This window comes from Dendropsophus ebraccatus, chromosome 1 (assembly GCF_027789765.1).
Source record: "Dendropsophus ebraccatus isolate aDenEbr1 chromosome 1, aDenEbr1.pat, whole genome shotgun sequence".
In the NCBI taxonomy this organism is placed as follows: domain Eukaryota; kingdom Metazoa; phylum Chordata; class Amphibia; order Anura; family Hylidae; genus Dendropsophus; species Dendropsophus ebraccatus.
Window position 1 is genome coordinate 33,794,967 of NC_091454.1, and position 72,089 is coordinate 33,867,055.

Here is a 72,089-nt window from a genome sequence, read left to right on the forward strand (position 1 = left end):
AGACACTAAGGCCTAGCAAAGGCCTCTGGCTGCCATGAAAACTAGGTGACACCCTATGAGTCCATTGCAATGGCCTACTGAACCACCATTGAGTGTTAGCATCCAGCACCTGCAGGGTATAACTTAGACTCAGTTCCTGAGCTGGCACTATACTTCCTCACCTGACCCATGCCATAACTGTTTATCATGGATCAGGAAGATATTAAACTCTTTTAAGCGCCTTTTTAATGAAGGGGTGCCCAAAGCTAGATTTTAGGACATGGCTACAAGAGTGAATATCTTGATAAATTATATTGCAGTGTCCCAGTGTACCCTGTTCACAGTTGCTGTATGTCTGATACTTTCAGGCATCTTTTTTATGCTGCATGCTATGTTGGGATATGTTGGGATATCAGGTATTTTGTGAATTTTTTGTATTTCTGAGCCACTTGTCACACTGCTTAACAGCATAAACTGAAAGGTTTTATAAGTACAATGGTTAATTATATTATTAGGAAACGAACTGCATGCTCGTCCCACGGCAGACAAATGCGGCACTTCTTTTTTATGTAGTTGTTGCCGGGGGCCTCACCAACCCCGGCAGTAGGTGTTTGGCATTTGCAACCAGCTGGCTGATGGCTGGTAACACCATTCAGCTTTCTGATGTGATCTGGGCTGGGATTCCAGGTCCCATAAGTACCATCCACTTGCCTCTATTCCTTGCCTGCGTTAGAGCCTCAAACCATGACTTCCTTCTTGACCTAAAGTTTGTTTCTGCATTTATTGCCTGGATTTTTTGACCTCCTGGCCTTTGACTTGTGACTTTGGTTTTGGATTCATTTTTGTACTGCCTTGGCTGTGCTTGTTTGTCCTGGACCTCTGACCCTGCTTCATTGTGCTATTGTCAGTCTTGTCTTGTTCTGTGTCCACTTATTTAAGTAAGGGTCTGTCATCCAGTTGTCGCTGCCGCCTAGGGCAGTTGAGGCAAATAGGCAGAGACAGCAGGGTGGGTGCCGGCGTCAGGGCTGCACCTGTCTTTTATCATCTAGTCGCCTACTTATAACATATATTCTATTGCATCACAACTGTTATATATGTACTGGAGTCAGAATGTCACAGGCCCCTCTGTAAACCAATTAAAGTAGATGTAAAATAACCCCATGTTTCTCTTCTAATAAGAGCAATTATTACTTCAGGTCTCTCCAGCAATGGGAGAAATCTCTGATAGATATAATGAGAGGACTGAGGCAAATCTGGGGAGTAGGAGTCTGGTCTCTGGCCACTGCTCATGTCTGTTAGTTCCTACAAGTCTGTTGTTCCTGTCAGCGATGCAGCTGTAGTCTTTAATGCACTTTCCCAAGTCTGCTAAGGCCTACTTCAAGATCTACATTCCCAGAAATTTCTGTGAGAAGAACATGCTACATGAAGATTCCAGTGTGTTGCCTCTGAGAGCCTGTTGACTGGAGTCAACTCCAGTGTTTTCCAAAGCCATGTAAAGCATGTCACCTCTGTTCCTGTCCATGCTGCAAGGATCGATCTACATTCTTCTTCCTCTTCTCCTTGGAGACCAGGGTTGAAGAAATTGCTTCTTGCTTATGGGCCCCCTGGCATTACCATGCATATGCTGGGTCATGCTCCAGCACATGTTCCTCCAGGTACCGTGTGACAAATCTGCAGAGGTGTCCTATGAATACAATTGTTCTTTTCTTCTCAAACTACAGCAAGCCCAACTGTAAAGATCCTCATAAGCAGAGTTATATTCTAACTGGACTGTGAATAATTGTTAATAATTAATAATTGTTGAATAATTTTCTAAGTCACCTATTTCTGCTAAAAACCTCAAGCTAAATTTTTCAGTTAATCTTCTAACAACAGTACTCTTAAAGGGAAAAATGACCTGCAGAAGGAACCATAACATTTAGCTATTTTATTGTATAGAAAATATTTCGATATAAAAGGCATTGGTTCCATATCTATTTTAGCCCATTTTAATTAAGCCAAGATTAATTACTTGTTGTGATAAAGCTAACAATGTTTCAAAATGAATTTAATAATTATGTTGTCTCAAAGTCTAAATGTGCCTTTGCTTTTTTTAACCCTTAGGCGACCCTGGATGTATGGGCCGTACGTCCAGGGCCGCCTCCCCATGTTCAGAGCGGGGCCGTGCTCTGAACCGCTGCGGTCCCGGGTGCAGCTCGTAGCCCGTGAACGCTAATACCCGCGGTCCCGGGCTACGAGCGGCACCCGGTCCGATCGCCGTGCCCGCTAATACAGTAATCGGATGCAGCTGTCAAAGTTGACAGCTGCATCCGATTATCGAATGCAGCTGTTCCCTGGTGTCTAGTGGGGAGGATCGCTCCTTCCGGGGTCAGCGGCGTAATGACGCTGATCCCGGCTTGGCACTCGATTGCTTCCGGCTGCAGCAGCCGGAAGCAATCAATGTGCCTATCTCATGGATCTGTGCTGGGGGGCTTCTAGTATAAGTGTAAAAGTACAAACAAAAGTGTTGTAATTAGTAAAGAGCCCCCTCCCCTAATAAAAGTCAGAATCACCCCCATTTTCCCATGTTCTAAATAAAAAAAAACAAATAAATAAATAAACAAACATGTTTGGTATCGCCGTGTGCGTAAACGCCCAAAAAATGACACCTGACACAGCGCCATAGACCAAAGGATAAAAGCGTTATAAGCCTGGGAATGGAGCGATTTTAAGGAACATATTTATGTTAACAATGGTTTGAATTTTTTACCGGTCATCAGATACAATGAAAGTTATACATGTTACATATCGTCCTAATCTTAACAACTTGAGGAACATATATAACAAGTCAGTTTTACCCCAGGGCGAACGGCGTAAAAACGACCCCCCCCCCCTCCCCAATAAAAGAAATGCGTGGGTTTTTTTGTTGTTTTTTTCTCAATTTCACCACACTGAATTTTTTTCTGGTTTCACAGTGTACTTTATGAAAAAATTCAGGCTGTCATTACAAAGTACAATTAGTGTCGCAAAAAATAAGGGCTCATGTGGGTCTCTAGGTGGAAAAATGCAAGTGCTATGGCCTTTTAAGCACAAGGAGGAAAAAACGAAAACGCAAAAATTGAAATTGGCCGGGTCCTCTAAGGGTTAAATGGGGGATTTACTTAAATCTCTTCTGAAATTTGCTCTTCATTTTCTACCATAGACCAATTATGTTGCCTTCTGCAACTTTTATTGCATCCCTAATTTATGAATTCAGATTCCCTACCAATTTATTTATATGTGCTTTGTATGTGTACAGTATGTTTACTGTATACTTTTTGTTAAAAATGTTGAACAAGAATAAACTACTGTAGTTCCTAAATTTCAAGTTCCCATAATTCAGTGATTTATAATGATATATACACTGTAATCTTGTTTTACCATATGATAGAACAGTAAGTTATGGTAGTTTTCTCCCAAGGAAGACCCAGAAGTTCAACTTAGTTTGCAAACAAAAAATATATATGTGATATTCACTTTATTTCCCTGCATTGTTCCAGGTTAGAAGTTTACCACAAACAAGTCAAAGTGTCCCCTCCATTTACAGCATATTCATTGAACCTTGATATTCGGGAAATTAGTAAGAACTATTAAAAATGAAATAGATTACATTTCTAACATAAAGCAGCTGTCCCTGTTACAAAGGAACACTTTAAGGGCTGCTGATTTACTGAACATCAAACAACTATACTGGAGGCCTTCCATTCTTTCTTTCTAGATGGTGAGTAACCCTTTTAACTAAATAAGACATAAAAGGCACTCTAATGGTCATCTGTTATCTCATTTAGGACACATTATTGGAAGGATATTAAAGAAAGCATATGGAACTTACAGTTTCCGAGGGTAGGATTAGAAGGTATTAAGAAAAACTCATCATCATGCCATTACAGCTTCAATTGAGTGCTAGCACATAGTATTTCTAAAACATTCCTCTACATCATAGACCGATATAAAAAAAATTGTAAAGGTTAAAATAAGAAATTAGAGAAACCTATAGGATATATTATCTCATGTATAACTAGTTGATCTATTGTCACTCACAACCCTAACAATTACTATAGTGTTAGTTTTGAATAGGTTGCACACACAGCTAGGAAGGATGTTCGGCCTGTCGATTACCAAATCTGCCTTTATTGTCAATTTATCTAATTCCCTTTGTGTGTGTTTTTTTAAACATTCTTTATTTTTAACTTTATTTTTAACTTACAATAACTGCCCCCTCTTAACCTCCATCTCCTTTCCGATGCAGAGAGACAAAGAAGAAAAAAACTTCTTAGAAGTCCTGTAACTCTTCCCTCCCTTTTCCCTACATAACCTTCCACATAACTCTCATAAACGCTCTTTACCTCTCCCCATCCCTCAACCTTAGAAATTTGTGTTGCCAAACAATCGGGGAACAATCTATTCATAATTTTGACATGGAATTCAACTGCAAGTGAAGCTGAAACATGGTGGTGACCCAGTGCAAAAAGTCATTTCATAAGTGGATGTGGTGTAATAAATATCAAGAAAAAATAAGCAGTCTTTTTTTTAGAGATGTCAGACTAGAATACTGTACATTCTTCAACATTGACATGTTTTATAGAGAAGCCATAACAAAGGTGTGAACAGAGCAATACTTTATAGGCACCCGGACTTAAAACCTTAAATTTAATAATATTTTGTTTGTTTCACAAAATTTTTTGTTGTTTTACAAGTGAAAAACAAAAAGATACTGTGTATGCTATAATTAAATTAAGCAAGAAAAGATTTGCTTAATTAGTCTTACCTGATAAGATGAGTTTAATATGACCCCTTGTGAATTGACTTGCTCTCCATTTCCTGGTGACTGGGAATTATTTGGAGTGAAGACGATTAAGTCACTTTTAGGTCGGAATGAATTGGAGCTTATTCTATACTGAGTGTGTTGGGAATACATCCAGCTCCCTCCAGTGTTGGAGCAGACTTTGTAACTTTCCTTCAGTTCATTGACCTCATCTCTATATTTTTGCCATCGTAAAACAGTAAACACTATTAGAGTAATAAGAAATACACTGGATATGATGCAGATGGCCACAACCAAGTAAACATTTGCATCAGAAAACTCATCACCGCTTCTCTTTGTCTCTTGATTATCAAACTTTAATTCTTCTCCAGACTCCACCACAGATATGACAATTTGTGTCTCTGCCGTCATGGCTGGTTCTCCATGATCCTGAGCTACTACATGTAATCTGTACTCATCATTATCCGAGTCTGTAAATGAGCGCTTTAGCGTAATTTCTCCAGTTTGATGAGCAATGATAAATGGTGATCTTCCAGATCCTCCAAGATCCTTTAACTTATAAAACGTCAACGCATTGTATCCAGAATCCGAATCTACGGCCTTTACTTTAGTTATCAGGTGTCCGGGTTCTGCGGACTTTGAAGCTTTAATTGTTATAGCGGAATGAAGTGAGGTGAATGTAGGAGCATTGTCATTAATATCCTCAATAAATATGTTTAGAGTCAGGTTAGAGCTGAGGGCTTGTAGTCCAGCATCAGTGGCCTTTATATGACACTGGAAATATGCAATCTGTTCATGGTCAAATGATACCAAAGCAAAGACCTTTCCATTCTCTGGATTAATGGAAACATAAGAAGAAATCGGCACCCCATCAATTGTCCGTTCCTGAATGGAATAAGTAATGAAAGAATTCTGCCCAATATCTGGGTCAGAGGCTGATGCTGTATATATAGGAGACCCTGGTGGGTTGTTCTCCCGAATGAATATTGTGTCTACTGACTGGATGAATCTTGGAGCGTTGTCATTGACGTCACTTATATCAATCTTCAGAGTTTTGGAGGTAGAAAGAGGTGGAGAACCTTGATCTCTTGCAGTAATTGTAACTTCATATTCATCTTTTATCTCTCGATTCAAAGGTCCATTCACAGTCAAAGAGAAATCACTCATGAAAGCTGGATTTATTTTAAATGGGGAAGGCTCAGATATGTAACAATGGGCTTTCCCATTGGACCCTGAATCTTTGTCTTGGACACTGATGATGGCGACTGTTGTCCCCTGAGGTGAGTTTTCAGGAACAGGAACTGACAATGATGTCACTGTCATCTCAGGAGGGTTGTCATTAACATCTACAACAGTCACTAGGACTTTACAATGGCCAACAAGCTTGAGATCGCCATTATCAATTGCATCAACTTGAATTTCATACAGATGATTTGTTTCAAAATCCAGCTCTCCATTTACTCTAAGTTCACCTGTGTCCTTGTTCAAGCTAAAAATGGTGTTTTCCTCTCCAGGCAACATATTGCTAAATTCATAAATTATTTCTCCATTTTTTCCTTCATCCCGATCTGTGGCATTCAGCTTAAACACTAATGTTCCTTCTACAGCATTTTCAGTAACACTGCATTGGTAAAATGGTTGATCAAACACAGGAGCATTGTCATTAAAATCCTCCACCTTAACAATAATCTGTGTGGTGCCACTTAGCCTTGGTTTGCCTCCATCATAAGCTGTAAGGGTCAGATTGTGAACAGACTGCTTCTCTCTGTCTAAGGATTTCTTTAGCACAAGCTCCAATGATCGGATTTGATTCAAATATTTTTGAAAATCTAAAGCAAAATAATCACTTGCACTGAGCTCATAGTTTGTTATAGAATTTGTTCCTAGATCTGGATCAGCAGCTCCTTTTATTCTGAAACGTGATCCTGCAGGTCTGACTTCAGATATCACAAGATTATTGACACTGGAGGAAAATACTGGACTATTGTCATTAATATCTTCTATCTCTACATCTACACGATACATCTGCACAGGCTTATCTACAATAACCTGCAGAGGAATAATACAGAAGGGTGTATCTGGACACAGTGACTCTCTGTCTGTTGTCTCCTTCACAAACAAGATCCCATTCTGCAGATTCACCTGGAAATATTCCTTCTCATCTCTAGAGACAATATGTAACATTCTGGAATTAATCTCACCTATATCCAGTCCAAGATCCTGAGCAATTCTCCCAACAAAGGTGCCATGCTTGGATTCCTCCGGGATGATATAATGCAGCTGACTCAGGACCACATCCCAGGATATTTGTAACAAAAAGAAATGGACCAGTCTGTTCCCTGCTTGATAATCCTGTTTCTGGTTGAGCATTTCTTAAATCCAGGTGCTGGGTTGTTCAGTAGTAAAGGCACTAATGCTGATGGAAGAACGAAGGAATTGGAAAAAAAAATCTATCATGGCCGGAATCCCCTCAGCAAGAATTTCATGTATGGATGCAGAAATGCATTTCCTGCTTCAATGCTGCTATTAGTTGGTGAGGAGTGCCATCTAGTGATCATTTTTTAGGTTGCAAGTAAGTTATGTGTGTCCTTTTATTGTTAATCCAGCAATGTGCATATATATATTTTACATTAGTATTTTACAATAACATATTAAATTAGAAATCTTTTTACAATGTTATTTGTAAAAATACAATTGAGCATTTTATTACCTCATGAATAAACCATCTTCTATCTTTTTTCTTACATAATGCAGAGTATAAATACAGTATTTAATATAATAGAACGTATATAATAATAAACAAATATTATGTCCCACATAATGAATCATTCTACTATTTGTAATATAATAATGATGAAAATAACCATTATTAGTTTAAAATGATATTGCTTGTGTCCAGGTTATTCTATGTATTTCAGAATCCCCTGCTATGCAAATGAATATTCTTTTACACATACAGAAAAATTGTGAAAATTAAAAAGCAAAAGTTCAGCTTAAATACAAAATTTCCTTTAATTAAAAAAATCTTCTTAGTATGTATTTGAATAGTAATTCAAAAGAACTCAACATGGTAATTAATGATGATGTATGCAAAATTACTTGAAAGGTGTATAGCGCAGTAGCTCCATAAATAAATAGATAAATAGATAAGAATTATTGAAGAAAACACACCCCATAATCCTTAAAGATTTGAAAGAATAATTGAACTACACATAGGAGTTTTGAAGGCGGTTATACATTTTCTAAAGGTTTACAGTTTTAGTTTTTGGAAAAACTTTGGGGGAAAAAATTATGGAAGACTGTACAACTGATATAGGCTATGTTCACAATATAAAAAAAAAAAAAAAACACAAAAGGCATCCGCTTTTTCTATAAAAAAAACTGCTGATTTTGCCACAATTTAATTAACTTCAATGCATTGATGTCAATAGAATAATGGACATCCTTTCACCATTTTTATTATTACATTCAATGGACTTTTCAATTAAAGACACATCCAAAGAGCAATCAGCCCACCTAAACTAGAATAGTGACCGACAGTCGTCATTGCAGACGGCCAAACAGCAAAATGACAGACGTCATTTTGACTCAAAATGACGCATGTAATTTTTTCTTTTCAAAAACAGAACGTTGTGGGGACATGGCCATAATAAAATGTACAACTAAAAGTCAAACTAGCCTAGAAAATAGCCAGTATATAACATCTTTGTGTTAAGACTTAAAATCATGAAGTATGTGTTAAAAATAAACTCGAATTCAACTTAAAAAATAAATAAATAACTATGAACAATAAAAGGCTTAGCAAAATTGAATGGTTTAGAATAAATAAGATCTTAAAAAATAATAAATAATAAAACAATAATAAATAAGACCTTAAAAAACATTCTTATAAAATCCTGATACAGTACAAAATTATGAAGTCAAAATAATAGACATAATAATAGAAATATGATATTACCATATTTTTCTTTTAATAGGATATATAATGTATCCTTAATCCTTGATACTTAAATGCTGGCCTTATCTCTCTCATTTCCCCATTACCTCATGTCCCTCTGCCAGCTATACGTATGTGCCATATTCTTAAATGCATACCTAAAGGGGTTATTTAGGATTTAAGAAACAGCAGTTTTTTGTCCAAAAAAAGTGCCACACCTGTTCTCAGGTTGTGTATGGTATTAAAACTGAGCTCTATTCATGTGAGCTGCAAAATCATACCCAAACTGAGGAGGAGAATAGTGATATTTCTGGTAGAAAGAGACAAAAGGAGAGTTAATTCTATGTATGGCCTAGCCCACATATAAACTCTCATATATAAACAATAATGATAATATTTAGATGTATAGCACCAACAAATGCCACAGCTTTCCAAATTCCTTTACAATTGTTAAGGTCTTAAACAGACAATCATACATTGCAGTATTAGGCTATGTGCAGACTATGTATTAGACCAGCCGGTCTATGAAGAAGATAATTTTTCGTCCGCAGCCGGAGCCGCTCGCTCCATAGTGTGCACTGACAGGGTTTTCTTCAGTGAATAGCGACCGCAGAAATCTGACATGTTGTTTGTGGTGCCGCTAGAGATCCCGGCCGGAGCGTATACTATGTGTATACGCTCCGGCCAGTATCCCATAGACGGAGAGGTAACATATATTTTTGTAATAATCACGGCCTTTGATTTTCCGAAAATATACGTTGTGTGAACATAGCCTTTGGCCTTCGTATGAACCCGAACGCTCGGCAGCAGCGGAAACAGCGGGAGGAACGCCTGGAAAACTGGGATACAGCCTATAGCTATACAGCTATGGCTGTATCCCAGTTTTCCAGGGGGTCCTCCCGCTGGATCCGCCCGCTCCACGGAGCGGGCAGACAGCGGGAATCATTACCGAGGGTTCAGGTTCGTACGAACCCAAACCGAACTTGGTTCGGACCATCCCTATTCAGGACCTTTGGGTCATGTGATCAGGTCCTTCACCCTTTTCTCTCTGTGCAGGTCCTGCTCCATCCCCTGTGTCTTCTGATGTTCAGCCCCTCACCCTGCACTACAGTGAGAAGGCTGAACATTAGAACACAGGGCCCTTTTTCCTCTCTGGGCCCCTAGAGGCTCTGTGGGCCCCGGCACTTGACCAGGTAAGCCTTGTGCTGACGCCGGCCCTGGTTGTACTATTCTTTGCCCATTAAATTGTGTCATTTTGAGGCCAGGTCATTTTGATTATACAAATAACAGCTGTCATTTGGCCATAAAATATGGTCATCCTATAAGAAGTTTAGGGGAGCAGAAGCTTTGTTAACAACAATCTTTTCTAAAAAGTTATATTTTGTTTAGCCAAAATAAAGGACTTATTATAATGAATATAACAGTATTTATTGACCATTGACCCCTTAGTGTATAAATTCCGATTTCTTTTTTTAAGAATAGATTTTCAAACATTTATTTTCCTTTAGATTCACAACTTTTGTAGGTATAAACTGCTGTACCCCATGTATGCATATGTGCTATTTATTTTATCTTTTATTATTATTATTATTATTATTATTATTATTATTATTATCTAAAAAAAAAAACTTTGGTCTTAAATCTTTAAAGGGAAAAAAATACATATTGTATGTTGTGGTCTTATTCCCATGGATCTATATATATGAAATACAGTTTCTTTCCTAATGGAGAACACAGAGTATCATTTCTAGTTGGGTTTTCTACTAAAGGCTATGTTCACACAACGTTTTTTCAGCTCCGTTTATAATTACGTCCGTTATTTTGAGTCTAAAATAACGGATGTCATTTAGCAGCCTGGCCTTACCTTGGGTGCATGGGTCTCCAAACTGCGGCCCTCCAGCTGTTGCGAAACTACAACTCCCATCATGCCTGGACAGCTAAAGCTTTGGATTTGGCAACAGCTGGAGGATGGTTTAGCAACAGCTGGAGGGCCGCAGTTTGGAGACCCATGCCTTAGTGCAATGACTGGTGTTTGCACATTATTTTAGTTTGGAATTACTAATTGGCCTTTGGGTGTGGCTTAATTGAAAAGTCCATTGAATTTAATAGTAAAAACGGAGGAAGAACGGTGACAAAAGAAAAACTGTGTGTGAACTACTAATAAAAAACGTACACTGCTTGCAAAAGACGTCCGGAAATAATGATCAATTTAATAATTTTGCCGTCCGCGGAAAAAACGTCTGTTATTCAATACACATTGGACATCCGTCTTCCCATTGTCTTCAAAGCATTGCCATTATAGTCAGTTAAATTGCGGCAAAAACTGACTTTTTTATATGGAAATCGGCGGCCTTTTCAATATTTTTGACATTGTGTGAACATAGCCAAACAATGCTAAATATCTTGCAGTAGATATAGGAATGGTAAAGCTAGTAAGGTATGTTGCCAGTTCCATCCCAATATTATTTTATTACTGTTTACTTTCTGATCAGTGACATGTCAGTACAGTCTGCCAATGATCGGCTGTTTTAGTAGAGCACAGCGGAATCAGACTGAACTCTTTCTGCAGCTGGCACCTGCCACATTGGGAGCTCCTGACCCCACTCCATATGGCCACAGCACATTGATTATGTACATGCATGACATTAGCCCTCTGCCATCATCAATTGGAAATATTACTGGACAGATAGTACAGAGACATAACATGAATAAAATAAATATTTACAAGAATTCCTCTACGTACAATAGTTAAATACAACTGATTATAAGGGTCATTTAAACAAGATAAATGATGGTAGCAATGAAATCAAGAAATTAGAATAAGAATAAGAAGCCTCTAAAATATTAAAGTACTGATGTAGCAAAAAATAAAAAATAAAAACTTTGCCTTTCATATCCATATCTGTTGATTTTGCTCTGGTGTGATTCATGTGACTAAATTTTCCTCTGTAAACCTACTACTGAGCCAGGCATATTCTTCCGCTTAGGCTACAAACCCACTTGGCGGGTCTGCAGCGAGTTCCCTCGCTGCGTATTTGAAGCGAGACTCGCTGCAGATCCCGGCCCTACACTTTTAATGGCAGACAAAAACGCAGCAGAGATGTACATTTGTCTGCAGCCCGTCCCATTAACCCCCCAGCCGCCCGCCCGCAGCCTCTTTAACACCTCCCGCAAAAAAATTTACAAAAATAAATTGACAAAAAATTATATCACATATATCATCTTTTTACGAACTACGGAGCTAAGGCTTTACCATATTCTGCCTGGTATAGTTTCAGAAGAAAAAATTTATGAAGAATTGCTGCAATTAAATATCTCTTTATATGGGTCAAAATGATCCTACAAATTACCTGGGTATTGTAGAGGCATTGTGGAAAAATATCTGTTATATAAGTTCTAGAGAAGAATTTCGGAAGAGCTATATAGCAGCATGTAAATACCTATGGCTCTCCGATAGAGGGGTAATGGGTTTCTTCAATATGCATGAAGTCGTTATTGATATTAGTGTTATTTGTTGATAACCACAATGCTTACCTCACTGGCTATTTATATGCAATGTTTAATGTTGTTGCGTGTTGACAAATATGTGATATCAGGTACTGGTAGGGTTTCTGTTATTCTTTTCAGTATCAAATTGACAAGAATAACCGAAGTTACTACCAGACACAGTAACATCAAAAAACTAAAAGTTTTTATAAGAATCAAACCATAAAAGCTATTACTTATTTTATCACTATTTTCTGTTTAAATATAATTGTAGTAACACAAAAAAGAAGATTTGAAATATTATTTAAAAAAAATAGACCAACGATACTACAAATTATTAATCTTACCGGATAGGTTGAGTTTAATATGACCCCTTGTGGATTGACTTCATTCCCTGGCGACTGAGAACTATTTGGAGTGAAGACGATTAAGTCACTTTTAGGTCGAAATGAATTGGAGCTTATTCTATACTGAGTGTGTTGGGAATACATCCAGCTCCCTCCAGTGTTGGAGCAGACTTTGTAACTTTCCTTCAGTTCATTGACCTCATCTCTATATTTTTGCCATCGTAAAACAGTAAACACTATAAGAGTAATAAGAAATATACTGGATATGATGCAGATGGCCACAACCAAGTAAACATTTGCATCAGAGAACTCATCCCCGCTCATCTTTGTTTCTTGATTATCAAACTTTAATTCTTCTCCAGACTCCACCACAGATATGACAATTTGTGTCTCTGCCGTCATGGCTGGTTCTCCATGATCCTGAGCTACTACATGTAATCTGTACTCATCATTATCCGAGTCTGTAAATGACTGCTTTAGTGTAATTTCTCCAGTTTGATGTGCAATGATAAATGGTGATCTCCCAGATCCTCCAAGATCCTTTAACTTATAAAACGTCAATGCATTGTATCCAGAATCCGGATCTACGGCCTTTACTTTAGTTATCAGGTGTCCGGGTTCTGCTGACTTTGAAGCTTTAATTGTTATAGCGGAGTGAAGTGGGGTGAATGTAGGAGCATTGTCATTAATATCCTCAATAAATATGTTTAGAGTCAGGTTAGAGCTGAGGGCTTGTAGTCCAGCATCAGTGGCCTTTATATGACACTGGAAATATGCAATCTGTTCATGGTCAAATGATACCAGAGCAAAGACCTTCCCATTCTCTGGATTAATGGAAATGTAAGAAGAAATCGGCACCCCATCAATTGTCCGTTCCTGAATGGAATAAGTAATGAAAGAATTCTGCCCAATATCTGGGTCAGAGGCTGATGCTGTATATATAGGAGACCCTGGTGGGTTGTTCTCCCGAATGAATATTGTGTCTACTGACTGGATGAATCTTGGAGCGTTGTCATTGACGTCACTTATATCAATCTTCAGAGTTTTTGAAGTAGAAAGAGGTGGAGAACCTTCATCTCTCGCAGTGACTGTAACTTCATATTCATCTTTTATCTCTCGATCCAAAGGTCCATTCACAGTCAAAGAAAAATCACTCATGAAAGCTGGATTCACTTTAAATGGTGAAGACTCAGAAATGTAACAGTGGACTTTCCCATTTGACCCAGAATCTTTATCACGGACACTGATGATGGCGACTGTTGTCCCCTGAGGTGAGTTTTCAGGAACAGGAACAGATAATGATGTCACCGTCATCTCAGGAGGGTTGTCATTGACATCTACAACCGTCACTAAGACTTTACAATGTCCAACATGCTGTACATCTCCATGATCAATAGCTTCAATCTGAATTTCATACATTTTAACTGCTTCAAAATCCAATTTGCTTTTTACTCTTATTTCTCCTGTGTATTGGTCCAAGATAAATGCTGACACTATATCACTAAATTTATATAGAATTTCCCCATTTCTTCCTTCATCCAGATCTGTGGCATTCAGCTTGAACACTAATGTCCCTTCTACAGCATTTTCAGTAACACTGCATTGATAAAATGGTTGATCAAACACAGGAGCATTGTCATTAAAATCCTCCACCTTAACAATAATCTGTGTGGTGCCACTTAGCCTTGGTTTGCCTCCATCATAAGCTGTAAGGGTCAGATTGTGAACAGACTGCTTCTCTCTGTCTAGATTCTTTTTCAGCACAAGCTCCAATGACTTTATCTGATTTATATATTTCTGGAAATCCAATGCAAAATAATCACTTGCACTGAGCTCATAGTGTGTAATAGAATTTGTTCCCAGGTCTGGATCAGCAGCTACCTTCAAAGGAAAACGGGACCCTGTATGCTTCACTTCTGATATCAGAAGATTAATAACATTGGAGGGAAATACTGGACTATTGTCATTTATATCTTCTATCTCTACATCTACACGGTACATCTGCACAGGCTTATCTACAATAACCTGCAGAGGGATAGTACAGAAGGGTGTATCTGGACACATTGACTCTCTGTCTATTGTCTCCTTCACAAACAAGATTCCATTCTGCAGATTCACCTGGAAATATTCCTTCTCATCTCTAGAGACAATATGTAACATTCTGGAATTAATCTCACCTATATCCAGTCCAAGATCCTGAGCAATTCTCCCAACAAAGGTGCCATGCTTAGATTCCTCCGGGATGATATAATGCAGCTGACTCAGGACCACATCCCAGGATATTTGTAACAAAAAGAAATGGACCAGTCTGCTCCCTGCTTGATAATCCTGTCTCTGGTTGAGCATTTCTTAAATCCAGGTGTTGGGTTGTTCGGGAATAAAGGCACTAATGCTGATGGAAGAACGAAGGAATTGGAAAAAAAAATCTATCATGGCCGGAATCCCCTCAGCAAGAAATACATGTATGGATGGAGAAATGCATTTCCTGCTTCAATGCTGCTATTAGTTGGTGAGGAGTGCCATCTAGTGCTCATTTTCTAAGTTACATGTGAGGTACAGTATGTGCTTGTATAGATATATTTTTTTATTATTGAAGCATAAATGTGTATACACGGTTTTATACATGATTTTCACAATATACTTTATACTTTTTAATGTATTTAATATTTATTGATATATGATATATTAAATTTGGTATAGTTTGGGCAACAATACTTCTAAATATAACCTACAATGGAGAATTTTATTACTTTATGCATTAACTATTTGTTTATTGTTTCAGATCATTATGAACAATTATTTCAGGTCCCAAATAGTGAATAAATCTACAATTTGTATAACAGTAATGAAAAAACAAATTATTAAAAGTTAAGCAATGCTCATGTCCAGGACATTCTTTACTTTTGACAATTAATTACTATACTGGTTTGCGAGGATCAAGAAAACGCTCAACTTTGAAAGTTTTTGCATAAGCAGAAAACAATGTTAAAATTGAAATGTTAAAAAATATGCTCCAATTTAGCTTTTATATAAAATTACTTAAAAGACTCATTGTGTGTTTAACTAGTAGTTAAGAAAGAACAATAAAAGAAGATTTAAAATAAATTGACAGGTTAATTGTGACGTGTTTATTATTACCCAAAACATAAGGAAATAAATGGATAGGGAGAAAAACTAACCCCATAATGATTTGAAATTTCAAGCAACTATTCCATTACAAATAGAGTTTTCAGAAGTGTTAAATAAAAGAAAATAGCCAGTATATAGCAAAATATTTTGTTAAAAAGTGGTAAAAATAAGCTTAATTTAATTTAAAAAAGGAACAGTGCTATATTTTTTGCTAAATTCAAAGGTTTTCTATGACGTTTTTATGATTACTCAAAAGTAGTGGTGTTAGATAGATAGATAGATAGATAGATAGATAGATAGATAGATAGGAGGGCTAAATAGATCATAATTATTAAACATTTATATATTTAAGGGTGAAAAATATGTTTAAAGGCTTGGTTAAAGGAAGGCTGTCTTGTAATAATCATGATCATTATTAGCAGCCATCTACATTACTAGACGGTCGCCTTTCCCCATTATGTTTCCAAGGTGGGAACATAGCCGAAATATAGAATAACTGGATGAAAATAGTTTAGACTGTGAAGAATAATTTTTTCAATATTTTATTTGCAAAGAGCTGTAAAAGGCTATTTTCGCATAATGTCAAAAATAGAGAAAGGGCGGATGCTTTTGCTATTAAAAAAAAACGTCCATTGCGGTCAATGGGAAGACTGACGTCTAATGCACATAATGTATTGAATAACAGAAATTTTCTCTTATTGTAGACAAAATAGTAATGTATTCTACATACAAATGGCCTGGCCCACATATAGCTTACATATACTCTAAAAATTATGCCAATTCCACAGCATTTTAAAATATTTAAAGAGGATGGACCATCAGGTACGTCCTCTTTAATCTGACCCAGGGATAGAACTGCGCTCTCATGGGGAAGTCGGTGCTGCTGTCCATTTTTTTCACCGCGTCCCGATTCCTGTGTACAGCGACGTTCTATCAACAGGTCCCGGGCCGGAGCTGAAGCACAGGAGGCGGGTCGGCCCACCCCCAGTGGGAGGGAATTCCCTCCACTCTATGACGCAGCTTCGTTAGAATCAATGGAGCCGCGTCGTACATGGGCAGGGGATTCCTCCCACTGGGGGAGTGCCAGCCTGCTTCCTGTGCTTCAGCTCCGGCCTGGGACCTGTTGATAGAACAGCGCCGTACACAGGAACCACAGGAACCAGGCCACGGTTCAAAAAACGGACCGCGGCACCAGTTTCCCCTTGGTACATAAACAATCATTAGACATGACAAAATTACACACTAATCATTGAATACAGAGGAGTGAGGCCCCTTCTATCAAACATTTACAGTAACCCTTATATGTCATTTAAACTTGTCTAACATATGCAACACTAGAAATGAATGTAAAAAAATAAATACAAAAAAAATTAATTAGCAACTCCCATATTCTTGTTTAATACTTTATGAAAAGTAAGTACATTTCTTTTACAAGTTCTTCTTTTCATGAAGCCATGGCGGCTGTTGCTAATGAAACACCTCTTAGTAAATCCATCAGGACCTGCTCCTGCCACATGGCAGACGCAGAAGTCTACACTGGCTCTGGAGCAGGTATAGATTTCTGCCACGGTTTTTAACTGCTTGCAGGCATAAACTATGATAAATCCGGCTTATGAGGAGGCCCTGTTCAAGGATGTGATATTTTGTATATTTAGTGAAGCTATAACAATATGGCACTGACCTTCTAAACATGTAGAGATGTTTACATTCCTTAAGGGTATATTCACACGGACGGGCTCGCAGCGAGATTCTCGCTGCGAGCCAGGCAGGTCCTGGCAGTTCCCATACACTACATACTTGCTGCGGTCTAAACGACGGCAGCGAGTATGTAATTATACCGCCCTTAACCCCTTCTGCTCCCCCGCTGTGTATATACTTTACCTGTCATCGCTGCACGGGTCCGGCGTCCTGCTCTCCTGCCCGGCCAATCAGTGGCTGCGGCTGGGCAACACACTGATTGGCCGGACAGGAGAGCAGGACGCCGGACCCGTGCAGCGACGACAGGTAAAGTATATACACAGCGGGGGAGCAGAAGGGGTTAAGGGCGGTATAATTACATACTCGCTGCGGTCGTTTAGACCACAGCAAGTATGTAGTGTATGGGAACTGCCAGGACCTGCCGGGCTCGCAGCGAGAATCTCGCTGCGAGCCCGCCCGTGTGAATATACCCTAAAGCTTACCAAGTTAACACTAGGGCTACGTAACTACCTCTACTAATACAGCCAATGGTAGGCTGTAGTTTACCATGGTAACCACAGAGACCTTCAGAAGACCCCTGGCTGCCATGATAACTGCTAACTGCATTGCAGGGTTTTGATCAGAAGACTAACCAAATTGGCACTTCTCAAGTAACCTCTTAAATGCCTCTGTCACTAGTGGGTTTACCTCATAGAATCAGGCTAAAGTCTGATTGCTGCAGCTGCCAGCTGAAATAGACAGCCTGCACTTGCCACATATGAAGCTCCTGAGACCACTTAATATTTTTTTTCAAATATTTTCACTGAAGTGCACTGGTTTGCAAGACATAAAATATAAAATATTCATAAAGAGAGCACTTAATATGTCCACACCAAATTGATCATGTACATGCAAGACATGGCGCACTACCATCGTAATTCTGAAACATTATTGGAAAGGTAGCACAGAAACCAGCGAAAAGACATTATAATGTATTTGATTTTTGAACCCAAGCACATACTATGTCCTAATATAATTAAAAGCAGCCCCCCCAACTGCCCAAAAAATTCCCACAAAAATAATGAGTCTCTTGGTTACTATTTGCAAACAGCGTAAACTGCCTCACCACGACTCATTATTTTTGTGGGAATTTTTTGGGCAGTTGGGGGGGCTGCTTTTAATTATTTTCATGTCTATGGTGAGTCTGTATCTTGCTGTTGCGGTGAGCTGTTGCATTTTTCTGTGTTTTTGTGTGTTTGCAATTTCAGCCATGGCAACGTGCTCCTGCCTAGTGTGAACAGTGTTCTAGGAGAGCTGACCAATTTTTTCCTTTTTTTTCTGTTTTCCAGTTGGGGGAGTGGCTGCCTCTATTTGGTCGTGCACTCCACCTGTCTCACCCAGTTGATGCAATTATTTTTGCAGGTATCAGACGGATCTTGCATGCCCAGAGCATAGGCGTATTATACACCATGGAGAGGCCATAGTGTACATACAGTGTAGGGTCTGCCTCGATATGAGTCCACCTTATCGTGGTGAGGCAGTTTACGCTGTTTGCAAATAGTAACCAAGAGACTCATTATTTTTGTGGGAATTTTTTGGGCAGTTGGGGGGGCTGCTTTTAATTATTTTCATGTCTATGGTGGGTCTGTATCTTGCTGTTGCGGTGAGCTGTTGCATTTTTCTGTGTTTTTGTGTGTTTGCAATTTCAGCCATGGCAACGTGCTCCTGCCTAGTGTGAACAGTGTTCTAGGAGAGCTGACCAATTTTTTCCTTTTTTTTCTATGTCCTAATATGGCATGAATAATAACATGTCTATAAGCATTCCTCTACATCCTAAGTTACTAAAACAACTGCTATAATATTTAAAACATTGGGTAATTTATAAGACAGACAATGGTAGCAGTGTAGCAGGTAGCAAATTATAGGCACGATGAAATTGAAAATAAAACGCACTATTTCTTATTTGGGGTGGTTTTGTGTTTACACCATGCACCCTATGGTAACCCTATGGTCCTCAAGTAGATATGGTTACAACGATATGCAACTTGCATAACTTTTATTTTATTTGACAGCTTTTAAAAATGAAAAACTTTTTTTTAAAAAACCGAAATGTTCCTTAAAATTGCTCTATTCCCATCCTTATAACGCTTTTATCCTTTGGTCTGTGGAGCTGTGTGAGGTTTCATTTTTTTGCGCCATGGTGTGTCCTTTCTATGGGTACCTTACTTGCATATATGCGACTTTTAAATTGCTTTTTATCACAATTTTTCTGGATTTAATGTGACTAAAAATGCCCAATTTTGCACTCTGGAATTTTTTGGTGCTTACGCCTTTTACCATACAAGATCATAAATGTGATAATTTAATTATTTATTATACAGTCAATAGTAGAAACATGGGGATCGGCACTGCTCAACTCCTTATTAGCCACTCATAGCATACATACGCTCTTCTTATTTTGCTAAACGTGGTGCACTTAACCAGAAAAAACAAATAGCTACTTCTAAATGAACTGTCGTAGAGAAAAAAAAAGTCTGGATGCACTCACCGGTTAGCAGAAAAATGTTGCTTTATTATCCAGTGAGTGTGTTTACAGCATAGTTCAGGCAGGTGGAGGACGCCAAACACCCCCCACTGATGATGACAGCTGTGTCACGCCTCTTTTCCGGCGCTTCTTCAGATCTGAAGAAGCGCCGGAAAAGAGGCGTGAAACAGCTGTCATCATCAGTGGGGGGTGTTTGGCGTCCTCCACCTGCCTGAAATATGCTGTAAACACACTCGTTGGATAATAAAGCAACATTTTTCTGCTAACTGGTGAGTGCATCCAGACTTTTTTTTTCTCTATGACAGTTTAATTATTTATTATTATTTTTATAAAATGGGAAAAGGAGGTGATTCTGACTTTTATTAGGAGAGGGGATTTTTTTATTAATAAAAACACTTTTTTTTTTCACTTACAGAAATTAGAAGCCCCCTGGGGGGACTTCTATATAAACAGCACTTATCTCCCATTGAGATCAATGCTGTGTATATAATAGAGCACTGATCCATCAGATCAGTGCTCCATTGTTCTGGTCTGCAGCAGACCAGATAGATCGATTACCGAGTCGGGATCAGCGTCATTCCGACATTGAAATGCAGCTGTCATGTACGTCCTTTGGAGGGAAGGGGTTAAACTGCTGATTTAGCAAACCAAAATAAAGAATTTTTTGCCTTTTATCTCCATAGCTGCTTGGATCCACAGGGTATTGCTGTGGTATGACTCATGACTAGATCCACCTCTGTAAATATACTATTGTGCCAATTTCAATGGCATATTCTCCAGCTTAATTTGCCATTGGGGCTTGGATACAACACTGTTTGTTGAGTTAGACATTAAGAAGGCAGCTGTCTGACACTCAGCAAATATTTTGCATAGATCAATTCAATCAATTAGATCTATACACAATATTCATTGTGCCAGATGGTTCCCCCTGGAACTGTTAAGTTCAGCATTCAGTGCCCCTCCATGCTTGATTACAAAAAGTAAAATAACATTTTACAAAAAAACTCACAGGCCAGTATTAAGGGGTATATAATCTTTTAAGAGCTGTAGAGTTGAAGCTTTATCATATTTTGATCAGTGGAGTCAGAGTGATCGACTAAACTACCTGGGACTCAAGAGGCTTTTGGTTATTGGTTATAGAAGAGAATACTGCCATACTATATTACCCAAGAAGTGACATTTAGCAGTACATTGCGTAACTATGGCTCCTCAGTACAGAGCTAATGACTATCTTCCATATGCAGGAAGTTTTCATGTTAGTTGTTAAACATACTTGCCCAGCTGCCAATTTAAATGTGTTATTTTAGGTGCACGTATGTGTGTTCAAGAGTGCTGTTAGAGTTTATGGTAAAATTTTCGGTATGTGGATGACAAGAATAAATCAGTCTTAAGGGTGCGTTCACACGTATAGGATCTGCAGCATTTTCATTTTGCTGTATGTAACCTGGTGCCTTTAACCCCCACCACCCAGAGCATACATTACCAGTTCGGTACAGCAGCTACATGTGAGGCTGCCGGCAGTCCCGTTCAGCCTATCAGTGCTGCCTGCTCTGATTGGCTCAGCGGGACCGAAGAGAGCCTCACACACAGCTGTGGCGCCGAGCACGGTAATGTATGTTCCAGATTGCGGGCGGTGGAAGTTAATGAATATTCCGCCGAGCGTAAGTAACCCCATTGAGCTTCAAAGTGCAAGGATTTGCAGCGGATTTTGATGCAAACTCGCAGCGCGAGATCAGCTGCGAATGCAGTACATGTGAAGCTACCCTAAGAGTTTTTCTTGATTGAAAAAATTCCACATATAGAATCATAACTGTTATAAGTTGATCAGTCTACTTCTGGATATATTTCTATATATATATTTTCTATATTTAGACACAATTTGGTGATAAAAAGCAATACGAAGTGTACTATTCTTAAAAGTAGCCTGTAACTATACGTTATTAGCCTTACCTGATAGTTTAGTATAGCCCCTTGTGGATTGACTTGCTCCTCATTTCCGGGTGACTGAGAATTATTTGGTGTGAAGACGATTAAGTCACTTTTAGGTCGGAATGAATTAGAGCTTATTCTATACTGAGTGTGTTGGGAATACATCCAGCTCCCTCCAGTGTTGGAGCAGACTTTGTAACTTTCCTTTAGTTCATTGACCTCATCTCTATATTTTTGCCATCGTAAAACAGTAAACACTATAAGAGTAATAAGAAATATACTGGATATGATGCAGATGGCCACAACCAAGTAAACATTTGCATCAGAAAACTCATCACCGCTCCTCTTTGTCTCTTGATTATCAAACTTTAATTCTTCTCCAGACTCCACCACAGATATGACAATTTGTGTCTCTGCCATCATGGCTGGTTCTCCATGATCCTGAGCTACTACATGTAATCTGTACTCATCATTATCCGAGTCTGTAAATGACCGCTTTAGTGTAATTTCTCCAGTTTGATGTGCAATGAGAAATGGTGATCTTCCCGATCCTCCAAGATCCCTTAACTTATAAAACGTCAACGCATTGTATCCAGAATCCGGATCTACGGCCTTTACTTTAGTTATTAGGTGTCCAGGTTCTGCGGACTTTGAAGCTTTAATTGTTATAGCGGAATGAAGTGAGGTGAATGTAGGAGCATTGTCATTAATATCCTCAATAAATATGTTTAGAGTCAGGTTAGAGCTGAGGGCTTGTAGTCCAGCATCAGTGGCCTTTATATGACACTGGAAGTATGCAATCTGTTCATGGTCAAATGATACCAAAGCAAAGACCTTCCCATTCTCTGGATTAATGGAAATGTAAGAAGAAATCGGCACCCCATCACTTGTCCGTTCCTGAATGGAATATGTAATGAAAGAATTCTGCCCAATATCTGGGTCAGAGGCTGATGCTGTGTATATATGAGACCCTGGGGGGTTGTTCTCGCGAATGAATATTGTGTCTACTGACTGGATGAATCTTGGAGCGTTGTCATTGGCGTCACTTATATCAATCTTTAGAGTTTTTGAGGTAGAAAATGATGGAGAACCGTCATCTCTCGCAGTAATTATAACTTCATATCCATCTTTTACCTCTCGATCCAAAGGTCCATTCACAGTCAGAGAGAAATCACTCATGAAAGCTGGATTCACTTTAAATGGTGAAGGCTCAGAAATGTAACAATGGACTTTCCCATTTGACCCAGAATCTTTATCATGGACACTGATGATGGCGACTGTTGTCCCCTGAGGTGAGTTTTCAGGAACAGGAACTGATAATGATGTCACCGTCATCTCAGGAGGGTTGTCATTGACATCTACCACAGTCACTAGAACTTTACAATGTCCAACATGCTGTACATCTCCATGATCAGTAGCTTCAACCTGAATTTCATAAATTTTAACTGCTTCAAAATCCAACTGACCTCTCACTCTTATTTCTCCTGTATATTTATCTAAGTTAAATGCTTTCTTTATCTCTTCTGACACTATATTGCCAAATGTATACAGTATTTCCCCATTTCTTCCTTCATCCAGATCTGTGGCATTCAGCTTGAACACTAATGTCCCTTCTACAGCATTTTCAGTAACACTGCATTGGTAAAATGGTTGATCAAACACAGGAGCATTGTCATTAAAATCCTCCACCTTAACAACAATCTGTGTGGTGCCACTTAGCCTTGGTTTGCCTCCATCATAAGCTGTGAGGGTCAGATTGTGAACAGACTGCTTCTCTCTATCTAGATTCTTTTTCAGCACAAGCTCCAATGACTTGATTTGATTTATATATTTCTGGAAATCCAATGCAAAATAATCACTTGCACTGAGCTCATAGTTTGTTATAGAATTTGTTCCCAGATCTGGATCAGTAGCAACATTTAATAGGAAACGAGACCCTGTATGTTTCACTTCTGATATGACAAGATTATTGACACTGGAGTAAAATACTGGACTATTGTCATTTATATCTTCTATCTCTACATCTACACGATACATCTGCACAGGCTTATCTACAATAACCTGCAGAGGAATAATACAGAAGGGTGTATCTGGACACAGTGACTCTCTGTCTATTGTCTCCTTCACAAATAAGATTCCATTTTGCAGATTCACCTGGAAATATTCCTTCTCATCTCTAGAGACAATATGTAACATTCTGGAATTAATCTCACCTATATCCAGTCCAAGATCCTGAGCAATTCTCCCAACAAAGGTGCCATGCTTGGATTCCTCCGGGATGATATAATGCAGCTGACTCAGGACCACATCCCAGGATATTTGTAACAAAAAGAAATGGACCAGTCTGTTCCCTGCTTGATAATCCTGTCTCTGGTTGAGCATTTCTTAAATTTAGAGAAGGGAAAGGTGATGATTTGTCCAGAAATAAAGGCACTAATGAAGATGGAGGAGTGCAGGGATTGGGAAAAAAATCTGTCATGGCCGGAATCCCTTGAGCAAGAATTCACTTAACAATGGAGAAATGATTTTCCTCTGTCAACACTGCTATTAGTTGGTATAGAGTGCCATCTAGTGCTCAAATTTCAAGTTGCATGTTAGGTATGTATCTGGCTGAATATTATTGTGACAGTTATTTATAAACACATTTTACATTTTAAATTCACATTTTAGCTGTATTTATTAACACTTTAAATTATAGATATTGTGGATAATATTATTTGTAAATATAACCTACAATTAATCTTTGTATTATATCATTTTTAAGCCTTGTTGTGATGGTTTTCCTAATAGTCTGTATAATTCATAATGATTAACTAACCTGTTAGTAAAAAAACATCTACTACTCAATTTTATATTATAGTAATGAAGAAAAACATTTTTATTAGTTAAAAATGTGACTTTTTTTTCTCTTCAGCTCAATTTCTAAACAGCCTCTATTTCCACTATTTCCTCTAGTAGGTTTATTTGAGGTGGTCAATAAAAGTTACTTAGGCATGTACTCTTTTTTTTCTTATATATATAATATATATAGCAAAAGTGTTTAAATTGTTAATGTTACATAATTTCTTATCTAACATATTTTTTATATAAGCTCAAACTCAACAAAGTGATATTTAAAGGATAACAAAATTGACTTAATTTTGTTTGTATCGTTACTCAGGCATATTGGTGATAGATAGATAGATAGATAGATAGGAAATAGATATTAGATAGATAGACATAATTATTGATAATTTTGTTGGGAATTTAGAATTCATTGCTTATAACATTTTAGTTACAAGGACTATAAAATACAGTAACATAAATAAGTGATCATTTCAGTAGAATACCAAATAGCTAATAACAAATATATGAAAAGAAAAGTTTAGTTTTACCATCCTGGTTCAATATGGTTTTGTATTCATAATGCAAGCAATACCAGAAAGCCTTTTATAAAACAGTATGAAATGATTTACCATCAGAATAATTATTTCTGTTGTCAGATGAACAAATTTAGTTTCTCATCTCTGAAATGTTTCTCCTTAATGAAGTTCTTTTATTTTATTTTTTTTTCTCTAGCTTTTTGGAAATGGTACCTAAAGCAAATTGAAATCATTGCCTCACCAGTGCATTTTAAAATAATAAAATACCGTATTTTCTGGCGTATAAGATAGAGTATATATCTTATGGGATATACTTGCTGTATGAGACTACTCCTCTTCCAACGCACACAAAATAAAAATAATTTAAAAATGTCAGCAGTGAGATCTGAGCAGCAGAGAAGGAGGTACAGTAATACCGGTAGGATACAAGGGCAGGCCAGACTGGTGAAAAAAAATACACTTATGTTCTTAAAATATCTGTAATCTTTTGCATTACCTGCATTGCTGGATGTGATCTGTTTACTGCTAGACACATTTTGACATATGCAAGGCTTGTTCCGATAGAGTTTGTTCAGTAAAAATGCCTGGTGGTTTCAAATTCGCACCTGCAGTGGCCAAAGCCATGTCTGAACACTTACTCTGACATTGCTTAAAAGAATTGGTGACCCAATAGATTTGCACTGTGACTCAGTCCTCAATACTGTACACCACACCAATTTGAATTTGAGTACCCAAGTGAAGAAGAAAGGGATATGCACCTGGAAGTCACAATCTAATCCCTAAATTGCCATTCTTAACTAGTGAACAAAATAACTGCTAAGATGATTTTTTACATACATAACAGAAAGAGGGAGAAAAATGTTTAATAACAGAAGAAGAAAGCATTTTATAAGATATATTACAAAATTTCTTATTTTTGTTTGTACTATTAATCTAGGCAAAGTTATTAAAACAACAGTTCTTATTTTTTTTAAAAATAACAGTTTGGTTATCTTTGGGCCATGTTCTCTATGAATACATGGTTTGCAAAGTTAAGGAGAACATAGTGACTTTGGGGGAGATTTATCAAACATGGTGTAAAAACTGGTAAAACTGGTGTGAAACTGGCTCAGTTGCCCTAGCAACCAATCAGATTCCACTTTTTATTTTCCAAAGAATCTGTAAGGAATGAAAAGTGGAATCTGATTGGTTGCTAGGGGCAACTGAGCCAGTTTTACTTTACACCATGTTTAATAAATCTCCCCCTTTGTTTAGGTGGATCTGATCTAAACTATTTTTTATTATATTATATCAAGAATGAAGCACATATTATGATAAATATGATAATGTTTGAGCCATGTTTACACGGGGTAATAACATCGGCAGTTGTTTGACACCACTATGTCCAACAACAGCCGTTGTCTTACAAGTTCACCTGGGCAATACTGCAGTATCGGCCTAATAAACATTATTTGATTTTAATTGTAATGTGGCCACATTCGGGTGTGCCCGCACTTTAATTTGTCATTGACTACAGTGTAAAGAATGGCCGGGAGCCATACTTTACACTGTGAGTGCAGCTATGCACTGAACTGTGGCCATAGAAAATAGAGCTTTCAATTATACACAGGGTTGTATACACTACAGGCGTTCTATTCACTTCAATGCAAAGTTAGTTAACAACAGTCGTTGTTGCAAACTGGAAACTGGATTTTTTTAACCTATGATACATTCGCTTTAAAATCACCATTTGTGTATTCTATTGTGTTCTATTTTTTATGAAATTTGCCATTAGGACTATTTAATGGTAATACAATGTGTCAGCTTTTTTATAGTTAATCAATAACTTTTAAATCAAACCACACCATTAAGCATGTACATTTGAGGTATGTATTTAGCTTTTGCCTCCTCAAGGTGTAAAACCCATAACTTTTTCATTTTTTCATAGATGGAGCTATATGGAGGCTTGTTTTGTGTAGAATCAATCTTTTATTAAACAGCCTTTAATTTTTTTTTTACTAAACATCCTTACTATTCTAAAAAAAAAAATAAAAAAAAAATAATAATAATATTTGGAATAAAATACTTTTTCTACAAATTTTAGAGGTTTCATTTTAAGGCTATATTCCCACTACATAAAAAAGGTTTTGTGTCTCTCCGGTAATGAAAGCTGCAAATAATATTCAAGATAATTATTTGTGGATGTCTTTAGCGATAGGCATCGTCTGGTGCTAAAATTACTGTTGTCCGGAAAACTGAATGTCATTTTTACATAATGGGAACATAGCCTAAACTGGTAACTGTTCAGTAAGATAAAGAAGTTAAATTTATTAAACATGTTGGTATGAGTAAAACAATACTAAATTACACCCCGTTATATAGTCTATAGTCTTATTGCCAAAAAGAAAAAATATTCTGGCACATAGTTTTTTTATAGAACTGTGTGAAGGCCTTTCGTACTCTGAACTGTAACTGAAATAGTACCATTTTGGGGAGACTTTTGGGAAAACAAACAAGCAAAAAAAAACCAACCAATTTATTACACTTTTTTGTTTTGTCTTTTCTTTCGACGACTTAAATACAACACTGTAATAAACTGGTATTGTCTGCCTATGACAAGCTGTAGCAGGAGATCTATGATGGTAGCTTCAGGACCTTCAGAAGGGCCCTGGCTACCAAGGCATCAGCACATTATAAATGAGTTGTTGATCAGAGCTCTGACAAAAATGTCCAAAGCGAAAAAAGGCATCAGTAGTTAAATCATAGTATCTAAAGGTCTTAAGTACTGGTAGCACCTGTAAGTCTGATTATGGCAGCTTTTAGCAAATGTTGGGTGTAATTTACAGCCAGCACTTGCCATATATTGAGCTGGTTCAGTTTAAAAAGCCAACCACCCATTTCCTTCTCTCCCTAATTATTGATCAAGTACAGGTAAGGCACTCTAAGGCTATGTTCACACAACACCAAAAAAAAGAGAAAAGACATCAGTTTTTGGTGTGATTTAATTTACCTAAATGCAATGCATTGAAGTCTATGGAGTGACAGATGCCCAATGCATACAATGAATGTGTAATGGTCCTCTGCTATTAAATTTTTAATTGATCATAAGACAGATACTATATACACCATGTATTGAGTAAAAGTAATCTTTATGTACTTGCTTTTTGAATGTGAGCAATAAATGTGTACTTATATGTGGCAAAAAATATATACATAAACCTCTATGTCTTCTACGTCCATAGTGTGAATATGAAGATTATTTAGAACACCAAATATTACTGATATTGAACTGATTCAGAAAATCCATTGCTAGTATACACCATTGACATTGATCTGATGTGATTCATGTGCATTGACCGAACCCTTTAAATTTGTTATACATATAAGCATACTGCATACACCGCTGAATGATCTGACATTAGACATGTAGTGATACCCTTGTTTGCAAAGTAGAACATTTCAAAGGCAACGGTCTGCCACAGCGCAAGTATTATGACTAGACTTATTCTAATATTGGGATCCATGCACAACACACATTGTATCAGTTTCTTCATGTCTAAGTAAAAAAGTTTTTAAAAAGTCACACAAGTTCTATTTAATTGACAAATTCAGTATTTAAAAATCTTTTTGAGAATGAAAAACAATATGAAAGGATACTATTCTTAAAAGTAGACCTATATTGTTCCTTTATAATTCTTACCTGATAGTTTAGTATAGTGCCTTGTGGATTGACTTGCTCTTCATTCCCCTGTGACTGAGAATTATTTGGTGTGAAGACGATTAAGTCACTTTTAGGTCGGAATGAATTGGAGCTTATTCTATACTGAGTGTGTTGGGAATACATCCAGCTCCCTCCAGTGTTGGAGCAGACTTTGTAACTTTCCTTCAGTTCATTGACCTCATCTCTATATTTTTGCCATCGTAAAACAGTAAACACTATTAGAGTAATAAGAAATATACTTGCTATGATGCAGATGGCCACAACCAAGTAAACATTTGCATCAGAAAACTCATCACCGCTCCTCTTTGTCTCTTGATTATCAAACTTTAATTCTTCTCCAGACTCCACCACAGATATGACAATTTGTGTCTCTGCCGTCATGGCTGGTTCTCCATGATCCTGAGCTACTACATGTAATCTGTACTCATCATTATCCGAGTCTGTAAATGACCGCTTTAGTGTAATTTCTCCAGTTTGATGAGCAATGATAAATGGTGATCTTCCAGATCCTGCAAGATCCTTTAACTTATAAAACGTCAACGCATTGTATCCAGAATCCTGATCTACGGCCTTTACTTTAGTTATCAGGTGTCCGGGCTCTGCTGACTTTGAAGCTTTAATTGTTATAGCGGAATGAAGTGAGGTGAATGTAGGAGCATTGTCATTAATATCCTCAATAAATATGTTTAGAGTCAGGTTAGAGCTGAGGGCTTGTAGTCCAGCATCAGTGGCCTTTATATGACACTGGAAATATGCAATCTGTTCATGGTCAAATGATACCAAAGCAAAGACCTTCCCATTCTCTGGATTAATGGAAATATAAGAAGAAATCGGCATCCCATCAATTGTCTGTTTCTGAATGGAATAAGTAAGGAAAGAGTTCTGCCCAATATCTGGATCAGAGGCTGATGCTGTATATATATGAGACCCTGGTGGGTTGTTCTCCCGAATGAATATTGTGTCTACTGACTGGATGAATCTTGGAGCGTTGTCATTGACGTCACTTATATCGATCTTTAGAGTTTTTGAGGTAGAAAGGGATGGAGAACCTTCATCTCTCGCAGTAATTGTAACTTCATATTCATCTTTTACCTCTCGATCCAAAGGCCCATTCACAGTCAAGGAGAAATCACTCATGAAAGCTGGATTTACTTTAAATGGTGAAGGCTCAGAAATGTAACAATGGACTTTCCCATTTGACCCAGAATCTTTATCACGGACACTGATGATGGCGACTGTTGTCCCCTGAGGTGAGTTTTCAGGAACAGGAACTGATAATGATGTCACCGTCATCTCAGGAGGGTTGTCATTAATATCTACAACAGTCACTAAAACTTTACAATGTCCAACTAGCGGAAATTCTCCATGATCAATAGCTTCAACCTGAATTTCATAAATATTCACAGCTTCAAAATCTAATTTCCCTTTTACTTTTATTTCTCCTGTGTATTTGTCTAAAATAAATACATTCTTTATCTCATCTGACACCATATCACTAAATCCATATAGTATTTCTCCATTTCTTCCTTCATCCCGATCTGTGGCATTCAGCTTGAACACTAATGTCCCTTCTACAGCATTTTCAGTAACACTGCATTGGTAAAATGGTTGATCAAACACAGGAGCATTGTCATTAAAATCCTCCACCTTAACAATAATCTGTGTGGTGCCACTTAGCCTTGGTTTGCCTCCATCATAAGCTGTAAGGGTCAGATTGTGAACAGACTGCTTCTCTCTGTCTAGATTCTTTTTCAGCACAAGCTCCAATGACTTGATCTGATTTATATATTTCTGGAAATCCAATGCAAAATAATCACTTGCACTGAGCTCATAGTTTGTTATGGAATTTGTTCCCAGATCTGGATCAGCAGCTACCTTCAAAGGGAAACGTGATCCTGCAGGTTTCATTTCTAATATCACAAGATTATTGACACTGGAGGGAAATACTGGACTATTGTCATTTATATCTTCTATCTCTACATCTACACGATACATCTGCACAGGCTTATCTACAATAACCTGCAGAGGGATAATGCAGAAGGGTGTATTGAAACACAGCACTTCTCTATCTATTGTCTCCTTCACAAACAAGATTCCATTCTGCAGATTCACCTGGAAACATTCCTTCTCATCTCTAGAGACAATATGTAACATTCTGGAATTAATCTCACCTATATCCAGTCCAAGATCCTGAGCAATTCTCCCAACAAAGGTGCCATGCTTGGATTCCTCCGGGATGATATAATGCAGCTGACTCAGGACCACATCCCAGGATATTTGTAACAAAAAGAAATGGACCAGTCTGTTCCCTGCTTGATAATCCTGTTTCTGGTTGAGCATTTCTTAAAATCAGAGAAGGTAAAGGTGATGATTTGTCCAGAAATAAAGGCACTTATGCAGATGGAGGAGAGCAGAAAAAGGGAAAAAAAATCTATCATGGCCGGATTCCCTTGAGCAAGAATTTCATTTAACAATGGAGAAATGCATTTCCTTTTTCAAAGCTGCTATTAGTTGGTATGTAGTGCCATCTAGTGCACCATTTCTAGGTTGCATGTCAGGTATGTATTTGTGTATTTTTGCTTAAGCAATTTTTACAATCTAAATTTTACATTTTACAATCTAGTTTAGTTGAACTTTGGTTAAATTAAAAATATTTTAGGAAATTTGTTTGTTTTTTTATTATGGCTTAAAATTAGGTCTTTTCTTACACTTTGGATAAGGCGTTATCTTGTGCAAATTTTTCAGGTTACATGTGAGGTTTTCATCTCTTTGTTTATTTATATATAAATTATTTGTAAACATTTAAATTTGAATCTCCCAATCAAGCTGTAATAATTATGAAATTCATTTTGTGATGTTAGTTTAATAATAAACTGTTCAACCCTTGGTCAATTCACTCTAGGTCTATTGGTAAACATTTTGGCAATATACATTTTCTATCAGATTCTTATAAAATGATAAGTTTCTTTCACAGTTTCCCCACATACAGAAAATCTACAGTCAAAATAGAATATTAAACTATTTCAACTAAACTTAAAACAAGAAAGCCCAAATGTTTAGGAGAACAAAAAAATTACAATAACAACAACAGAAAAGGGTAAGTATAATACCTGTCATTATTATTAAAAAATTAGATAACATGGAAACCAAGCATTCGGCCTTTGGCTCAGGCAAATTCCCAGAAGTTTCTAAGCTTTTCCAAAACGTATATGTTTACATGTATCAATATTGGAACTCATATATTATCTCATATATTACATGCTTTAACAGCATGTCAGGTACCTTATGAAATATTTTAAAGAAGTTAAAAAAAAAGAAAGAAAAAAACCCATGCCTACCATGCTCAGACTTCAATACATCATTGAAAAGATTTAAAATTTTTAAGGCCATTTTCCCATGCCTTTTTTTCCATTTATAATTTTTTGAAATGACATCTGTTATTTTGAGCTTAAAATTATGTCCATCATTTTGCGATTTGGCCGCCTGTCAGTGCAGTGATGGATGTGGTTCATTATTCTAGTTCAAGGGGACTAATTGCCCTTTTGGTGAATTTTCATAATTAAAAAGTCCATTGAACTTAATAGTAAGTACGGTCAAAGGACGTTGAAAAAAGAACTGTGTGTGTGAACAACTAAAAAATAATGTCTGTTGCTTGCAAAAGACATCCAAAAATAATTGTTATGATCATTATTCCATAGACTTCAAATTCCATAGACTTCAATGCATTTTATTAAAGTAAATTAAAATGCTGTAATAACGGGTGTCTTTTCTTTTCTTTTTTACTTAGTGTAAACATAGCCTTACAGGAAATTCTTGGTATAAAGCCATGGTAGCTGTTGGCAATGATGAAAACTTTTTGCCAATCTAGTGTAAGTTCTCCAAAAACCCAAGGATGAAAAAAGAAAAAGATAAAGGTTGTGAGTTTTGTTCATGTGCATCCTTTTTAACCCCTTAAGGTCAAAGCCCATTTTCATTTTTGCACTTTTGCTTTTTCCACTTTATGTTTAAAAGGCCATAGCGCTTGCATTTTTTCACCTAGAGACCCATATGAGCCCTTATTTTTTGCGAAACCAATTGTAATTTGCAATGACAGGAATTATTTTTCCATAAAATATGCTGCGAAACCGGAAAAAATCATTTGCGCTGTAAAATTGAAATAAAAAAGGAATTTGTTTTGATTTCGGGGAGTTTTGCATTTAGGCCGTTCACCCTATGGTAAAACTGACTTTTTATGCATGTTCCTCAAGTCGTTACGATTACAACGATATGTAACATGTATAACTTTTATATTATCTGATGGCCTGTAAAAAATTCAAACCATTGTTAACAAATATATGTTCCTTAAAATCACTCTCTTCCCAGGCTTATAGTGCTTTTATCTTTTTGATACTTTCTATCGGTACCTTGATTGCACATATGCGACTTTTTGATTGCTTTTTATTACATTTTTTCTGGATTTGATGTGACTAAAAATGCGCAATTTAGCACTTTGGAATTTTTTGTGCTAATGCTGTTTACTGTGCGAGATCAGGAATGTGATTAATTAATAGTTTGGGCAATTACGCGCGCGCAATACCAAATATGTTTATTTGTTTATTTATTTATATTTATAAAATGGGAAAAGGGGGGTGATTTGGACTTTTATTAGGGGAGTGGAATTTTTATTAATAAAAAAACATTTTTACTTTCATTTTTACATTACATTTTTTTGTATAGCGCCAACAGATTCTGCAGAGCTTTTTTTTGCACACAATACAAGGGTTAAATTTACACATAACATAAATAATTAAAACAAATAAAGATACAAAAAGAGACCAAGACCTGTTCACCACAGCTTACAGACTAGAAGGACTGAGGGTAATGCAAGATGTAGAAAGAGCTTCATTTGCAGATGGACCAGCCATTGTGCATAGAATTAGAAAGTGGCTATGAATGTGGGGAGAGCCATTCACCCGCCAACCTCTGAGTACAGGTAAAAAAAAAAAAGTGCATGGAACCACCAGAGATACGTGCATGGGCTATGTTTGTGCAACATCGGAAAAAGAGAAAAGACAACTATTTAAAAAGACGTCCATTACTGCTGCAATGTAATTGACTTCCTTGCAATGCATTGAAATCAATAGAATGACAGACGTCCAACGTACACAGCGGATGTCAAAATAATGATCATGGCAATTATTTTCGGATGTCTATTGCAAACAGCGGACATTATTTTTTAGTTGTTCTTTTTTCACCGTCCTTTCACAGTTTTTACTATTAAATTCAATGACTTTTCAATTAAAGACCCTCAAAATATCAGATGTCATTTTAAAAAGAGATGAGTCTTTACGGCATGCTTGAAGCTGAGTGTTGGGAATGAGTCTGATGAGAAGTCTTGGAGGCGGGATTGAGAGGTTCTGATTATGAAAGATGTTAGTTTAAGATCATGGATCGGATGGTGTGGATGTATGTGGTTAAATAACAGTTTTGTGTGTGACAGAACCTGATTTAGCTACATTAACACATCACAGTATTTACAGGGTAATTTTAGTGCTCACTGCTGCTCATCAGCCCCTGAAGGTCCCCCATGGTGCCCTGCTATTTCAAAGTCTCTCCAGGTTGGGCGAAAACATGGCAGTTTGCCAGTAGTACATACATACAACTTAATTTTCAAGCCAATCAATGCTATATCATGACATGGAATCAACAGGCAGTACTGTGCTGGAAGATGATTCACACAGTACACTAGTATGGCTGGTATGTTAGGGGAAAATGTGTTACTAATGTTCTTGCTTTCCAAAGTGTTATGTGAGCAGAAATTAAAGAAACAGCAGCACAACAAGGAGGTACCCTAAGCACTGAATTACTACTGCTGCTGAGATGCTAAAGGAGGGGTGAGAAGGACATAATATTGTCACACTATAGGCATATAGCAGTAGTTTAACAGGTATTTACACAAAAGAGACATCTGAGCTTTATTGGTTGTAAGATATGAGAGGAAGGCTTTGATTTACCTTTTAGTATGGATAATCTTGAGCAGGTAAACTAAGTTAAAATGTACATACAGATGTAGCCACTTTCAACATGATCCCTAACGCGTTAACTTTCTGATTTAATGCGTCAGGGAAGACACGTTAATAGTGTCTAACTGTAATACAAGATTGGCCAGTAGGTGGCAGTATAACAGTTAAATTGAATTACAGTACGGTTTCAGACAGGAAGGGGCTTCTCGGCAATTAAGATCATCATGATATTCACAAGGATTTTCTCTCCCCCTCAATCAGTAGTGATCCATAACTTCATACTGTATATCTGACTGATAACTCCCCATGGACAGAGCCTTGGACACTGGATGTGGTAGGGCTGCAGTGCAGGATACTTGCAGTTTATTGATTTCTAGTGACAGGTGCATTCCATTTTTATCGGGACACCCCATATCCTGAAGTTTCTAAGTTATATACTTGAGCACAATAAATCACCTTCTTGTTTTGTACAATATCTTTGAATAACTGACAGCTGAATAATCGTTCTGCTGTTAGTTATACCGTAGCTCACAAAAAAAAAAAAAAAAATTGCTGTCTTTTTTTGTATATTTCGTTCTTGCATGGGAGGCTTAAATAAAATATACAAGCAGCAGAACGAAAATATGTATTAGCTTTATGCAAAACCCATGCAAATAAGAGGGGGGGAAAGCGTTAGTTTCAGTCTTTCCCCCATTCTCCCATCTCTAATGAATGTATTTAGCATAAAGTGATTGTATTTTTGTGCTAATTTTTGTTCAGTACATCCCTTCTATGTATAAACAAAATATACAAAAAATTTGAAGTAAAAAAAATGAAAAGGAAACTGACCAGCTCTGAGGATGTATAGTCAGAAGCCGACAATAGTGATTTTATACACAATCATGAGGCTGGGTTCACACTATGTATATTTGAGGCTGTATTTGTGAGGCTGTATAGCAACCAAAACCAGGAGTGGATTGAAAACACAGAAAGGCTCTGTTCACATAATGTTGTAATTGAGTGGATGGCCATCATTTAATGGCAAATATTTGCTGTTATTTTAAAACAACGGCATTGGTATTGGTGTGGTATTGAAATAATGGCCGTTATTTACTGTTATATGGCGGCCATCCACTCAATTTCAACATTGTGTGAACAGATCCTTTCTATGTTTTCAATCCACTCCTGGTTTTGGTTGCTATGAGGACCTGACATGAGGACCAAATACTGCCTGAAATATACTGTGTGTGAACCCAGTTATACTGTAAATTATGTAATAGTAATATACAGTATTTTATGCTGCTACAAAGCTTAATATCCAGAGCTTTAAAACTGTAGGTTTGTCACTATTAAACAGTTTATAGTGTGATACTGACTGACAACCTTATTGTCGGCATTTGGATGCTGCTGTGGTGTCAGAGGCTTCTGAGTGGGCAGTAAGAAGTTGATACATTCCTATCATCTGCAATAGTATTTATGCTTCTGTTGTAATAAGTTTTCCATAAACAAAGAAATAGTTATTATTGTAGTTAAAAGCAATGTCTCATTTTGTCCCCTCAGAAGCCTCTGACAGGGATAGGAGCAGCATTCAAATGTCGGCAATATGGATTTAAATTAGCATTATACTGTGACCTGTTCCCTCTCCCCCTCCCCCATGTAAAACCTTCCCTAGCACTTTAGAAGCCCCCTCCCCATGTGCAGACCTCCCCTCCCCCCAGTACAGTATAAAGTCACTGCCCAGAATTCCCTAAGGAGAAGGCAGTGCAGGTAACAATCTATACACATAAACATAGGAATACACGTCATACAAGTTTGTTCAGTGCCAGAAAGAATGTAATGGAAAGGCTCTGTGAATACTTTTGGAGGAAAATTAAAGTGTTTTTTTGTAAAAAGATGTACCCATACTCAGGGGATAATTGCAATTTGCAACCACTGAAATGCTCCCCTGAATATGGGTAGATCTGTTTACAAAAAAACACCTTAATTTTTTAGCCAAAAGTATTCCCTGAGCCCTTCCATTACATTCTGTCTGACACAAAAAAAAAACTCTGCAAACATTTCATACTCACTGCTCTCCCCTCCTATGCGATCCTACTGCCTCCTCTGCCGTTCTCTGCGCGATCCATTCAGTTCAGTAACTCTTAATTGCTTCATTCATATATTTACAAACAACATATTACACATCAATTTACTGTGTTGTTATTGATCATTAATTATCTTAATTGTTAATGATGATTGACAGTCAGGCTACAAACACAGTAATAAAGAAGTTGACATCGCAGGGAATTGAACTCAGGACCCTCAGCATGGGAGGCAGCAGAGTTACCTCTACTCCATCTGCCCCACTCTGTTACATTGGGCTTCTTCCAGGATCTTTCCTTTTGTCTCTTACACGCAGCAATATCTAAGCCCCAACACCACTTCCTGTTTTTTATACTGATCTAGCTGTTACTAGAGACAGACTTCCCCTAAGGCAGTGGACGGCAGATAGCAAGGAAGGGAGATATCTAATGTCCAATATATAAAGCTGATGGAGGAAAAAGAGGCAAGTTGTTTCAAATTACAATAACTTTTTAAGCATGTGTTGTATCACTAGTAAGTTTATTTAAAATATAGAAGTGAGGAAAATGTTTCAAACAAAATATTATAAAAAGTACTGATTTGCCATTTAACATTTAGCTCCATTGTGATTCACACACTTGTTTGCCAACTCAGTATATCTACCATGTTGTAAGCCTTATTTGGTTTATCCCAAGATCAAAAGTTAATACAACCAGCTAAATGGTTTGGGTACAATCATGAGGAAGATGAAGGTCAATTCCCTCAAATGACCTCCTCCGATTTGGTTACAGTTTAACCTCTTAGGGACATATGCCGTACCCGTACGTCATTTGTCCCCAAGAGGTGTTCAGAAGGGGGCCGCGCCGCGACCCCACTCTGAATTGCCGCAATCCCAACTGCTATCTGAAGCACGGGACCGCGGCTATCTGACCGATCCCGCTAATTAACACTGTTGGATGCAGCTGTCAAACATAACAGCTGCATCTAACAGTGTTAAATGCAGCCCATCCCTGGTGTATAGTGGTGGACCCCCCCCCCCCCGTGACACAATCGCGGAGGGGGGATCCCTTCATCTTACCGGGCCGGGCCTCAGCGACGTAATGACGCTGATCCCGGCTCGGTATTCTATTGTATTGGTCTGCAGAAGGCCAAAGCAATAGAGCACTGATCTCATGGATCAGTGCTGTGTTATACAGCTACACTGATTTCTATGAGAGATCAGTGTAGCTGTATTAGAAGTCCCCCAGGGGGACTTCAAATTAAAGGGAAAGTAAAAGAAATAAAGTGTTTCCATTAATAAAAAGCCCACTCCCCTAATAAAAGTTTGAATCACCCCCCTTTTCTAGGTGAAAAAATGCAACTGCTATGGCATTTTAAACACAAGGAGGAAAAAGCGAAAACGCAAAAACGAAAATTGGATCCGTCCTTAAGAGGTTAAGCAGTTGAACCCCAACCAATCTACAATTATTTAAAATAAAGAATTGTGACCTAAAGGGAACCTGTCAGCCCTGACAGCGGGCCAGAACCCACCCTACCCCGGGATACAGTGTAGGATAATTACCCTCTGCTAGAGGTCCTGCTCCAGATGGCGATCTCGTCACATAGAAATTGCAGTCGTACTGGAACAGTGATTTCCTATGGGCATTGGACTCATCTCTGCTCATTTGCATAATTGGCACAGCTGGGACTTCTACGTGATAGGACCGGCATTCGGAGTTGGACCACGAGGAAAGGGTAACTATTCCACACTGTATCCCGGGATAGGGTGGGTTCTGGCCTGCTGTTAGGGTTGGCGGGTTCCCTTTAAGGTATAAAGTAAAACACTCCAAGCTTTTATATGGTTTTCACTATTTTGTATGTTTTAAACATTATCTTAGGTAACAAAAAACAACATACATTATATTCTTGAAGAAATGTTTTACTTTTTAAATTTTTTCTTTCATTTATTACTCTTACCTGATAGGATGAGTTTAATATGACCCCTTGTGCATTAAGTTGCTCTTCATTCCCCGGTGACTGAGAATTGTTTGGAGTGAAGACGATTAAGTCACTTTTAGGTCGGAATGAATTGGAGCTTATTCTATACTGAGTGTGTTGGGAATACATCCAGCTCCCTCCAGTGTTGGAGCAGACTTTGTAACTTTCCTTTAGTTCATTGACCTCATCTCTATATTTTTGCCATCGTAAAACAGTAAACACTATTAGAGTAATAAGAAATATACTGGCTATTATGCAGATGGCCACAACCAAGTAAACATTTGCATCAGAAAACTCATCACCGCTCCTCTTTGTCTCTTGGTTATCAAACTTTAATTCTTCTCCAGACTCCACCACAGATATGACAATTTGTGTCTCTGCCATCATGGCTGGTTCTCCATGATCCTGAGCTACCACATGTAATCTGTACTCATCATTATCCGAGTCTGTAAATGAGCGCTTTAGTGTAATTTCTCCAGTTTGATGTGCAATGATGAATGGTGATCTTTCTGATCCTCCAAGATCCTTTAACTTATAAAACGTCAATGCATTGTATCCAGAATCCGGATCTACGGCCTTTACTTTAGTTATTAGGTGTCCGGGTTCTGCTGACTTTGAAGCTTTAATTGTTATAGCGGAATGAAGTGAGGTGAATGTAGGAGCATTGTCATTAATATCCTCAATAAATATGTTTAGAGTCAGGTTAGAGCTGAGGGCTTGTAGTCCAGCATCAGTGGCCTTTATATGACACTGGAAATATGCAATCTGTTCATGGTCAAATGATACCAAAGCAAAGACCTTCCCATTCTCTGGATTAATGGAAATATAAGAAGAAATCGGCACCCCATCAATTGTCCGTTTTTCAATGGAATAAGTAATGAAAGAATTCTGTCCAATATCTTGGTCAGAGGCTGATGCTGTATATATATGAGACCCTGGTGGGTTGTTCTCCCGAACGAATATTGTGTCTACTGACTGGATGAATCTTGGAGCGTTGTCATTGACGTCACTTATATCAATCTTCAGAGTTTTTAAGATAGAAAGAGATGGAGAACCTTCATCTCTCGCAGTAATTGTAACTTTATATTCATCTTTTATCTCTCGATCCAAAGGCCCATTCACAGTCAAAGAGAAATCACTCATGAAAGCTGGATTTATTTTAAATGGTGAAGGCTCAGAAATGTAACAATGGACTTTCCCATTTGACCCGGAATCTTTATCATGAACACTGATGATGGCGACTGTTGTCCCCTGAGGTGAGTTTTCAGGAACAGGAACTGACAATGATGTCACCGTCATCTCAGGAGGGTTGTCATTGACATCTACCACAGTCACTAGAACTTTACAATGACCAACAAGCTGTAAATCTCCATGATCAATAGCTTCAACCTGAATTTCATACATTTTAACTGCTTCAAAATCCAATTTGTCTTGTAATTTTATTTCTCCAGTGTATTTGTCCAAAGTAAATACTTTCTTTATCTCATCTGACACCATATCACTTAATGCATATAGAATTTCCCCATTTCTTCCCTCATCCAGATCAGTAGCATTCAGCTTGAACACTAATGTTGCTTCTACAGCATTTTCAGTAACACTGCATTGGTAAAATGGTTGATCAAACACAGGAGCATTGTCATTAAAATCCTCCACCTTAACAACAATCTGTGTGGTGCCACTTAGCCTTGGTTTGCCTCCATCATAAGCTGTGAGGGTCAGATTGTGAACAGACTGCTTCTCTCTGTCTAGATTCTTTTTCAGCACAAGCTCCAATGACTTGATTTGATTTATATATTTCTGGAAATCCAATGTAAAATAATCACTTGCACTGAGCTCATAGTTTGTTATGGAATTTGTTCCCAGATCTGGATCAGCAGCTACCTTCAAAGGGAAACGTGATCCTGCAGGTTTCATTTCTGATATTACAAGATTATTTACTTTGGAAGGAAATACTGGACTATTGTCATTTATATCTTCTATCTCTACATCTACACGATACATCTGCACAGGCTTATCTACAATAACCTGCAGAGGAATAATACAGAAGGGTGTATCTGGACACAGCACTTCTCTGTCTATTGTCTCCTTCACAAACAAGATTCCATTCTGCAGATTCACCTGAAAATATTCTTTCTCATCTTTAGAGACAATATGTAACATTCTGGAATTAATCTCACCTATATCCAGTCCAAGATCCTGAGCAATTCTCCCGACAAATGTGCCATGCTTGGATTCCTCCGGGATGATATAATGCAGCTGACTCAGGACCACATCCCAGGATATTTGTAACAAAAAGAAATGGACCAGTCTGTTCCCTGGTTGATAATCCTGTCTCTGGTTGAGCATTTCTTAAAGTCAGGGAAGGTAAAGGTGATGATTTCTTTAGAAATAAAGGCACTAATGCAGATGGAGGACAGCAGAACATGGGAGAAAAAAATCTATCATGGCCGTAATCCCTTGAGCAAGAATTTCCTTTAAGGATTGAGAAAAGCATTTCCATTTCCTTTGTCAAAGCTACTATTAGTTGGTATGGGGTGCCATCTAGTGCTCTATTTCTAAGTTGCATGTCAGGTATGTACAGTATCACTCTATTATTGTAGCAATCATTTGTAAACATATTTTTATTTTGATTCTCCTATTTAAATAATTTAAGAAAAGTTTCAAACACATTTCCTCAAGTTCTTTTCACAACCTACACAAAAACTACTATATGACAATGAAAATTATACTTAAGTTTTTTAAAGTGGTCTGGCATGTTTAAAAAAAAGGTTTACATTTTAATTTCATTTAAAAAAAATACAAAGGCCCAAATTTTAAAATAACATTGAAATTATTATATAATTCAAGTATTCAAGTTGTAAATAATTAGATAGATAGATAGATAGATAGATAGATAGATGATAAATAAATAGATAGATAGGAGACAGATAGGAAATAGATAATGTATTTAAAACCTAAATTAGAAAGATGTTCGAGGGTTCTTAAAAATAAATATATATATATATATATATATATATATATATATATATATATATATGATTGACAACTACAATATCCTACATATTAGGATCTGTTTTTAGATCTTGTATTTGCTTGCAATTCCTATTTACTTTTCTGTTAGCTAAAACTTAAACTGTCCATGTCTATTTGTAAAAAAGCGACTATTTTGAATCTCCACCAAAGTCTTTTAAGGTTATGTTCCCACTTTGGCACTTTATTGTTGAAGGCAGCTGTCTCGTTATATAGGATAACCGCTAATAAAGATCATGATCATTATTAGCAGCCATCTATATAATAAGACGGACACCTTCTACTGATATATTTCTGAAGTATATCTACGAAGGCCCAAATGTATAGGAGAACAATCAATAAAAAATAATAACATTAAAGGAAAATTTATTATGTTTGCTAATGTTATTCAGAAGTAGTATTATACACCGAAATTGATGATTGATGATAGATACTGTATTTTGTTCTAAATTGTAGATAGATACTGTGTTTTGTTCTAAATTGTTCTACCCTGGTAATCCAAATAAACTTTATATCAATACTAAGAAAACAGATTTACAATTTAAATAAAGATTCATTCTAGGTGTAATGGCATTTCTGTTGTTTAAGGGTATATTCACACGGGCGGGCTCGCAGCGAGATTCTCGCTGCGAGCCCGGCAGGTCCTGGCAGTTCCCATACACTACATACTTGCTGCGGTCTAAACGACCGCAGCGAGTATGTAATTATACCGCGCTTAACCCCTTCTACTCCCGCCGGCTCCCCCGCTGTAAGCAGCATACATTACCTGTCCTCGCTGCACGGGTCCGGCGTCCTGCTCTCCCGTCCGGCCAATTAGTGTGTTGCCCAGCCGCAGCCAGTGATTGGCCGGGCGGGAGAGCAGGACGCCGGACCCGTGCAGCGAGGACAGGTAATGTATGCTGCTTACAGCGGGGGAGCCGGCGGGAGTAGAAGGGGTTAAGCGCGGTATAATTACATACTCGCTGCGGTCGTTAAGACCGCAGCAAGTATGTAGTTTATGGGAACTGCCAGGACCTGCCGGGCTCGCAGCGAGAATCTCGCTGCGAGCCCGCCCGTGTGAATATATCCTAAAAGAGTTCACATATATCAATGATGATGATGGTAAATTAAACCACAGCCTATAGCAAAATATGAACCTGTCCGCACTTTCTTTGTCTGTCTTTCTTTCTCTGTCTTTGCACTCTGGGAGCTTGGAGCCTCACATACAGCCCTGTCGCCGAGCAGGTATTGTATGCTCCAGACCACGGGCGGCAGGGGATTAAAGGGTCCGGGTTACATATTTAATGCCATTCAACTTCTCACTACATTGATTTGCAGCGGATTTCTCTACAAACTCGCAGCGTGAAATCCGCTGCGAATCCGGTGTGTAGATGTGTGAAGCTACCCTTAGACATTATATTTAGTTTGCAGTTTTGGTTCACTTTCCAGTCTTTAGAAAAAAGATTGTTGTCTTTACTTTGTGCTCTGTGTTGAGGAGTCCGCAAAGTTTTTTGAAAGGATGGTAAAAGAAAATAAACGCTTTCCGCTTAACATATTTCACAGGCCCTGGTATCTTGTTGAGAAATTTAAGGAAAACATAGAAAAGAAAAGTATGTACATTTTATCATAAAGCTACTGGTTCTTTGAAATATTAAAATACTTTAAGGCTATCTTCACAAACTTTAAGTTTAAAAAAAAGTCCATAAAATTGGTATACAAAAAGCCATAATTTAATCTTCTAATTTCTTACATATTAAAGTCTGTTAAAAAGCATCCATCAGTTCAGTATTGGAAATGTGGCGATTTTTATTAAACGATGAGTGAACTTACAATTGCTTTTCCATAGACCTTTATATAACAAACCATTAAATAAAAAGGCACATTTTTATAGCTATTTTTTTCAGGCTATGTTCACACAGCTTTTGTTTTCAGCCTCTTATGTATGGTAGTTATTTTGAGGTGAAAATATGGGTACATTTTGATGCTCATATTTTCACCACAAACTGTCATCCATCCTAAAATACAGGCAAAAACAAACTAAGGATTGATTCTAGAAACTGCCTTTAGAATGTTTTGCTGCTCCTCATGATTTCTTTCTTTAATGAATACATCCCATTTTAGGTTTCTATCTGGTTACCAATGGAGTATTAGTAGATCTGAAATGCAAGTCACTGTAATGGCCCTCTGATGTCCAGTTTGTGAAACATTACTGGATGAGTAACATGGAAACCAAGCATTTGGCCTTTGAATGAAGCATTTTCCAAAAAATATCTACGCTCCCTCAAAATGTATAAGCTCACATGTATTAAAATTGCACCTCATACATTTTCTCACCTTTAAAGAAACAAAGTAACTAAATAAATATCATACCTAAAATGTTAAGACTTCTGTTCAATACATCATAAAAAGGTGGTAATTGTTTCACAAAAGATTCTTGGTATAAAGACATGGTAGCTGCTGGCAATATAAAGTTAAAGGAATGATGACAACTTTTTACCAGTCTGGTGTCACTGACAGGCTATGTCAGGCGTTCGATTTTCATATTCAAAATGACGTCAATGCATTGAAGTCAATGGGAAAACGGACATCCAATGCACACAGCGTATTGAATAACGGACAATTTTGCCACAGGCGTCAAAATAATGAACATGATCATTATTTTCGGGCGTCTTTTGCAAACAGCGGACGTTTTTTGTAGTTCACATATGTGTAGTTCACATATGTACAAACACCTGTCAGTGCACTAAGGGGAGGTCAGGCTGCCATATAACGTCCGTTATTTTAGACTCAAAATGACGGACGTCAATTTTAAACGGAGATGAAAAGACATGTGAACATATCCATAGTTTGATTAAGTTCTTCCAAAGAAAATTAAAATATATAGGCTGGTTTAATTTGCATGGATCTCTTATAAACACATTTTTTGCCAGAAGGAATAACATTATAGAAAATTTAAAGTGTTAAAAAAATAAATAAAAAATAAACGTTACATAATTGTTACATGAATAGGTTTGCTTCTATTACATATTGGCAGTAAAAGCCATTTATCAGTAATTATTTAATTAAAAAGAAGTTTGACATTTGGTGAATTTGGGTAGAGAAACAAATTGCCTCAAATGTTATCAAGTTTATCATAAATCAACTGATCCTTTTCAATGTTAAAATAATTTACGATTATGTTCACAAATGTGTTAGCCATCAGTGCACACATTGGGGGAAATTTATCAAGGTCTTTGCGACTATTTTTAGGTGAATAATTGGATTTTTGCACAATATTGGTGTAAGGTCTATTTTTGAACCAGTGTTCAACAGGCAATTCTTTTTTGGATGCATCCTTTTTTAAAAAAAAATATGCCTATTTTGAATATTCACCCAAAAATTAGCAAAATCCAAGATTAACGGCCAATTTATCATTTGCAACTTTTCAAAAAGTTACAAAAACTGGTGCAAGCCTACGTCTGGTCTGAACCAGGTGAATTTGGGATTTTATGAGAATTTTCTGCCACTTTTTACTGCAACTTCGTAATAAGTAACACACAAAGGGCCACATATATCATCCTGCGAACGGATGATTTTCGGCGGAAAGTGCCGATTTGCGTATTTTTTTATACGCAAATGGCCGATCTGCGAATAAAATATTCGCAAATCTGCACTTTCCGCTGAGTACGCCAGGGAGCGGAAAGGGGGCGGAAAGAGGGCGTGTAGTGGGCGGCATGGAGGGCGCGGACTTAGAGTCCGCTCCGCCCAAATATACGCCGAAAACCTACTCCAGTCCTCAGCTGGCGTAGGTTTTCGGCAGTGCGCACCGGCGCGCACGGGATTTATGTAGAGGCAGTCCGCCTCTACATAAGTCTCCGGAGCGCCGGAGCTGCGGGGGCATTTTTAAGTCCGGCGTAAAAAAACGCTGGACTTAATAAATGCCCCCCAAAGTGTTGGTACCAATTAAAAACCAATCGCTATGAGAATACAGTAGTCATACAAATTAGACTCTTTAGTAAATGTCTCCCATTGTGCAAAAAAAAAACTTGGCATAATTTTATTATTGGAATTAAGGGCGTCTCCATACACATTGTGTGTACATACTGCTGCTTTTCTATAGAATAATTTAACACAATATTAAATTAAAAAAAAGCTAATTTTTGTTACTATTTTATGGATTTTTTGAACCCCTTCAGGACTAAAGACATAACTGTACGTCCTTTTTTTGCGGTGAGTTACCACTCAAGGAAATACACTAGTGCCCTGGGATGAAACGGGCACAGGAGCTGCGCCAGTGCCATCCAGCCGCATCTGCCACGACCCACTCCAAGCGCGGATTGCACCCTATAGGTGCTGCAATCAGGCCGGTCGCAGCACCTATGTACAATAGAGGGAGAATCTTCCAGAAGCCACCACACAGCCTCGATGGTTGCTATGGCACCAGGAAGCTTCCCTGAAGGCCATTGTAGGCTGACCAGGCTCAGCCCTATGGTCAGCCTGGTCTGCTTTGCCTATTACAGGTACATTACAATGCAATGCAGATCTGCATTGCAATGTATTGTGCTTATAATCATGCAATCAAATAGTGATGTCCCCATGATGGGACATTAAAATAAAGTATAACAGTAAATATAAAACATACACACAAAAAAGTGTATAAATAAAGTACACAACACATAAAATTCCCATAGTCCCCAATGCAATAATAAGTGTAAAAAAAGGGGGGGGGATTTAGTATTGCCACCTGTGTAATGATGCTGCAAATAACATTATCACATAACTAAACCCGCACATTGACTGCAGAAAAAAAAATCTGAAAACTGCTAATTTTGTCATTTGTTTCATGAAATGTGGGTATTTTTTCAAACAAAAATTGTACAGGTATTGGCCAAATTTTACCAATAACCTTAAGTACAATATGTCATGAGAAAATAATCTCAGAATTGCTAGCATAAGTTACAATATAACGGATTTAAAAAATGAGCTTTAGTCCTCAAGGCACTATCTAGACCAGTCCTGAAAGAGTTAAAGGACCCTAGGCCCCATGACACTTGAGCAGACCATATAACTGTAATAGAATAAAGACAGAGACATTATTTAGAGGCAGCATCTGTTGCCTTATTGCATTCTATTTTACAAGGTGATTCTAGTGCTTTTACTACAATCCTGTCACCCTCCACTGTGCTCTAATATTTCACAACCTCTGAGGATGTAGAGACAGAACTTGGATTTTTGCATGTAATACATTCAAGACTTCCTTTTCCTTACATATCTAACCAATTAGAGCACAACATATACTCCTTTTTGATTTGTCATAACTAGAATTTACAGTAATAGAGAAGCAAAGCACTTTGCTAAACTCGCCCATTGGCTTGTCAGCCAGCTGCCTTTGAACTCTGTGCTGCTCCGGATGCCTTTAAAAGCTGGATCCAGTCCTGGGAAACTTCTTCAAGTCTTAAAGCATTCAAAGGCAGCTGGCTGACAAGCTGACAGAAAAGCCTTCTAAAAAAACGCTTTGCTAGTATTGTAAATTCGCTCATTCCTAGTCATAACATAAGGCTGTTAAAGTGCTTTAAAATTAATAGGCAGCACTTTGCTGGAGCATGATTTACAAAGTACATTAGTATGAATGGTATGCAAGAGTATAAAGGTTTACTAATACACTGGCTTTGCAAGCTGCCATTTCAACAGACATGTCAATTCTTTGAGCAGAGAGGCGTGGAGAGCGGAGGTGTGCGAGCCCTCCAACTCAAACAGTATGAAGTACTGATTTACCATTAAACATTTTCCTGTATTCTGATTCATACTCTTGGCTCCTGACTTTGTAAATCTACTATATTGCTACCTCAAGCCATAGAATAAGGAACAACCAACTAATTGGTTGAGGTCCAACCATTGGAAGGATAAAGACCATGGTCATGTGGCCTTTGTGCTCGGTATTGATGGAGGTCCAATCCATTGAACCCAAAACAATCAGTTATCCCTTTGCTGTAAAATAAGTAAAGCGCAATGACTTAAATTATGAGCAGAAATTATGAAAATACTAAAGTACTAAACGAAGCTTAGTCATTCCAGGTTTTACGTTTTTCAAGACATTATTTCGTTTATGTTTAAAACACTTTTATATGTGAAAAACAACAAGATATTCTTCATATGATATTCTTAAAGAAGACTTGGGGGGGGGGAAGTTATTTCTTTTATTTGTCTTACCTGATAGGTTGAGTTTAATATGACCCCTTGTGGATTGACTTGCTCTTCATTCCCTGGTGACTGAGAATTATTTGGTGTGAAGACAATTAAGTCACTTTTAGGTCGGAATGAATTGGAGCTTATTCTATACTGAGTGTGTTGGGAATACATCCAGCTCCCTCCAGTGTTGGAGCAGACTTTGTAACTTTCCTTCAGTTCATTGACCTCATCTCTATATTTTTGCCATCGTAAAACAGTAAACACTATTAGAGTAATAAGAAATATACTGGATATGATGCAGATGGCCACAACCAAGTAAACATTTGCATCAGAAAACTCATCACCGCTCCTTTTTGTCTCTTGATTATCAAACTTTAATTCTTCTCCAGACTCCACCACAGATATGACAATTTGTGTCTCTGCCGTCATGGCTGGTTCTCCATGATCCTGAGCTACTACATGTAATCTGTACTCATCATTATCTGAGTCTGTAAATGACCGTTTTAATGTAACTTCTCCAGTTTGATGTGCAATGATAAATGGTGATCTTCCAGATCCTCCAAGATCCTTTAACTTATAAAATGTCAATGCATTGTATCCAGAATCCGGATCTACGGCCTTTACTTTAGTTATCAGGTGTCCAGGTTCTGCGGACTTTGAAGCTTTAATTGTTATAGCGGAATGAAGTGAGGTGAATGTAGGAGCATTGTCATTAATATCCTCAATAAATATGTTTAGAGTCAGGTTAGAGCTGAGGGATTGTAGTCCAGCATCAGTGGCCTTTATATGATACTGAAAATATGCAATCTGTTCATGGTCAAATGATACCAAAGCAAAGACCTTCCCATTCTCTGGATTAATGGAAATGTAAGAAGAAATCGGCACCCCATCAATTGTCCGTTCCTGAATGGAATAAGTAATGAAAGAATTCTGTCCAATATCTGGGTCAGAGGCTGATGCTGTATATATATGAGACCCTGGTGGGTTGTTCTCCCGAATGAATATTGTGTCTACTGACTGGATGAATCTTGGAGCGTTGTCATTGACGTCACTTATGTAAATTTTCAGAGTTTTTGATGTAGAAAGGGATGGAGAACCTTCATCTCTTGCAGTGATTGTAACTTCATATTCATCCTTTATCTCTCGATCCAAAGGCCCAGCCACAGTCAGAGAGAAATCACTCATGAAAGCTGGATTTACTTTGAATGGTGAAGGCTCAGAAATGTAACAATGGACTTTCCCATTTGACCCAGAATCTTTATCATGGACGCTGATGATGGCGACTGTTGTCCCCTGAGGTGAGTTTTCAGAAACAGGAACTGACAATGATGTCACCGTCATCTCAGGAGGGTTGTCATTAATATCTACAACATTCACAAGGACTTTACAATGTCCAACATGCTGATAATCTCCATGATCAATAGCTTCAACCTGAATTTCATACATTTTAACAGCTTCATAATCCAATTTGCCTTTTACTCTTATTTCTCCTTTGTATGTGTCTAAGAAAAATGCTTCCTGTGCCTCCCTAGACACCATTTTGCTATATCTGTACAGTATTTCACCATTTTTTCCTTCATCCAGATCTGTGGCATTCAGCTTGAACACTAATGTTCCTTCTACAGCATTTTCAGTAACACTGCATTGGTAAAATGGTTGATCAAACACAGGAGCATTGTCATTAAAATCCTCCACCTTAACAACAATCTGTGTGGTGCCACTTAGCCTTGGTTTGCCTCCATCATAAGCTGTGAGGGTCAGATTGTGAACAGACTGCTTCTCTCTATCTAGATTCTTTTTCAGCACAAGCTCCAATGACTTGATCTGATTTATATATTTCTGGAAATCCAATGCAAAATAATCACTTGCACTGAGCTCATAGTTTGTTATAGAATTTGTTCCCAGGTCTGGATCAGTAGCAACATTTAATGGGAAACGTGATCCTGCATTTTTCAGCTCTGATATTACAAGATTATTGACACTGGATGGAAATACTGGACTATTGTCATTAATATCTTCTATCTCTACATCTACACGATACATCTGCACAGGCTTATCTACAATAACCTGCAGAGGGATAATACAGAAGGGTGTATCTGGACACAGTGACTCTCTGTCTATTGTCTCCTTCACAAACAAGATTCCATTCTGCAGATTCACCTGGAAATATTCCTTTTCATCTCTAGAGACAATATGTAACATTCTGGAATTAATCTCACCTATATCCAGTCCAAGATCCTGAGCAATTCGCCCAACAAAGGTGCCATGCTTAGATTCCTCCGGGATGATATAATGCAGCTGACTCAGGACCACATCCCAGGATATTTGTAACAAAAAGAAATGGACCAGTCTGCTCCCTGCTTGACAATCCTGTCTCTGGTTGAGCATTTCTTAAAATCAGAGAAGGCAAAGGTGATGATTTGTCCAGAAATAAAGGCACTAATACAGATGGAGGAGTGCAGGGAGTGGGGAAAAAAAAATCTGTCATGGCCGGAATCCCTTGAGCAAGAATTTCCTTTAACTATCGAGAAATGCATTTCCTTTGTCAAAGCTGCTATTAGTTGGTATAGAGTGCCATCTACTGCTCTATTCCTAGGCTGCATGTCAGGTATGTACACTGTATTGCTCTGTTTGTTATTGTAGCAGTTACTTGTTAACATTTTTATTTTTATTCTCCCATTTAAAAAATATAATAAGGTGTTGTAGTTAGAAAAAAATTATACTGTTTATATACCATTGAAATCGCTCAAGGTAAACATTAAACCATTTATGCATTTGTTACCAAATTATTATTAAATTTTAAAAAAGGTTTGTACACATTTAGCTAAGTGCTTTTTACAACATAAACAAAAAATTCAGAATCACAAATAGAAAATTGTATTTTAGTTTCTGAATTGGCCTGACACATGTGAAAAAAACCTTTATCTAAGTTTCATTATAAAAAAAAAAATCACTAAGAAGGCCCAAATTTGTAGGAGAGCAAAGAAAAAAAAACATTAAAGTCAAACTATTGTGTAATGTAAGTAATTGTATACAATGAGATTGTTTTGACAGCTGCAACATCCTATATAATAGGTAATATGGAAAACAAGGAAGAAAAACTAAACTATCTACATTTTAGCTTCAATAGATATCTCCATATTTTTCTACATTGATAAAACAAATACAATACAACAAAAAACTTGATGGATTCTTGGTGTAAAGTGTATTTTTCATGTTTAACAATGTATATGCTTAAACATAGCAATATTGACAATTGGTAAATTAAACCACATCCTTTAGTAAAGCTTTTAATAGATCTGCCTAAGCACTGTGAAGTTTAGTTTTGTTTTAAGATCTTCTAGTTTGCTTGCAATTTACTTTTCTGTTAGTCGAAATGTAAACTGTTCTTTAAATTACCCTAGGGGGGGCATTTGTGTGACTATTCTAATATATTGGTGTTTATCTTGTTCCAATATATGTTGTGTGATTTATGGAAGAGTCACTCTGTGGCTTTGTCCACACAACATCAAAAATAGAGAAAAGGCGGACTATTTCGCTATTTAAAAAAACGTCCGTTTTGCCACGATTTAACTTACAGCAATAGCAATACATTGAAGTCAATGGCAAGACGGACGTCCAATGCACACAATGTATTTTACCACGGATGTCAAAATAATGAACATGATCATTATTTTCTGATGTCTTTTGTAAACAGCGGACGTTTTTTATTAGTTGTTCACACACAGTTTTTCTTTTTTCACTGTTCTTTCTCTGTTTTTACTATTAAATTCAATGGACTTCTCAATTACGCCACACCTGAAGTCCAATTAGTAATCCCAAACTAGAATAATGTCTTCGGAAGAAACAGCTACCGGCACTACCACCTCCATGCAGTGTGGTTCATATAAGAAGATAGGAGTTGTATTGATGGTACAAAAAATACCAACAAAAAAAATAAGAGATCAGAGGATCCAGGATCACATTTCGCCTTTTCTTTTAAATACAGTCCCATAGCTGATGTGGTAAAAAAGACAATAAATGAGAACTAGTATATGATACAGCAAGATCCTCTTTTTTCAAAAATGTACACTGAGAGACCAATGGTCTCTTTTAGAAGAACAAAAAACATCAAGGACCATTTAATTCATAGTAAGTTGAGTGAAAACAGAGAAAATAAAAATCAAAAAAACTGGTTGGCAAAAAATCCCTTACAAGGTAATCACAGATGCGGTAATTGCAACTGGTGCAATTATTTTTCTGAGACGCATGCAGTTACACCGGGAGGTCACACACATCGAGTTACAGATTTCATCTGCTGCAAAACCAAACAGGTAGTCTATACAATAACATGCCCCTCTGGTTTGTTTTATTTGGGAAAAACCATGCGGGCCCTGAAAAGGCGGTTTTATGAGCACATGCGATCCATCCGCACAGGGCAGGGTGCAACAAGATTAATACAGCACGTAAATGAAGTACATAAAGGTGACATTACGGTCCTAAAATGTATGGGTCTAGAACGAGTCTCTAATGCAAGCAACATAGATGTTAATAAAACATTGTTACAAAAAGAGGCACGTTTAATTATGATCACTGAAGCACAAGGTAATTTGGGTCTGAATGACCGTATAGATTTGAATATGTTTCTTTGACAACATTGTATAGAAAAATTGTCTTGTCCTTGTTTTTAATACATTGTTTTTAACCATTGTAACGCCCACTTTCCTACACGTCATGCCAGTAGGTGTATTTATCTATGTCGAGCAGGAAGGAGGGTAGACTGACAAAGCATGGAAACGCGAAACAGCTGTCCTGTGGAGGGTGCTAGCACCCACCCCGCTGCCTGTTTTTTATTTGTAATGAAGATACACCTTGCATAATAAAGAATACAGCACGTAAACTGGTGAGTGTCCTGGCATACTTTTTCCTTTTGATGCCCAAACTAGAATAATGTACAAACACCAGTCATTGCACTAAAGGAAGGTAAGGCTGCTAAATAACGTCCGTTATTTTAGACTTAAAATGAAAGACGTCATTTTTAACGGAGCTGAAAAAATGTGTGAAAATGTGTGAGCCTGTCATAGTAATTGTGTCAAAGTGAAAAGGCTGCAAAAAAGTTGCACCAGTCTTTGTGACTTTTTAAGAAGCTGCAAATGATAAATTGGGTGCAAATTTTACGCTAATTGGGTGCAAATTTTGGGGTGAATACTCAAAACAGGTAGATTAAAAATAGCATCTAAAAAGAATTTGCCTGTCAAAGGCTATGTTCACACGTCTTTTCATCCCTGTTTAAAATGAAGTCCGTCATTTTCAGTCTAAAATAACGGATGTTATTTGGCATCCTGACCTCCCCTTGGTGCACTGACGGCTGTTGGTACATTATTCTAGTTATAGTTACTAATTGAACATGGCTTAATTGAAAAGTCCATTAAAATTAATAGTAAAAACGGAGACAGAACAGTGACAAAAGGAAAATTGTGTGTGAACTACAAATAAAAAATGTCCTCTTTTTGCAAAAGACAGCCGAAAATAATGATCATGTTCATTATTTTGACGCCCGTGGAAAAAACGTCCATTATTCAATACGCTGTGTGCATTGGATGTCCGTCTTCACATTGAATTCAATGTATTGCATTGCAGTCAGTTAAATCTCGGCAAAAACGGACGCTATTGTAAATATGAAAATCGGCCGCCTTTTTAAAATTTTTGACGTTGTGTAAACATAGCCAAATACTGGTTCATAAATAAAACAAAACAAAGATTGCAGAAAAATCATTCACCTAATAATAGGTGCAAAGCTTTTGATAAATTTACCCCTAGGTCTATTTCTAAATATTTATGAATTTCCTCCCAGATTCTTTAAAATAGAAAACTTTTTTAAACATTTATCTAAGTTCTTTCCACTTGAAAGAAAAGTATAGTATGTCAAAACAGAAAATGCAGTATTTACAATGTTTGCAAATATTTACAATTATTTGTAAAAGGTTTAAAGTCAACTTTGAACTTTCCAAATTGTTCTACATTGATAATACAAATAAAATTGATATCATTATTAGGAAAGGTCATGATCTATTCTAGGTGTAATTTTTTTTGTTTAAAAAGTTCACAAATATCAATATTGATGCCAAATTATACCATAGCCCATAGCAAAACAGTGATTTTTTTAATTTGGTCTTTTTAGGACATTCTATTTATTTGCAGTTTTGGTTTATTTTTTTGCCTTTAGAAAAAAGAATGTTGTCTCTTGTCTTTACTCAAGGCTTTTAGTTTTTTCAAAGGAAGGTAAAAAGAATTGCTTTCCTCTTAATAGATTTCACAGGACCTAATATCTTATTAAGAAATTTAAAGAATACAGATCCTAAGCTAATTATATAAATTTTGCGATAAAGGAAGTAGTTCTTTGTAATATTCACAAACTTTAAAATCAAAAAAGTCCATAAAATAGGTATACAAAAACTATTTTTTGTCAGTATTAGAATTATAACCATTTTTATTAAACGAGGAGTGAACTTACAGTCGCTTTTCCACATACCTTAATATAACAAATTATTAAATAAAAAAGGCAATTTGTTTATACCTATTTTACAGTTTTTACTTTTTATTTTTAGGCTATGTTCACACAGCTTTAGTTTTTGTGAAAACTTTGGTGTATTTTGATAATTATGGCCATAATTATAAAAAAAGACTCTCAAATTTTCACCTAAAATTGTTGTCTAAAATACTGCCTAAAATTGTTGCTTCTAGAAACTACCTTTAGAATATTTTGCTGCTCCACATGATTTCTTTAGTCTATACTAGAAATACATCCCATTCTAGCTATCTATGTAGTAACCAGTGGAGTATTATTAGGTCTGATATACATGGAAACCAAGCATTTCGTCTTTGGACAAAGCATTTTCCCAGAAATATTTAGGCTCCCCCAAAATGTATAAGCTCACATATATTAAAACACACCGTTCTTTTGAAGTAAAGAACGGACGCTGATTGCAATTGCCTCAGCGTCCGTTTTTTACTGCAGGGGCGGCATTGCATTGAAGTCAATGCAATGCTGCCCGCTGTGTTCAGACATCGTTATCCTAATGCCCGATCTTTAGAACGGGCGTTAGAATAATGTGCCTGTCCATTATTTCCGGACACTGTTCACTGAACAGCGTCTGGAAACATCAGCTGTTCACAAAACGCAATGTGCAGCGCGGCTGCACATTGCATTGGAGTGAATAGCTAATTGATTTGCGGGCACAGCCGGCGGCTGTGCCCGCAAATCAATTGTGAAAAAAGAACGTGCCTGCAGCCGATACAGAGGTATCGGCTGCAGGAACGGGCTGAGTGCAGCCCAGCGGCCGGCTGTTTAACACTTTAGAGAAACTTTAGAGATACAATATAACTACTGTAACTAAAATAAATCTTGTGCCTAAAATGCCAAGTCTTCTGTTCAGTATATCATAAAAACCATTTTACCAAAAAGTCACCACCTAATAGTTTGCTAATACCTGAACTAAGTTCTCCAAAAACCCAAAGGCTAGGTTTACACTATGTAAAAATGACCTCGCCAAAAGATGACAAAGAAAAGGAAAAGATAAAGGCTATTTTTGTTTACAAGGATCTTTTATGAAGCATTTTTTATTTGGCTAGAAGGAATACATTATATAAACTTTTAAATGTTAAAAATCTATCCATTAATGTTACTTCATTGTTATATGATCAGCTTTTGCTTTTATTAGATATTGGCTGAAGAAGCCAAGTATCAGTAATTATTTATAAGAATAAATAGTTAAAATTTTGCGAATTTGATAAAAGAAACAAATTGCCTCCTCTTAACACATTCCATAGGTCCTGAAACTTGGGATTAGACCAAATTAGATCAACTAAATAAACTGATCCTCTGTAATGTTAAAATAGTTAACATAATGTTAATAGGTTACATTCTCAAATTAAAAAAAAAAAAAAAAAAATGGACCTTTCTTTTCTTTTTATCTAACAATTTGTTACTTGTTTCACATATTTTCTTATACAGTTTGTACACTTACTTAATGTAACACAATATTAAATGAAAAGGGCAAATTTGTTACCAATTTTCTGTGCTGGAGGATAATTTACAAAGTACATTAGTATCGATAGTATGTAAAAGGATAATAAGTTACTAATAAGAGATGAGCGAACCTTGAGCATGCTTGAGTCCATCCGAACCCGAACCGCATTTGATTAGCGGTGGCAGCTGAAGTTGGATAAAGCCCTAATGCTATGTGGAAAACATGGATATAGTCATTGGCTGTATGCATGTTTTCCAGACAACCTTATAGCTTTATCCAACTTCAGCAGCCCCTGCTAATCAAATGCCGATCGTTCGGGTTCAGATGGACTTGAACCCGAACCTGGTTCACTCATCTCTATTACTAATATAAGTTACTATAGAAATGGCTTTACAAGGTGTTATTTTAACAGAATTTAAAAAAATATATATTACTCTAATGCTTTAAACTGCTGCTGTTGCTGCTCCTGAGATGCCAAAATGAAGGGTGAGAGCTTTTGTGAACTACCTTTTAACCCACTGGAATGCCTAGCCCAAAATGACCCAAATGACCATGACAATTTTCATTTTTGCATTTTCATTTTTTCCGCCTCCCCTTCTAAGAGCTGTAGCACTTTCATTTTTTCTATCTGCAGGGCCTTGTAAGGGCTTCTGTTTTTCAATATTGTACCTTTTGGGGGTTCCTGTGTCTAATATGTACTATATGGTAAAAGCAACATGATACCATTGTTCTATAGGTCAGCCCGAACACAACAATATGCAGATTTATGCAGATTCTGTAATGTTTATTTATTTTATTTTTTTATTAATTCTTTTTTTTTGCAATTAAGTATTAATAAAATGGCCCTATTGTGACTCTTATAATGGTTTTATTTATTTTTTTTACCTATGGGGCATTATGGGAAGTCACTTTTTGCACCATGATCTCTAGTTTTCATTAATACTATATTTCTATAGATGTTTTGATCACCTTCGGACAATTATGCATGCTACCGTATATAATGCACGGAGGAAGTTAAGAAACCTCCAGCGATCCAACATGGCGATCAGGACCCCCGCAGTCACACTGCGGGGGTCCCAATTGGTAAGTGACAGGAGCTAATTGCTGCGTTTAAGGCATTAGTGACAGGCTGCAGTGCGATCGGTGCAGCCGGTCATTAACGGTAAGGGACTCTCTGGAGCGCCCTTCATAGTACATCAGGAACTCAGGACGTATGGGTACACCTAGGATCATCTGGTGACAGGCGGCCAAGGTGTACCCGTACGTCCTAGGTTGTCTAGGGGTTAAACACAAAGCACTTATTGTTTTATACTTATACCTTGGCCATCTTTGTCGGCTACTTGCTATGTTTTTTTCTATCTTAAATTAATAAAAATACATTAATAATAAAATAGGAAGGGTGAGGTGGACATAACATTGTCACACTGATAACTGATATTTACAGAAAAGACAGCTGCCCAAAGCTTTATGGGTGGAGAGAGATGATATGAAAGCTTTTATTTACCTTTAGATGTGAATAATTTTAAACAGGCTAACTGGGTCAGTTTACAGGTACATAGCTCTGAATATGCCAGGATGTCTACCTCTGTATCAGAATTTATGCAATTTTAGCTGTTACTAGAGACAGACATTCCCTAACAACAGGCACTGGACAGCAGAAGGCAGGGAGAAACCTAGTGGTCAATACTGACGATGATGAAAGGAAGTTGTTTGAAATTACCCTGACAATTTTAGCAAGTTTATTATTAATAGAGATGTGAGGATAATGTTTAAAACAAGAAATGATATTTAGTAATGATTTGCCATTTAAAATTTTACTGCATTGTGATTCACAGTCTTGGCCCCTGAATTTGAAAAGCTACTATATTGCTAGCTTAATTGGGGTTATCCGAAAATAGAACATTAATGCAAATCCAAAAAATAGGGAACAACCAGCTGATTTGTTGGGCTCCAACCATTGGGAGAATAAAGGCCATGACCATTTGGCCTTTGATCTCGTTGTAAGTGAAGATCCTATTGGTTAAACAACAATCAGTTATCCTCTTTGCTATAAATTAAGTAAAGCGTAATGACTTTAATTATGACATGAAGCGATTGAACTAAAAACAAAAAGCCAAAAAAAAACTACACAAACTCAGTGATCCAAGCTTTTCCTTTTGTCTAACATTATTTTGTTTGTTTTTTTAACACAATTTTAGATAAAAAAAACAAGAACTTCAAAAAAACTTTTAAAAAAAGTAATTTCTTCTATTTGACTTACCTGATAGGTTGAGTTTAATATGGCCCCTTGTGGATTGACTTGCTCTTCATTCCCCGGTGACTGAGAATTATTTGGAGTGAAGACTATTAAGTCACTTTTAGGTCGAAATGAATTGGAGCTTATTCTATACTGAGTGTGTTGGGAATACATCCAGCTCCCTCCAGTGTTGGAGCAGACTTTGTAACTTTCCTTCAGTTCATTGACCTCATCTCTATATTTTTGCCATCGTAAAACAGTAAACACTATTAGAGTAATAAGAAATATACTGGCTATGATGCAGATGGCCACAACCAAGTAAACATTTGCATCAGAAAACTCATCACCGCTCCGCTTTGTCTCTTGATTATCAAACTTTAATTCTTCTCCAGACTCCACCACAGATATGACAATTTGTGTCTCTGCTGTCATGGCTGGTTCTCCATGATCCTGAGCTACTACATGTAATCTATACTCATCATTATCTGACTCTGTAAATGACCGTTTTAATGTAACTTCTCCAGTTTGATGTGCAATGATAAATAGTGATCTTCCCGATCCTCCAAGGTCCTTTAACTTATAAAACGTCAACGCATTGTATCCAGAATCTGGATCTACGGCCTTTACTTTAGTTATCAGGTGTCCGGGTTCTGCTGACTTTGAAGCTTTAATTGTTATAGCGGAATGAAGTGAGGTGAATGTAGGAGCATTGTCATTAATATCCTCAATAAATATGTTTAGAGTCAGGTTAGAGCTGAGGGCTTGTAGTCCAGCATCAGTGGCCTTTATATGACACTGGAAATATGCAATCTGTTCATGGTCAAATGATACCAAAGCAAAGACCTTCCCATTCTCTGGATTAATGGAAATATAAGAAGAAATCGGCACCCCATCAATTGTCCGTTCCTGAATGGAATAAGTAATGAAAGAATTCTGCCCAATATCTGGGTCAGAGGCTGATGCTGTATATATATGAGACCCTGGTGGGTTGTTCTCCCGAATGAATATTGTGTCTACTGACTGGCTAAATTTTGGAGCATTGTCATTGACGTCACTTATATCAATCTTCAGAGTTTTTGAGGTAGAAAGAGATGGAGAACCTTCATCTCTCGCAGTAATTGTAACTTCATATTCATCTTTTACCTCTCGATCCAAAGGTCCATTCACAGTCAGAGAAAAATCACTCATGAAAGCTGGATTTACTTTAAATGGTGAAGGCTCAGAAATGTAACAATGGACTTTCCCATTTGACCCAGAATCTTTATCATGGACACTGATGATGGCGACTGTTGTCCCCTGAGGTGAGTTTTCGGGAACAGGAACAGATAATGATGTTACCGTCATCTCCGGAGGGTTGTCATTAAAATCTATAACATTTACAAGAACTTTACAATGTCCAACATGCTGCAGGTCTCCATTATCAACAGCTTCAACCTGAATTTCATACATATTTACTGTTTCAAAATCCAAGTTGCCTTTTAATCGTAATTCTCCTGTATTTTTATCCAAGCTAAATGCTTCCTTTGCCTCCCTAGACACCATTTTACTATATCTGTACATTATTTCCCCATTTCTTCCTTCATCCAGATCTGTGGCATTCAGCTTGAACACTAATGTTCCTTCTACAGCATTTTCAGTAACACTGCATTGGTAAAATGGTTGATCAAACACAGGAGCATTGTCATTAAAATCCTCCACCTTAACAATAATCTGTGTTGTGCCACTTAGCCTTGGTTTGCCTCCATCATAAGCCATAAGGGTCAGATTGTGAACAGACTGCTTCTCTCTGTCTAGATTCTTTTTCAGCACAAGCTCCAATGACTTGATTCGATTTATATATTTCTGGAAATCCAATGCAAAATAATCACTTGCACTGAGCTCATAGTTTGTTATAGAATTTGTTCCCAGGTCTGGATCAGTAGCAACATTTAATGGAAAACGTGATCCTGCATGTTTCATTTCTGATATTTCATAATTATTGACACTGGATGGAAATACTGGACTATTGTCATTAATATCTTCTATCTCTACATCTACACGATACATCTGCACAGGCTTATCTACAATAACCTGCAGAGGAATAATACAGAAGGGTGTATTGGGACACATCACTTCTCTGTCTATTGTCTCCTTCACAAACAAGATTCCATTCTGCAGATTCACCTGGAAATATTCCTTCTCATCTCTAGAGACAATATGTAACATTCTGGAATTAATCTCACCTATATCCAGTCCAAGATCCTGAGCAATTCTCCCAACAAAGGTGCCATGCTTGGATTCCTCCGGGATGATATAATGCAGCTGACTCACGACCACATCCCAGGATATTTGTAACAAAAAGAAATGGACCAGTCTGTTCCCTGCTTGATAATCCCGTCTCTGGTTGAACATTTCTTAAAATCAGAGAAGGTAAAGGCGATGATTTCTTTAGAAATAAAGGCACTATTGCAGAATGAAGAACGACGATATGGGAAAAAAAAAAATCTAGCATGGCCAGAATCCCTATGGCAAGATTTACATTACAGCACAGGGAATCTCATTTCCTCCTTCCTTCCTGCTATTAGTAGGTGTATGGTGCCATCTACTGCTCAATTTTTAGGTTACATAGAGTCTATTTATGTGACATTTTTTGGTGTTTATGCTTTTATTCATTCACTTTATTATAATTTTAAATGCAAAATTTAGTCTGAGGACGTTTATTGAAAAATATTTTACAATTTGTTATGATTTCTTATCATTTCTTTTACCGAGTACCTTAGAATTAACATTTGATTATGACCCCTAATTATTTGTTTTTATTAATGTATTATTCATTATATATTGTACATAATACTAATTTTCTTTTGTTTACCTTGTGTATAATATTATTAGGAAGTACTGAAACAGCACACCCAATGCAGTATAACAAAGAATCAAATTTATTAAAGTACAGAACAAACAATAAAAACATTAAAAACAGATACATTTAGTGCATGCCATGATAAGTAACACTAAAGTTCTATGTCCACTAAACCGCAGCCAGTAGACTGCCCAACTCCCACAGTAAAGGAGAAGAAAAGGATAATCAATTACTGTATGTAGAGGCAAAGTGCAGACAGTGCAGAATAAGGTTCATAAATGCATAATGAACTGCCACCTTCCCCTATAAACAGACAGGCTGAGGTACAAACAAATGCCAGCCCCACTCCAGAGGGGACTAAAAATATATACAACCTGTACCGCAGCCAATGCCGAGTGGACAAGAGAGAGGAATGCCCTTAGGTTTTACAAGATGCTGTGCAAGACATTTTATTATTATTATTATTGTTATTATTATTATTATTATTATTATTATTATTATTATTATTAATAATAATAATAATAATTATTATTATTATTATTATTATTATTATTATTATTATTTATTTATTTATAAAGCACCCTTAATTCCAGAGCACTATACAAGCGATTAGGGTAACAAACAGGAACATTCCAAGATCAAAAACATATTACATATAAAGGCAAATAGCAGACTGGTACATGGGAGAAGAGGACCCTATCCGCGAGTGCTTACACATTTTACAGTTGATGTACTGTACAATCAAGTGCTACACTCGACCGAGCATACTTGCTGAACACTACCCAATAACAATTGCACCTTTGGGAGTCTCTACCGTAAATTCAATATTTCAAAATATATTGTAGGTATCCTAAAGAAAACAATCGATTACCACACATACTTTAAGCTTCATGATATATTACTTTTAAAAATCAAGCCATAGTTTATGCCACTAGCCAAACTGTTATACATGTTGCATTGCCCCTGTCCTTGGAATGTAACTGTGATTTAGTTCTCCTAACATTTTCTTTTAATTGAGGGAATGAGGAGGAAGTGAGTGCTGATCTGACAGGTCGGCGATCTCTTCCTCCTATAGATCGGGCCGTGTAATAGGGGGTTGACACACCTTCAAAAATGGCAATAAGATGAGTCACTCACATCTATAAACCAGTATAACATGGTGTTCATTTCTTGCTTATGTCATATATATTTTCAAAGTGCTATTTCATACAACTGCCATACCTTATGCAAACACTTATTCTGTGCACAATTTTAATTGGTACAATAACTCTTTCTCTTCATTTTTAGTTATCATTTTCTTTTTGGATGGCTGTTACTTTAACACCTAAAGATGGCCACAAATAAAGATGATGATCATTATTTGCGGCCATCATTAGAAAAAAACTGCAGTTTTTTTTAGTCAAAATGAAGGTAGCTTAAAAAAAAACCCATAATGTTCATGTAATAAACTGCAACCAAACACAATGTATAGAACTATGGTGAGCAGCAAAACAATTCTTACCTATATACTTTATTCTTGTAATTACATTTTCAATAAATGACGTTTTAAAGAATATTGTGCATTAATTTCCTCCTATGGGTGGCAGCTACAGTTTATTCAACTCTTTGGATGTGGCACAGAACATGGTCTAGTCTAAATCCGAAAAATAAAGCTCTAACCCACAATAGGTTATAGCAAAAAATGAATCAAATGAACACAGGGCCTCTAATAATATAAAAAAATTATGCAAATAAATATCAAAACACACATTTATATTAAATAACAGTTAGAGTGAAAGCAATGCTTGAAGAATGCCGATTTCTTTCAGTGCTTTGTATAAATAACATGGGAATTTGAAAAGAATATTCCAAAAATTTAAATATTTATCAAACATAAAAATGCCATAATAACAGAAAACTGTTTATTATTATTATATAATACAATTAATGTATAAAGTTTGTAATTGTTCAGTAGTTAAACATTACAAAAAATTAAAATCACTAACCTGATACCCTTGTAGAACGCCATGCTCCTCGTTGCTAACTGATTGAGCACTATTTGGAGTAAGAACTATTAAGTCATTCTTTCCTTGCATTGAGTTAGCACATACTCTGTATTGGGTTTGTTGAGAATACATCCAGCTACCTCCAGTGTTGGAGCAGATCTTATAATTTTCCTTCAGGTCATTGACTTCATCTCTATATTTTTGCCATCTTACGACTGAGAAGGCAATTATAGTAATCAGAAATATACTTGAGATAACACAAATGGCTACAACCAAATAAATATTTGCGTCAGAAAACTCCTCAGAATCCTTTTTGTAATCCTGGTTATCAAACTTTATCTCTTCTCCAGATTCCACCAAGGAAACATAAACTTGTATTAGTGCCGTCATGACCGGTTCTCCATGATCCTGAGCCACTACCACTAATCTGTACTCATCATTATCTGACTCCATAATTTGACGCTTTAAACGAATTTCGCCAGTTTGCTGAGAAATAACAAATGGTCCTTTTCCAGTCAAATCCTTAAAATGATAAGACATCAATGCATTGTATCCAGAATCCAAGTCTGTTGCACTCACTTTAGTTACAAGTTGTCCCGGTTGGGCCGACTTTGGAGTTTTTATTGTCAGAGTTGAATAAAAGGGAGAAAATGTGGGAGCATTATCATTGATGTCATTAATAAAGATATTTAGAGTCAGATTAGAGCTCAGTGGAGGTAGGCCGGCATCTGTAGCTTTTATATAACATTGGAAAAATGTCATCTGTTCGTGGTCAAAGGAAACTAAAGCAAATACCTTCCCGTTCTCTGGATTAATGGACATATAGGAAGATATAGGGATTCCATCAATAGAACTATCAATGATTGAGTATGTAATAAACGAATTCTGGCCAATGTCTGGGTCAGAAGCCGAGGCTGTGTAGATATGGGAACCTGGTGGGTTGTTTTCCTTGATAAAAATTGCATCAACTGACTGCAAAAACTGAGGAGCATTGTCATTGACATCACTTATAGCAATTTTTAAAGCTTTTGATACAGTCAGTGATGGAAAACCTTCATCTTTTGCAGTTATGACAACATCATATTTATCCTTTATCTCCCGATTAAGTGGTCCATTGACAGTCAAAGAAAAATCTCCCATAAATGCTGGGTTGATATTAAAAGGTAAAGAATTATCAGAGATATAGCAGCTTACTTTCCCATTTGGCCCTGAATCTCTATCATGGACACTGATGATGGCGACTGTTGTTCCCTTTGGTGAATTCTCCGGAACAGGAACTGATAATGATGTCACCGTCATCTCAGGAGGGTTGTCATTAACATCTACAACCGTCACTAGAACTTTACAATGTCCAACCATTGGGTGATCTCCATTGTCAATAGCATCAATATGAATTTCATATATATTAGTTGTCTCAAAATCAATTTCACCTTTAACTCTAATTTCTCCAGTGTGTTTATCTAGACTAAAAATTCTGCTCACTTCCTCCTTTATTGTGTTGCTAAATTTATATGATATTTCCCCATTTCTTCCAAGATCCAAATCTGTAGCATTTAACTTAAACACCAAAGTCCCTTTAAGAGCGTTTTCAGTCACACTGCATTGGTAAAATGGTTGATCAAAAGATGGAGTATTATCATTCACATCTTCCACAGTGATGACAATATAGGTAATACCACTTAGCCTTGGTTTGCCTCCATCATAAGCTGTAAGTGTCAGATTGTGAACAGACTGCTTCTCTCTGTCTAAGGATTTCTTCAGCACAAGCTCTAATGATCGAATTTGATTCATATATTTCTGGAAATCCAAAGCAAAAGAATCACTTGCACTGAGCTCATAGTTTATAACAGAATTTGTCCCAAGATCTGGATCCTCAGCCACCTTTAGTGGGAAACGAGATCCTGCAGGTCTGAGCTCTGATATTGTTATATTAGTCACACTGGAGGAAAATACTGGTCTATTGTCATTTATATCTTCTATCTCTACATCTACACGATACATCTGCACAGGCTTATCTACAATAACCTGCAGAGGGATAATACAGAAGGGTGTATTGGGACACAGCACTTCTCTATCTATTGTTTCCTTCACAAACAAGATTCCATTCTGCAGATTCACCTGGAAATATTCCTTCTCATCTCTAGAAACAATATGTAACATTCTAGAATTAATCTCACCTATATCCAGTCCAAGATCCTGAGCAATTCTCCCGATAAAGGTGCCATGCTTGGATTCCTCTGGGATGATGTAATGCAGCTGACTCAGGACCACATCCCAATACATTAGAAGGAATAAAAAATGGACCAGACGACTCTTGAGGTGATAATCCTTGTTTTGTTTAAGCATTTCTTTAAATAGCAAAGGATGGATTCCTCCAATAAATAAGGCACTTACTCAGACTAAAAATGGAAATATTCTAACATGGCCGAAATTCCTGCTGCAAGATGTTCCGTCAAAGGTAATTATAGGAAAATATATAACTGGTATGCTATATGTTGGTATGTAATGCCATCTAGTGCCTGCTAGTAATATTGCAGCTTGTTATATTTTAAATTTTCTTTCTTATTTTTATAAGCAGACATGTATTATATTATACTTTAAATTCTCTACGTGTTCTCCACATTTTTGCCTTTTCAGACATAAGCATTGAAGATATAAGGTAACTTTACTACATATGATATGTAGTTCAAGATATGATGATTAAAGATCAGTTAAAGACCTTTTGCTTTAGGTGTTTTGTAATATTAGATCTAAACTTTCAAGAAACTACATACAGTACACATATATATTCTATTAGTAAGAGACAATCATAGCAAATATCACTGTAGGATCAAACCCAAGTGGTCGTTTTTGGAGTTAACATGCATATGTAATCTAAAGATGATCTTGAATAATATTTATATAGGTTTAGGTTTGTTGAAATGCGCCATATTTTATACACATTGTATCACCAAACATGATGAGCCCATTATGATTAGCAAGCCGTGTAATATCCAGCTAAATACAAGCTAAGTACAAAGAAAAAAAAAGTTATTCTAAATATATATTGAGTCCAATGTAATTTATTTGGTAGTCTGAAAATTAAAATACAGTTTTTGGCACCATAGTTTTAAAAGCAAGGTTGGAGAGGCTACAAAGGTGAATAAGAGAAGAAAATGGAGGTCTAAGCTAAACAATAAATTACCGTTTAAAAATAATTCTTAAGTTCTGTTCTTTATTTGTAACTACTGTTTTAGTACCAGTATTTAATATATTATAGCACCAATTTTACATTATATAAATAGTATAAATAAACAAGAGATGTCATATCATTAACAGGAGCACAGTCATCAAAGGTAAAGAAGAAATATTTTTACTAAATTATTAGTTTAGCTATGGATTGTCTTAAAAGTGGCAGTGATAAAACCAATGAAAACATCCCCAAAAACATATAAATATGCCATCAAAATTAAATTTAAACTGCAAGAGTCTAGAAATTTAAGCCAAAAAAATACATAGATGTAACATATCAGATCCACAACATACTGATACATATATCAGTCACTGGTCATCAGAGAGCAGACACACAGCACCCCCCAATCAGTTGTTTGTTGCCCGCACCACACAGAGACTGGGGTTAGAAGCAATTTCCATTCACTGTGTAGCAGAGGTGAGCTCAGCTCCTGTTCAAGTGAATTGGAGCTGTGTTGCAGTTACAGGTCACTATTGCTTGGCTTTGGACAGAAAACCCCTTTAACAGTGCCTCATGCTGTTTGAATATCTAGAACATCAGTAGACAGTCTAGTCTTCCCCCTTCAAGTAGGTCGATTAGTTTTATGCAATAAATGTGCTTAGAAAATAGTTAAGCTATGCCATTTTATGTCAAAGTCATGCCCACTTTTTAGTAAGCCGCATGCATTGAGCGTGGCGCAAAATGTCTATTAAAAAAAAACAAAAAAATATTGAAAAAGTGATGCAAATCATATAAGCCTGAGGTGACAGGAGATGAGGGGCTATAAAATGTAGAGGGGCTATAAAATGAAGAAGGCTAAGCCTGAGATCACCATTGTTTTGTTTTGTTTTGTTTTTTAATTTAAATCTTTTTTCCTAATAAAGTGTAACTCTTTACTCTCTTTTTTAAATTTAATACAATGTAACTTATATATTTAAAAATAATGCCAATTTGACAGTTTAATGTTGTTTATAAACAAAAAAAATTTCATGAGATGATTAAAATTTATAACTATAAGAATTTTTAGTACAGTGATTTTCTCATGATCTTTTAATTTGTAAGTTTACAATCATGGAAAAGGGGTATTCTTTAAATGTAGAAGAAAGAAGCATTTGATAACATAACTGATGGGGATTCTTTATAATTAAAGCAGTAATTTTATATGTGCTATATTTTTTTAGAAACTGGACATGAATTCAAGGATGTCGTCTGACTGCCTTAAGTGTAGCTGAGCACTATTATTTCCAGTAATATGGGGCTTTTAGTGCAGTAGGTTTATAGGTTAGATTAAGTTTATTAACTATGTAACGACATTAGACAACATATTTTAGTAACCATAAAACATGGCATTGGACAAAAGGTTTACACCCATCACCTAAAACTAAGTATTAAATTGGAAAAAGAACTTTTATTTGGCCCAGTGGCTGTCTGGTCACTAACCATGTGTTAAAGCATTGTGGCAATAATATACTATTCAATAAAGATATTAAGTTAAGTTGAAAAAACTTAACATTGAAAATTAACATTGACATTTTTTCATTTTGAAACTATAAAAGTTTTATTAAAAATAAAGAAAATAGCATAAAGGGTGGACATATGTACTAATAACAGTTTAGAAATTAAAAAAAATTAAATGTATACTTACAATTCCAACTTTTTTATAAGAAGCCTATTAGATAACTAAAATGTTTAGAAAATTAACAAAACTAATCAATGGATTATTGTGAGGTTTTAGTTAAAGGAAGACAATAAAAAAGAACAACTAATTAATGTTCTTACTTTATCATTTATACTGCATCATTTATAATATTACAGGTACCAGGTTAGAGAAAAATAGTTTTTTAGATAATAATAATAATAATAATAATAATAATAATAATAATAATACACATAATAATAATTTGGTGTGAAATTAAAACATTTCTAAATAAATTTATAGGCATAACAGATTTATAGACCATATTTGGCCCACTAGATATTAGAAAAAATATAGTAAATCCAATATTATAGACTGTATTATTAGGTAGATACAAGAGACCTCTTAAAGTTTGAATATTTGAGAATAAAAAATATGGAATTTATTAAAACACAAAATAAAACACCCAATCTGGATTTACTTATACAAACAATAATATACTTTATTTGCTAAAAATGGGGGAAATGGATATGTACAACAAAGGCACTCTCATGACTATTTAAAAGTATTTGTATACATTTACAAAAAGAATATTTTTTATTTAGTCCATCCATTGTCTTTGTTTTGTTTATCTTTATAAGGTTGTTTCAACCTCAACATCATTTCAACAATTCTCTTTCCTAAAGTTTCAACCTACAGTTAAACAAGCAAACATGGCTATATTTGTTCTGGCATGCTGTGTTTTCTAAGTGCTTAAGTTATAAATGTACCTTTACTTATTCTTTACAAAATTTTACCATCAGGTTTTAAAATTTTCAAAAATTTAGTTAATTTGGACAATACATTTTATATTCTGCTTTTGAGGCACAGTAATGGACACAAGGTGTACTCCCATTAATTGAAACCTAAGAATTGGTCATTAGGTTTAATATTAGAAATTAAGACAAAATTCTGATTTTAAATAGTTCTAATAATACCTTGGAGCAATAAAATTTGTGTTCTCATGGAAAAATTTTACTAAACCATGCATGTTTTTAAAGTCTTAAAAGGCTCAAACAGGCAGGGGTTTAAATAGATGATTCAGCATACACACTGTCATTTCTTTCACATTCTATGAAATTGACTGGGTTCCATCCAATGCACATTTTGACATAGTGCTACTGTAAGTTTCAAGAACTTCTTGTGGCATAGCAGTTGACATAGTTTGTTCCCACCAATGAAACCAAAGAGCCCTGAGGGATTCTTGTTTCTTCAGGCCCAAGCATTATCTCGCCTTTAGGATTTTGTTTTGCCTTTTTTTATATTGATAACATACATACAAACTTTAAACCTTTCATAATAATGCACGTTCTGATGGTCTATTTCAAAATAGATGTCCGAAAATAATTGACATGATCATTATTTAGACATTCACTCAGACAACGTCCGTCATTTTATACACTGCACATTGGACGTCCGTCATTCCATTGACCTCAATGCATTGTATTGAAGTCAATTACATTGTGGCAATAACAGACTTCTTTTTAACGTTGTGTGTACATAGGCTTAGGCACAGCCTTAGAAATGGGCGGCCAAACAACAAAATTAAGGATGTCATTTTAATCCCAAAATTTTTAATGGAGGGCAAAAATCTTGTGTGAACATAGTTTTACTAAGACTATATATTTACTATACTATATTTTATGTATTTACTATACACTGTTTCCATATTGTGGCTCTGCAAGCTAAATCTGTAATTCTGTAAATCTGTTATCAGATCTCCAAGATGTAGACTGGTAAGTACAGCGTAACGTCTATGGTGTTTGCATATACAGAGGAGGAAATCCTGTCTTTGTGCACATCCTTAAAAGAAGCAGCAACTTGGAATCCATGATAAAGCTATAATTAAGAGGTTAAACAGTCCTGGGGTAGGAACACTTACAGAGCTGTCTCTCTCTCTCTGCCTGTGTACTCAGGTAGAGAGAGACACACATTTCCCTCCTCCCTCTATTAGGATGCCTCTAACTTGATCGATGAGCTAGCTACAGGACAGTATTGAAAGAGAGTTTAACCGGGGGTTGAGGGGATGCTTAAAACACAAGAAGGAATTATTTATGTCTAATAAGATATATCACAAAGTTTCTTGTATTTGATTTGACCATAGTACAAGACTATTGACCTATGCACAGCTTGTTAAAAACAAGTTAAGTTTCTTGATAGAAAAATCATTTTATTGACCATATAACAGCAGTGTCTGTTATATATGGCGGTGAAATGCAAATGTGGTATCAGTATTTAAAAAGGGTCAAATATTGAGCTAGAGAACTTTTGGTCAGAAACATTAACCATTCCAGATAAAATGTTTTAAGGTTTTCTAAAAGAAACAATTCTAGAGTATCTCATCAAATACAAAACTCATTGCCCGTCAAGTTTATCATGCCTATCAAGTTTCTGATCAGTTTCTACAATTATTACAGGAAAACTTAACTTGTCTCAAATCCACCGGAAAGAGACAAGTTAACCTGGAAGTGCTTTATTCAGCTCTTGCTGGTGGATCTTTTCAATTCAATGAAACCGCCAGAAAGACCGAAGTAAGCCGGAAACTGCTGTTCAGACCCACACAATCTCTTACTTGTCCACTATCCTGTAGTTAGGGGACAAGTTAATTTTGCCTAAACAATCTCTTTAAGTTGCAGTGGAAAATAGATACCTTGCCAGCCCACATATTGTAACTCTTATTAAAAATAATTTCATGCTGCCACGGCTACAGGTAACATAATAAAGGTGTATACTTATATGTCCCACTCTACTACCACAGTGAATTTCCAAGATGCCTGGTGTCTTGCACTGTCCTCTTCAAAACTTCCACTGAAGTGCAAGGTGCAGACAGGAAGTGATCGCTTAGCATAGATAGAATACAGATCTATTCTTTCTATGTGATTGGTCATTTCCTGTCTACATACTCCATTAGTGAAAGTTTTGAAGAAGAGGATAGAGGACACCGGGCGATCTGGAAATTAATGGGACAGATGCACCTCTGTTATGTTCCCCGTAGCCCCAACAGCATGACAAATTATCAGTTTTCACAGGACAACCCCTTTAAGTTATATTTTGATGGAGCATAATTATGCTTATTCTAGAAACCTTTAAACTGTAGTATATGGAATTAATGTAAACTTTTTCATGTTCCCTTACCTGGTATGAAGAATTACACGAGTCCTTGTTGTGCAGCAATTTCATCACTGACAGCTGCTTGGGAACTGTTTGGTGTGAAAACTATTAAGTCATTCTTTCCTTGCATTGAGTTAGCACATACTCTGTATTGGGTTTGTTGAGAATACATCCAGCTACCTCCAGTGTTGGAGCAGATCTTATAATTTTCCTTTAGGTCATTGACCTCATCTCTATATTTTTGCCATCTTAAGACTGAGAAGGCAATTATAGTAATCAGAAATATACTTGAGATAACACAAATGGCTACAACCAAATAAATATTTGCGTCAGAAAACTCCTCAGAATCCTTTTTGTAATCCTGATTATCAAACTTTATCTCTTCTCCAGATTCCACCAAGGAAACATAAACTTGTATTAGTGCCGTCATGACCGGTTCTCCATGATCCTGAGCCACTACCACTAATCTGTACTCATCATTATCTGACTCCATAATTTAACGCTTTAAACGAATTTCCCCAGTTTGCTGAGAAATAACAAATGGTCCTTTTCCAGTCAAATCCTTAAAATGATAAGACATCAATGCATTGTATCCAGAATCCAAGTCTGTTGCACTCACTTTAGTTACAAGTTGTCCCGGCTGAGCCGACTTTGGAGTTTTTATTGTCAGTGTTGAATAAAATGGAGAAAACGTGGGGGCATTATCATTGATGTCATTGATAAAGATATTTAGGGTCAAATTGGAGCTCAGTGGAGGTAAGCCGACATCTATGGCTTTTATATAACACTGGAAAAATGTCACCTGTTCATGGTCAAAGGAAACTAAAGCAAATACCTTCCCGTTCTCTGGATTAATAGACATATAAGAAGATATAGGGATTCCTTCAACAGAACTATCAATGATTGAGTATGTAATGAATGAATTCTGGCCAATGTTTTGGTCAAAAACTGAG

At 36.7% G+C, this 72,089-nt stretch overlaps 3 protein-coding genes across 3 annotated transcripts in view; all 3 read right to left on the reverse strand.

Moving 5' to 3' along the window:
• Positions 1 to 8,940: 8,940 nt before the first annotated feature.
• LOC138781952 (protocadherin alpha-3-like) lies at positions 8,941 to 14,878 on the reverse strand. Its single transcript, XM_069956798.1, has 2 exons — positions 12,533 to 14,878; positions 8,941 to 9,009 (listed from the first exon to the last, which is right to left on the reverse strand). Exons 1-2 carry the CDS (start codon positions 14,876 to 14,878, stop codon positions 8,941 to 8,943), a joined length of 2,415 nt encoding a protein of 804 aa, XP_069812899.1.
• A 32,976-nt stretch (positions 14,879 to 47,854) lies between these two features.
• Positions 47,855 to 50,458, reverse strand: LOC138781968 (protocadherin alpha-3-like). Its single transcript, XM_069956799.1, has 2 exons — positions 48,092 to 50,458; positions 47,855 to 47,869 (listed from the first exon to the last, which is right to left on the reverse strand). Exons 1-2 carry the CDS (start codon positions 50,456 to 50,458, stop codon positions 47,855 to 47,857), a joined length of 2,382 nt encoding a protein of 793 aa, XP_069812900.1.
• Positions 50,459 to 71,632: 21,174 nt separating this feature from the next.
• LOC138781984 (protocadherin alpha-3-like) overlaps positions 71,633 to 72,089 on the reverse strand; it is a 1,884-nt gene continuing 1,427 nt past the window's right edge. Inside the window, exon 1 of the mRNA XM_069956800.1 lies at positions 71,633 to 72,089. This exon is cut by the window's right edge and continues 1,427 nt beyond it. Within this exon, the coding sequence (XP_069812901.1) occupies positions 71,633 to 72,089 (457 nt within the window).

Excerpts from the sequence above, each read along its gene's own strand:
- LOC138781952 (XM_069956798.1), bottom strand. The coding sequence starts at position 14,878 with ATGCTCAACCAGAGACAGGATTATCAAGCAGGGAGCAGACTGGTCCAT. Across the intron at positions 9,010-12,532 it reads TATTAAACTCAACCTATCCG|AAATATCACTATTCTCCTCC; the intron begins GTAAGATTAATA and ends TCTTTCTACCAG.
- LOC138781968 (XM_069956799.1), bottom strand. The coding sequence starts at position 50,458 with ATGCTCAACCAGAGACAGGATTGTCAAGCAGGGAGCAGACTGGTCCAT.